Genomic DNA, 72,089 nt, shown 5'->3' on the forward strand with positions numbered 1-72,089 from the left:
TCCTCATCGTCCTTAAAATGTCTTCCACGAGTGGCGCCCCTTAATGGCCCAATGAAGCGGAAGTCCGAGGGCGGTAGGTCAGGGTTGTAGGGTGGATGGGGTAACGCTGTCCAACCCTGTTTTGCGATGTGTTCAGCAGTCCTCACACTTATGTGGGGCCGAGCCTTAGCCTCTTGCAGCAAAACATCTCCTGTTCTGCTGTGGCGCCGACGTCGCCGGCAGCGCGTTATGAGTTTTGCTAATGTGTTGATACATGCTCTAACATTCTGCGTGGTGTCTGTTTGTTCCAAGTCTTGTCTCCCTACCACTTTCGCGCAACGACGATCCGAGCGTTTTTTTTTTAGGGAATTGACTAGTTTGAACCTGGGACCCGTTGCTAGTAAGGAGACGACAGACCACACATGACATGTAGAGTTCAGAAAAGTTCAGTGAGACTAGCGATGATATAATCAAATACTTAATGATTTCAGCGTCAGCTCCACTGTACTCCCAGTAAAAGAATCTTAATACTAACTAAATTTAGTGGAAGGGGTTCAAGGCTTTCCTATTTTTAGATAGCTGGTAAAATAACGTCGAAAAAGCAGTTAAGTTTACCACTGGAATTTTTATTCTACTCACAAACATTGTTTATAAATTGAACGATTGATAAAAGGAAATATTTTAATACAGGATGATAAAAACCTACTGCGTTCAACAAAAATGTGAACGAATATTCCCTCAATGGGTTTCCAAGTTCTACAATGGATTGAAGGATGACCTATGCCATATGACATCTATAATCTAGTTTTAAATTAAGTTTCATAAAAGAGAAAACTATCAAAAATGGTCTACAGAGACTCTCAATTATCTTTAATTACTTATTTAACTTGTCGTAAATTACAGTGGCTTATGTGACTTCTCAATAATTATATAACAGAAAAATCATCGCGTTTCGGATTTTAACTTCTAGTAGCAAATGTGAACACCATGAGCTTTAATTGACGATCGACATTAGTATTATGCAAAAAGGGGATGTAACAGATGAGACGTCTGCCCTTCTGAGTGAAACCTTATGCGCTCTTATGCGGCATCGTGTGCGTTCATTACCTTGCCATTGGTCAGGCAGTGTCAGGGGGCGGGGGGGTGGCGCAGCTCCACACCTCGCCATCTCAGAAGCAACCCTTCTCTAACCTCTCCTTACTACAATTTACTAGAGTTGGTTTAAGAAAAGCTATCTGGCTGTGTTTTCAACTGACCAATCAGGGTCTCAATGTTAACCTTAAGCTCCGCCTACGAAAATTCTGTCTATCCAATGAGAAATGTTATACTTTTCGTGGTGGGGCAATGTTTTCAACGTTTGCAGCGTAACAGAGACGCGTATAGTCTCACGCTAAAACTTACAGCTGGTGTGGCCCTTTTAGTGTTATCGTAAGATCTATCTGTTCTTCTGGAGGGCTCTATCTTTTAACATGGGCTAGGGGGTGGTCCTGGTGGTCAGCTGGCGACGTGGGTGTCCGTCCGTTGTCGTAGGGCCTCCTAGCCTACACGATTCTGCTCTCGGCTTCTGTTCTCGTTTCTCCCCTCGGAACTGCGTCTGTTCCACGGTGGGAAGGTATGACATGCATTTAGGCGTTCTTGTGTTAGTCTGTGGTATTCCATTTGCTCACTCGTCGATCGTATTACTTTGGTTAATTTAATGTCAGGATTTATTCGGAGCTATGTGACATACTGCTGGATTTGCTATCATGTCAGGGTTTCCATGGAAGGTGTTGGATTTGCCTGACACCTTACAATGCTTCTGAATTAATGGTGCCGCGCCTTCGCATCACAGTCCCAGAACACAGTGATCAGGACGTTAACAGTGAAAGCTGTTGCTTTGAATTTTTTCTTCTGTGGGGAGCGGGAATGGCGCCATTCCGTCGACTGTCGTTTTGTTTTGGGCTCAAAATGGAGAACCCAGGTTTCATCTGGTGTCACAATAAGGGACAAGAAGGCCTCCACCTCAGCTTCAAAAGGTTGCAACAAATCAAAACAAATCTTTTTTCCGGCCCATTTTGTTTTCCACCACTAGACACCGCAGGACCCATCTTGCACATCCTTTTGAATATCCAAGAGTGAGGATAATTTCATCGACGCTTCCTTTGCTGATCGGCAGTTGCAGCGCCAACTGCCGAGTCGAAATGCGTCTGTCATCGCTAATGACGACATCAGCTCGCTGCAACATGTCAGGTGTGACTGCTGTGGATGACCTCCCCGACCGCTGCAAACCGTGGAGCTCCGCCGAAACGCCTTCTGATGACCTCACCCTCCGTGTGCAGCGACTAACCCTACTTCTGTCGGCACCAGATGCCCCATAGACTCTGCACAAGCGTTTGTGAATATTCCCCACAGTTGCTTTCTCTGCAGTGAAAAATTCAATGATGGCACGTTTCTTGTAACTTACATCACCTACAGACGCCATTTTGAAACTGTCCTGCAGCTACGCTATCTGTCGGAAACGACGGAAACTTGGCGCACTCACTCAGGAGACTTGAAACAATACATAGGTGAATCTTCGCATTCGTAGCGTTGCTTTCAGCTGAGAAAAAAATTGCGGTCCGTTACTTTCTGGGTAACCCTTGCATTTTTTTTCGTCATTGGTCCCATTATTTAATTTATATAACATTTGAGAATTAATATGGCCGTGCAGTTAAAGGCGCTGCAGTCTGGAACCGCAAGACCGCTACGGTCGCAGGTTCGAATCCTGCCTCGGGCATGGATGTGTGTGGTGTCCTTAGGTTAGTTAGGTTTAACTAGTTCTAAGTTCTAGGGGACTAATGACCTCAGTAGTTGAGTCCCATAGTGCTCAGAGCCATTTGAACCATTTGAGAATTAATATAATGAAAAAAACACGTGCATTTTCATGAAGTTGTAGTGAATTTCATAAGTTATTCGACTATTTACTATTTTTAATTACATTTTCAAGGACCGAGGGAAAGGCTTGCAAAACCCAAGTCAAACGACGATAAATAATGGTAGGAATGCCTTTATTCAGAGAAGCAGAAAGTCATACTGTGCCAGACCACAAGAGTAGTCGGAATTGCTCTCGACATCACACGTTGCTGGGTGGTATTTGTCATACAGACATGAAAAACATAAATAGAAACGGCATCTACTACATCGAATGAATGCAGTTTTCCCACACGTACAGGGAATGTTCAAAGGGAAAACACACCTCGTTACGTTTTAAAAAATCTCTCTTTATTTTTTTATTTAGCTTCATGTAGATTACAAATAAAAATAAAATTTGGAACGGGAGTCGAACCGTCCCTTCATACACGTTCGTCTTACGTAGCTAGAACACTATCCACTTTTCTTTATCTTATTTTGTTCGTTGCATTTGTTCGGGGCGGACGTCCCATGACACCCGTTCAGTCTCATCTTTGATCCATTCACGCACTCTTTTATTATAGAGGACAAGACACTCAGTCTTTTATTATACAGGACAGGTAACTCTCTCACCGAACACGCTGAGCTACCGTGCCGGCGTCTCCCTTGACCACCATGAACTCTACCATCCAGCACCAACGTGCTGCTCCACGTAGCAGATGCGTAAAACTTCAGTTCCTATTTTCTCGGATCTGCCACACTAGTGCACCTTACTACGTGCACATTATGTTGTTTTAATGGCCTACTAAAGATACACAGCGTTTGAAGTCAACCAGTGATGTCAACGTCGTGGCCTCCCTTCCTTAGAAAGTGTATTTTTGTGCAGACATACACCTTTTTAAAATGGAACGATGCCTTCTGACATGAACAGACAAAAAATGGGGTAAATTGGAATCTCAGTGGTATTCGTTGGAGGATTCTGGTGCGAGATCCCACACACCGACACTAGTACAATACCTGTGATAGCACACACTAAAGAACAAGTGCATACACTAGTTAAGCGGATTCTGACCAGTAACGAGACAACTGACCATCACAGGCGGTGTTCAAAATGGCCACCACACGCTTCCAGTTTGGTATGGGACGACTGCTGCACACGTGCTGGCATTTCTGCGGAGGTGTCCGACCAGGCTGTAGTAATAGGTCAAAACATATCATAGGATGTAGTTGGTATGTCCCTGTAGGCAGCATGTTTCAGCTTTCCCCACTGATAAAAAAAGTCTACAGACGTCAAATCCGGGAAACAGGTCCTCTGCAACCAGTCCAACGATTTGTAAATAATTCGTGAACACATGCTATAGCACTTCGTGAACTATGGAGTGTAACAGCCATTACATTGGTACCACATGTTCCTTCTCGTCTGCAGAGGAACGTCTTCTAGTATCCATGGAAGCTAGTCTGTTAGGAGGCTGCATTCAGTGTTCTGTCTACGAAAAACGGGCCTATGGGCTGATGGTTCGCCGCTCCACACCACACGTTTACACTGCAGGGTCGCTGACGTTCCACCTGATGAAGCCAATGGGGACTGTCAACAGACCAGTAGTGCATGCTTTGGCAATTTACCTGGGCATGATTGATGACTTTACCACTAAACAAGACACATAATACATCTGGACTATACTGCAGTACGTGATAAGGATGGAACATATGCTGATGCAGAATGCGTGGGCCACTTTCTCGTGAACTTGCACGGGAGTTGGCGTGCGGATCGACTGCCACAGCGCCAAGAACATTTGTTTCCCGCTCCTCATTTGTCACTTGTTTCCTTCTGTTACATTGTCTAGGTGTTACACTGTCACTTTCAGCAAGAAGTTGATAAACAAATGTCGAGATGGTTGGCATCTATGGGGACTTCTTGCCGCTCACACCGTTCAAGAACGTACTGCATTCTTCCTACACTCTCCTTACAGCATAAGCACGTAGGCTCTTTCTGTATCGGTAAATCGCATCGCCCGTTGACGAACTGCTGCTTTGACTCTTCTTCTTCTACTCCTGCCTTGCTCCAGCATTGTCACAGGGTCGGGCATGGTAATGGTCGGATCAGGTATGGTTAATTTAAGAGATCGCCGGATGCCCCTCCTGTCGCCACCTCTTTGAAGACAACACAAACACCCAGTCCCTGAGCGGAGAAAATCTCTGACCCAGCCGCACTGACCACTCAGTTATTGGGGCGGACCACCTGCTGCTTTGACTGCTACAGACTAAGTGACTAGCAAACCACAATGCACTCAAGGAATACACGACCATGTTGTAAGCAAAGGTAACGACATCATAACTAGTCACTAGGCAGGTAAGATGGTACAAACAAGTACCAGTGCGGAAAATTTCAAAATACTATACCTTGTATACAACTCGCACTAGAATCCTGCAACAAACTCCACTGACTCTCTAATTAACCCTACTTTCAGAATATTAGTGTTAGTAGGCATTGTTCCACTTAAAAGTAGTCTATCTTTGTTCAGAAAATACACTTTTTAATAATTTTTACAATCTGTCTATTTGCTAACAGTATGAGCCCCTGACTACCAATCCATACTGTGAACACCACACTTTCCATTTTCGCAGTATTTGCGACTCAAATTTTGGGTGATTAACCCCTCCATACGTACAGTTGGCCAAATTCTTGAATGAAGTATATTCGCTATCCCTCCCATAAGAGAACGACTTTTGTAGCCAGAAGCATCACAATCTACATCAACAGTTTTCAAAAATTTTTGTCGATGGAGCCCTAACGACATAATAAATGTTTTACAGAACTTGAAAATATCCAAAAACTGGTTGTATGTTCACTATTTAATTAAGATCCTTTAACAAAAATCGTACATAAACGGATGTATTATACATTACTGACTTCTACAGCAGTATACAAAACAATGCACAATATGACAATTTATAAAATGACACTGTTTTGATTCCACCATAAATTAATGAAATTGCTTCCATTTCAAGTGAGATATGAAGCATATTTTTTAAATATTTCATCAACTTTTTAATGTCAGGCTTGATACAAGAGAGTTGACAACACGTCACATTTAATATCTAGTGTATTGCGGTATTTCGTCGCTGTAGCTGCACATTACTCGCACTGGTCTACGGGTAGCGTCTTTGATTAGTAATAAAAACGTCCTCAGTCCTAGGTTTGAAACCCACCACCGCTTAAAATTTGAATAACTATCAACATTCGCCAATGAAGACTTCTGGCATAGTGAACCTCATTCTGCCAACGACTTTGTCAAAGAAGCCAGAGGAGCAGACAGATGTCCATGGTTCTCTCTCGTCTTTGGGGTGGCAAACGGCTCCTAATGCCGGAACAATAATGAATGATCAACGGCGTGAGCATACAAAACGGGAAGGAAGTCACTGCAATAGAGACACATAACGTGTATCTAAAGGATATGTGGACTGTGACTGATAAAGTGTCACGATGATCTCTCCATTGGCAAAAGATTCCAGAACAGATCTTCGGATGCAGACTGCCAGGCAGGAGGAAAAGATTTAATAACTAACGAACGGATAACGTTCTACAACTAGGGGCATGTAGTGTCATAAGTTTGAACGTGGTAGGGAAGCTAGAACACCTGAAGAGAGGAATGATAGGGCTCAAACTACATATAGTGGGTTCACTGAGCTGAAATAGAAAGAAGACAACGATTTCTGGTCAGATGAGTATAGGGTAATATCAACAGCAGCAGAAAATAGTATAACGGTATAGAATTCGTTATGAATAGGAAAGTGGGGCAGCGGTAGTGTCACTATGAACAGTTGAGTGATAGCGTTGTTGTCATCAGACTAGACTGCAAATTAACATCGACAACGATAGGTCAGGTATACATGCCGGCATCGCAAGCTGAAGATGAAGAGATAAAAAAAGTGTATGAGGATCCTGAACGAGTAATGCAGTATGTAAAGGGAGACGAAAATATAATAGTCATGGCGGAGTGGAATCCAGTTGTAGGAGAAGAAGAAAAGCTTACAGGAGAATATGGGTCTGGGAAAAATAATCATAGAGGAGAAAGACTGAGTTCTGTAATAATTTCAGCTACTAATAGCAAATACTCTATTCAAGAATCACAAGAGGTGGAGGTCTACTTGGCCAGGAGATACGGGAAAATTTCAGTTATATCATTATGAGACAGAAATTCCGAAATCGGATAGTGGATTGTAACGTGTACCCAGGAGCAGATATAGACTCAAATCATAATGTAGTGGTAACGAAGAGTAGTCTGATGGGTAAGAGATTAGTGTGTAAGAATCAATACGCAAATAAGTGGGATACAGAAATACTAACAAATGGAGAGGTACACTTGAAGTTCACTAATGCTATAGATACTGTAATAAGGAATAGCTCAGTAGGCAGTACAGTTGAAGAGGAATGGACATTTCTAAAAAGGGCAATCACAGACGTTGGAAGTAAAGACACAGACACAAAGAAGATAACTGCGAAGACACCTTGGGTAACAGAAGAAATACTTCAGTAGCTCGATGAAAGAAGGAAGTAGAAAAATGTTCAGGAAAATTCAGGAAAGCAAAAATACAAGTCGCTAAGGAATGAAATAAACAGAAAGTGCAGGGAAGCTAAGACGAACTGGCTGTATGAAAAATGTGAAGAAATCGAAAAAGAAATGATTGTCAAAAGGATTTACTCAACAAGTAGGAAAACTAAAACAACCTCTGGTGAAATTAAAAGCAAGGGCGGTAACATTAAGAGTGCAATGGGAATCCCACTGTTAAATTCTGAGGTGAGAGCGGATAGGTGGAGAGAGTGCACTCAAAGTCTCTACGAGGGGGAAGACTTGTCTTATGTGATAGAAGAAGAAAGAGAAGTCTATTTAGAAGAGCTAAGAAATCCAGTACTAGAAACAGAATTTGAAGGAGCCGTGGAGGACTTACGATCAAATGAGTCAGTAGGGATATATAATATTTCATCAGCGTTTTTAAATTCATTGGAGGAAGTGGCAACAAAACCACTATTCACACTGGTGTGAACAGTGTATGTGTGTGGTGACTGTTGTGGCGTAACAAGCTAGGTACGCCACATTGAGAAGGGAGCCGAAAGGCACGCGTACACACACGCCGACTGGCGTCAAGTCTGGAACAGGATAACTATTGAATGGTAGCAAGAAAAGTACGTAGCTGCTTTATACTTAACTTTTAATCTTTGTTGGTTTACAACGTTCTTCTTGAGACATTTATACGATAACTCTCAAAGTAGGTAAGGCTAATGGCGCCTTGCTAGGTCGTAGCCATGGACTTAGCAGAAGGCTATTCTAACTGTCTCTCGGCAAATGAGAGGAAGGCTTCGTCCGTATTGTCGCTAGCAATGTCGTCGTACAACTGGGGCGAGTGCTTGTCCGTATCTCGAGACCTGCCTTGTGGTGGCGCTCGGTCTGCGATCACACAGTGGCGACACGCGGGTCCGACATGTACTAAATGGACCGTGGCCGATTTAAGCTACCACCTAGCAAGTGTGGTGTCTGGCGGTGACACCACATTCCTCCCCCGCAAATCGGCGAACGGTCGTGTTATAAGGCTTCCGCCCGCCGTGGGGAGGACCCCATGTTGACGTATGCAATGAGGTGGGGAGCCTAACAACAGGCGAGGCTGTGCCACCCGCACCCGGCCATTCGGTCCGAGGGGAGCTAGGAAACGCCTGAAAACCTAGTCCAGGGTGCACGTCAACATGCGGTGTATGCGCCCGTAAAGAGACAGGAGGGGCCGAAGGGTCGACCTCCATTGCGACGGGGTACCCAACGCGCGAAGACGCCATGTGGTCCGGAGCGGGCAAGAGTTCCATGGCGGAGGACAGCTGGTCACGGGAAGCGACCGGCGGCGCATGACCCAGGGAGGCGTTTGGCGGCTGCTGCGAAGCGTCGAATGCGGGCGGCGCCGGCGGGAGAACAGGCGGCGGTGGCTGCGGCGGCGCGTCGCCATGGGGCAAAATGGAAGACATCGTCGGTAACACCTGGGGATGAGGCGAGCCAGTAGATGGGTCCCCAGGGCGCTGACCGGACGGCACCGTCGCTGAAAGCAGACGGGGAGTGGCAGAACCCGTGCGACGACAGAGGCGCAGCTGATTGAGATGCTGACGCACCTCACCAGAGGCCCCCAAAACCAAATACATCGCGCGGCCGAGGCAGCGAAGAATGCGCCCTGCAAGCCAACGCCGTGAACCTCGATAGTTGCGATAGAATACAACGTTGCCTGGAGCAAAAGCAGAAGTCTGCCGCTGCACAGGAACCTGATGCGGCGGATGCAGCAAAGACATCAAGGTTCGATGAGGACGACCGTGGAGCAACTCAGCCGGCGAGCGACCATCTCGGGGCTGAGAGCGATACGAGGACAAAAAGAGCAACAATGCGTCCTCCCGAGAATGCGTCTCTTTCAACTTCAACATCTGTGACTTGAAAGTCCGGACCAATCGTTCAGCGGCACCGTTTGACTGAGGCGAAAACGGCGCGGATGTCAGATGTAGAATACCATTGGCCTGGCAGAATGACTGAAATTCTGCGGACATGAATTGTGGGCCATTGTCGGAAACAATAGTCTGCGGATGACCTTCAATGCAAAAGATAGCAGACAACGCTTGGATGGTGGCGGAGGACGTCGTGGAAGACATCCGGACAACAAAAGGAAAATTACTGAAGGCATCGACCAGAACCAACCATCGAGCATTCCAGAATGGACCAGCAAAATCAATGTGCAAGCGTTGCCAGGGGGAAGTGGCTTTTGGCCATGCAAAGACTTTCCGCGGCGGCGCGGATTGTTGTTCGGCACACGCCATGCAAGAAGAGCACATTTTCGTAATCGCAGCATCGATTCCGAACCAAGTACAGTGCTGACGAGCAAGTTGTTTCGTTCGCACTATACCCCAATTTCCTTGGTGAAGAAGCCGTAAGACAGAGGACTGTAATGAACGTGGGACCACGACTCTCGACTGATCATTATCAGAACGCAACAACAAAACACCACGTCGAACAAAAAGTCTCTCCTTGTGAGCAAAAAATCGGCGAACCAACGGATCCTCGATCCGAGACTTTGACAAAGGCCATTGCGTAGCAACAAAACGCAAAACGGTAGCAAGGACAGGGTCAGCAGCTGTGGCTGTAGCTACACGACGAAAATCAATCGGAAACGATTCGACCACTTCATCGGTTTCCGAATCAATGAACATGCAAGCAAGTTCGGAAGAATCGAATGCTTTATCCTCAGCAACAGGCAAACCGGACAACGCATCGGCGTTTCCGTGCTTAGCAGTGGACCGATACAAGATATCGTAGCGGTACTGCGAGAGGAAAATAGACCAGCGAATGAATTTCTGCGCTGTACATGGAGGTACAGGCTTGGTCGGATGAAAAAGCGACGTCAAAGGGTTGTGGTCAGTGATGATGGTAAAGTGACGACCATACAAGAAATCATGGAACTTAGTAACACCAAACACGAGAGCCAAAGCTTCTTTCTCTAGCTGTGAGTAATTTCTTTGCGCAGACGAGAGCAATTTTGACGCAAAGGCAATAGGGCGATCATGCGAGCCAACTTTGTGCGCAAGCACAGCACCGATCCCGAAATCCGATGCATCTACTTTTGTGGCGGCGTTCGTAGCGACAAACTATTCGCTGTAGAAACGGCTTACGAAGTCACCGCCACACTTTTAATAGTGGGCCGACCGGTCCGCTGGAACAGTGAACAGAAAGATGAAAACCCAAACACTCTGATTAAATAAAAGTCGGTACTTATCTTTATTAACGAAGATACAGAAACACAGTGGTGAACTCCGTGTCTACAGAAATCTGTCTAGTTCGAGTGGGAGCGGCTAGGTCAGCGTCGGCTGACGACAAACAACAACTCTGCTGCGATGAACACACAACTGACTAGCAAGTACACAATTCGGTGGCGAGTATACAACTGAGCGGCGAATACAGAACTGTCCTAGCACTCGCGACTCCAGCGCTTAAGAACCCAGAAGCCAGCGGTGGCGCGCGCAGACTTGCGGCGATTTCCTGTATCGCTGGCGCTGCTTATGCGGACGGCGTCCGGACTTTGATGCTGCCAACCTTTTGGCAGCGGGCTCGGGTGGCATTACTGGCTAGGATATAACATCTACCATCAACAAAAGGGGTTTCTGGGGATCGAATGGCGTAAGGCAAGTATGAGAAAGCAACGCCGATTTCAACTGGCGAAAGGCGCGTTCGCATTCCGTCGTCCAGAGAAACGGAACACCTGTACGGTGTAAGCGATGAAGCGGAGCTGAAATGGAAGAGGCATTGCGCACAGTCACTTACACCTTGTGAGTCTAAATAGTGTAATGTTCGTGCGACCTCATCACGCAATGCGTGAGGAACATTGCGCGCTCGGAAAAATTTCGGTTGCGCGTTTACTTTCAATTCCAAGTGTGCTTCATAGTTCTTAGCGCAACCAAGGCCCGGTGCAAAAATGTCTGCAAATTCTTCACACGGACGAGAAACACTGTCTGAAGGCACAGTCTGATTCACTGATAGGACCTGATTTACTATAGACATGTTAAACAATTGAAATAAATCTAAACCAAACAAGTTCACTGCAGTAGAAGAACGAAGAACGTAAAATGACACAAGTTTTGTTTGTCCCTTGTATGTGGCAAGAAGGCTGCACTGTCCTAAAACAGGTATATTCTGTCCTGAATAACTTTTTAATTTAACATTTGCGGCACGCAACGGAGGTGCGCCCAGTTGTTTGTATGTGTCGTGATTGAGCAATGAAACTGCAGCTCCGGTATCGAGCTGGAACGGTATGACCTTGCCATTAAAGTCCAAATCTACAAAAAGTTTATTGTCCTGCTGAAGACAAGAGCGACTGTTTTGTGCAATTTGAACAGACACTTGTACAGAATCACTTGCTAATTGACGTGATTTCCGGCGACGTCGACGCACAGTTTTTGTGGGACGAACACAGTCACTGTTAGAGAAAGTGGCACTGGACGAAGCGGAATTAACGACATGAATGTCCATGGGCGAAGGTCCACGAGCCTGAGTGTCCTTGGTTCGATTCCGGCGCGAAGCAAAGGGCCTGGAATGGTTGTGATTGTCTGATCTGAGCTTTTTCTGGCAAACACTTTGAACATGTCCTTTCCTATTGCAGAAAAAGCAAATAGCTTGGCGTGATGGGCAATGTTCACGCGAATGTCTAGTAGCACACCGCGGGCATGATTTCACTGCATTTGTGTGCTGGCGCGGCACACCTGGCTTAGAGCGCGGCGGCAGCTGCGTCGAAGTGTGCGAGGGCCGGTTACCGGGCCGCGCAGCACGTCCAGCGGGCCGGTTAATGTTACACGCGGCTGGCGAAGTTTCAAAAGATTCCTGAGCACAGTCAAGTGTGTCTTGTCTATCCAATATGTCTATCACTTGTTGAAGGGAGGGATTAACTAGTTTCAAAATTTGCTCCCGTATGCGAACATCAGAAACGTTCTGTGCAATTGCATCACGTACCATTGTATCTGAATAAGAAAGGCCACAGTCACAGTCAAAGGCACAGTCCCTTGTAAGTCCTTGCTATGTTGCTACTCACTCCCTATTAGTTTGACCGGCCGTACGTTTTGTACGAAAAAACGTATACCGTTTGCAACTACATTGACTGTTTCTTTGAAATAGGCGTCTAAAGCAGACAAAATTTCTTCGTAGGACAGAGTTGGTACATCGCGTTGGGAAAACAATTTCACTATCACACGGTAGGTGGACACACCGACACAAGAAAGCAAAAACGGCTGCCGCTCATTACCTTGAATTCTGTAGGCGGCTAGATGAAAGCCAAACTGTCGGGACCATTCTGGCCACGATTCTTGCGCTGGATCGTAGTGCCTAAAAGGCGGTGCAACTGCGAGTTGTGGCTGCGGTAGCGGTGAAGCGGCGGCTGCCACATCGGTTTGAATGGCACGTTGACCCTGGACGAGCTGTCCAAGGGCATCCAATAACGCCTGCGTCTGCTGATTCTGCAAGCGATAAAATTCGCACAGTACATCTGGCGAAGCCATGACACAAGTAAATGTAAGCAATCAGAAAGAACACTTCTCTCGTCGCCAATCTGTTGTGGCGTAACAAGCTAGCTTCGCCACATTGAGAAGGGAGCCGAAAGGCACGCGTACACACACGCTGACTGGCGTCAAGTCTGGAACAGGGTAACTATTGAATGGTAGCAAGAAAAGTACGTAGCTGCTTTATACTTAACTTTTAATCTTTGTTGGTTTACAAAGTTCTTCTTGAGACATTTATACGATAACTCTCAAAGTAGGTAAGGCTAATGGCGCCTTGCTAGGTCGTAGCCATGGACTTAGCAGAAGGCTATTCTAACTGTCTCTCAGCAAATGAGAGGAAGGCTTCGTCCGTATTGTCGCTAGCAATGTCGTCGTACAACTGGGGCGAGTGCTAGTCCGTATCTCGAGACCTGCCTTGTGGTGGCGCTCGGTCTGTGATCACACAGTGGCGACACGCGGGTCCGACATGTACTAAATGGACCGTGGCCGATTTAAGCTACCACCTAGCAAGTGTGGTGTCTGGCGGTGACACCACAGTGACATACCATCAGACTTTCGGAAAAACTTAATCCACACAATTCCGAAGATTGCATTAGCCAGCAAGAGCGAGTATTATCGTACAATCAGCTTAAGAGCTCATGCTCCAGGTTGCTGACATGAATAACACACAGAAGAATGGATGAGAAAATTGAGGGTGTGTTAAATGACGATTAGTTTCGCTTTAGGTATGGTAAAGGCACGAGAGAGCCAATTCTGACGTTACAGTTGATAACGCAAGTAAGACTAAAGGACAATCGAGACACGTTCATAGGCTTTATCGACCTGGAAAAAGTATTCGACAATATCAAATGGTGCAGGACGTTCGAGATTCTGAGGAAAATAGAAGTAAGCTACAGAGAGAGACGGGAACATACAATATGTACAATAGCCAAAAGGGAATGACAAGAAAGGAAACCCAGTACAAAGTGCTCGGATTAAAAAAGGTGTAAGACAGGAATGTAGTCTTTCGCCTCTGCTGTTCAATCTGTACATCGAGAAAGCAATGACAGAAATAAAAGAAAGATTCAAGAGTGGAATTAAGGAATTAAGGAATCAACGGTATGAAGTGCTGGTGACATTGCTAGCCTTAGTGAAAATGAAGAAAAAGCACACGGTCTTCTGAATGGAATGAACAGTGCAATGACTACAGAGTATGGATTGAGAGTAAATCGAATAAAAGCAGAAGTAATGATCAGTTGAAGAAATGAGAACAGCGAGAAACTTAACATCAGGTTTGATGGTCACAAGGTAGATGAAGTTAACTAATTATGCTACATAGGTGTCAAAATAAACAATCACGAACAGCGCAAGAAAGACGTCAAAAGCAGACTAGAATGGGCAAAAAGAGCGTTCCTGACCAAGAGAAGTCTACCAGTATCAAACACTGGTTTTCAATTGAGGAAGTACAGCATTGTACGGCAGTGAAACATGGACTGTGGGAAAATTGGTAAAGAAGACAATGCGAAGCATTTCTGATCTGGTATGACAGAAGAATTTTGAAGATTAGGTGGACTGATACGGTAAGGAATAAGGAGATCCTGCACAGAATTGAAGAGGAAAGGAATGTGTGAAAAACAGTGAAAAGAAAAATGGACAGGAGGACAGGATATCTAGTATGACATCGAGGAGTAACTTCCATGTTACTAGAGGGAGCTGTAGAGGGTGAAAATTGTAGAGGAAGACAGAGATTGGAGTACATCCAGCAAAAAATCTGGGAATGACACAAGTATGTTGTTGGCAATGGGAGAAGAACCGTCAGAGCCTGTGTGGAAAATTGTGGATGTTCATCATGAACCCTGCACGAAAAATTACCAACAGTAATTGATTTCAAGAATGATTTCAAGCTTCAATCCGATGTCATTTCTAATGAAGGTTAATAGGCTTTGTTTCACAGGCTTTCTGACCTCCAAAAATTTGTTACAAAAGGATTCTGAACGCAAGAATTCGTTTTCATGATTTCACAAATCTAAACCAAGTCACATCGCTCAAATGGTCTTTTAATTTAAAAGAAAATCAGACGTAGAAGTTTGTAATTCAGCTCTTGGTCCATATAATCTTGTTACAGTCTCAACCGAAGGTAGCCATGTAACCTCTGTGTGAGACAGTAGTGTTTTACGTCTTCTCCCACAATCTACACAAAATATCGAAAATAATCGGTAATCAAGAGGGCGTGATTTAACGCAAGTGATTATGCTGCTTCATCAAAAGCCAGTTTAGGATTTGGTAACACCTTTTGCATTGGGAGTGCTATTCTTTGCAGGATTCTACTACTGCAACTATGGTTTGGTGGTTTATTTTTTTATTAGCGATACCGCTCTACCTGTCTTACCATTCATTGCCCTGGCGCCATCAGTACAAATATCGGTACAATCTTGCCAATAGACATGGTCGTTTCAAAAAAAAATCTCTTTTCCGGTAGTGTTAGTTGACAGCGATGCGTACATAAGCAAGTCTTCTTCGAGTGAATCCTTTATATGGATATCATACAGGTATCAGCAAGATGGCCAGTCCAGCAGCAACAGTCGACTCAGCAATCTGAAAGACCAATTTGTTGTGATGAAGACCAACTAGTTCTTTTTTGATATTTTGTGTTTAACTCGTCATAGTTTTTTCATTTCTTAATAATTTTTCTTTCTTATGTACAAAAAATTCTTCAGTCCTGTATTTTTTTTTTTAGTTTCCCTATCTTTGGGTTGACCAGAACTAATGCATAAAATTGACGTGTTTGTGTGTGTGTGTGTGTGTGTGTGTGTGTCTGTGTGTGTGTGTGTGTGTGTGTGTGTGTGTGTGAAGTTTACCTACCATCCCACACAATGTTTAATTTTTCTTAAGTTTCCCATCAGTTTTACAAATTGTTCACCTCCATTCCTTGATGACTTAATGATACAAAGGGGTTTGACTTGTGAGGTCATCATTATGACGTCATAAATGTGAGAGAGTGGTTGTGACGTCATCTGAAGGTCAATGACCTGGTCACATGATTTGAAAAGAGTGGGGAATATACAGTGAAACCAAAGTGGGTTGGAGGCCCAATAGCTACACTATTGCAACCCATTTTATTCGAGCAGATCATTCGATGGCAGATCATTCAACAGTAGGCAAACATTCACTTTAAAACTCCATCTGCGATTAGCAACCTGTGTGTGGACATTAAACAGGGTGCGAGGTGGCGTACACTTCCGTTTCAACGTGCTTTTGTGGGGACTGGGTGTGTCAGCTTCCCAGCTCGACTCAACACTACTGCTGTGTTTCGAACGTGCAGAGGATCGCTGATGTCAGACGTAAAGTGTATCCTGTATATTTTATAGCGCTCTCCCTCTTAAAACAGTAAAGGAAAGTAGCCGTAATGCAGGGTTCAGTAGAAAGCACCCTCCGTCACACACCTCATTGTGATACGCAGTGTGCAGACGCAGACGGGACGCGTTCCGACGCCAGCGACGGGCCTGGAGTCTGTGGAGCGTCCAGCTCACCAGCTCTGGAGAGATCGCGCCGCGACACATTGTTGAGGGGGAGGAGCCGTTACTACAGAAACGGCTGCGGGGAACGAAGCGTCCCAGTTCCGGCGACGTTCCGCACGAGGCGAGCTGTCTGGCGTGGTTTATCGCTAATCGGTGAGTCATAAAACTGTTTAATTAAACAGTAGGGGTCGACTGAAGAACGGGACACAACCCGTCGACTTCGACAACTGACATCATAGCTTGCTCAAAGGTATTAATGTCTTTACTTTCGAGCCATAGATAATAAATCGGTTGTCTGCTGTGGATAAGCGCCATCATTGTAAACTGAAATAAATCAATGTGTTTTTAAAAGACAGCGCTAGATATTGGGTAATATTTTTTTCGTTTGCAGTGATTTAAATCATTGGTTCTTTGCAATTCTGTCGGTACTTAATTTCATTCTTAGTGAGTTTGAGGCAATTTGGAAGACTAGCTTTTCATTTAGAAGAATGTTTAGTTTTTCATTTTCGTTTGTAGTTGTGTATTTATCTATTCCCACGAATATGAAAGACTTACAGCAGGCTTTGGGCGTAGATATGATGGCAACCATTCGATTTTTGCAAATGTCTGGTCTTCTTGCTCATTACGTTCGATGTCGTGAGTGCGGCGAACATATGCGCCACATAAGTGTGTCTGCTCGTCGGACTCACGATTTATTCACACGGAGGTTTAGCAAGGATCGACTATGGCGCTCAATTAAACGATGAGAGTGGTTTGAGAAATCGACGCTGGCCTTGAGGGATATAATAAGACCTACATACTGCTGGTGTTTGAGGTATCCTGTGTGACTGTGTGTACATGAATGTCGTGTGACTGGGCGTACCTTTTCAGACTGGTATTGGTTTCGTAGCGAAGTTTGTGGGAATATATAAAGTATAGGGGGCCTTTGCGGAGCGGGGGTTGGGGGGGGGGGGGGGAGGGTTAGGGGGGAAGTGATACAGTCGAAATCGATGAGTCTCATTTCGGCAAAACCAAGTACAGCAGGGGATGACTTGCGGTGGGGTTATGGGTTTGGGGGCCTGTAATTTCAGGTCCACAATGTGAAGATGTAGTTGCTAAAGTAGTTCCTAATCGAACGAAGAAAGTGGTGGTGAAACTAATTGAAGATCATGTTGCAAGGGTTCTGTAGTTATTTTCGATTTTTTTTTCTCATGTAGAGATATGAAGAATAGGGTTTTTCAGCATCCTGTCGTGAATCATAATACTGAATTCAGATCTTCATCAATTAGTTCAAAATGGTTCAAATGGCTCTAAGCACTGTGGGACTTAACATCTGAGGTCCTCAGTCCTCTAGAACGTAGAACTACTTATACCTAACTAAGCTAAGGACATCACACACATCCTTGCCCGAGGCAGGATTCGAACCTGCGACCATAGCAGCAGCACGGTTCCGGACTGAAGCGCCTAGAACTGCTCGGCCACAGCGGCCAGACATCAGTTGGTGGTTGTACCAATGGTATAGAAGGTTTCTGGTCAGCCATAAAAACTGTTGTAGGGAGGGGGACACGACTCATTTCGACACTACAGAGCCATTTAGGTGAATATTCACGGAAGTGTAGTGTACCCGGTACATATTGCCCATGTAAGTGTTTCCTTGAACGTGTTGGGCAAATGTATCGTCCAAAATTTGTTTGTTAATTTCAGGTTCGGATGACGGTTAGGGCGTGTAACTGATAATTAAAGAAAAGGGTAGGTCTGATGGGCATTGTTGAAATATTGATTTGGATTTCCTGGGATTGATACATCGTTCTTCATTTTCTTATGTTAGGTAATTTTCTTTTGTAGATATTTTTTCAATTATTTTGCTTCATTTCGTTGATGTGAATTTTTGGGTTTATATATTTGAATGTGTGTGTGTATTTATGTGTGTATGTCTGTTTTTTGGTGATATTGATATTGTGTGTCTCTTGGCACCTTCAAGGCGAGCTTCGGTTTTTGCGGAGGAGTTTGCGTATGGTATGTTTAGGTTTTTATTTCTATGTAGTACTGAATTTGTATGTTTGATATATTTCTTTGTCGTATTATATTGCTCTGCGTTAAGTATGGGTTCCTCAGCTGCAGTACGGAATACAAATTTGCTCTTTCTTTGTCGTATTATATTGCTCTGCGTTAAGTATGGGTTCCTCAGCTGCAGTACGGAATACAAATTTGCTCTTTCTTTGTCGTATTATATTGCTCTGCGTTAAGTATGGGTTCCTCAGCTGCAGTACGGAATACAAATTTGCTCTTTCTTTGTCGTATTATATTGCTCTGCGTTAAGTATGGGTTCCTCAGCTGCAGTACGGAATACAAATTTGCTCTTTCTTTGTCGTATTATATTGCTCTGCGTTAAGTATGGGTTCCTCAGCTGCAGTACGGAATACAAATTTGCTCTTTTTTGGTCGTATTATATTGCTCTGCGTTAAGTATGGGTTCCTCAGCTGCAGTACGGAATACAAATTTGCTCTTTTTCCCTTACCTAGTACTAGAATCACAATGATATTTTCGGTTCGGTTCTGTACAGGGACTACTGAAGGCGGAAAGACCGACACACCTATACAGGTCAACTGAAGTACGGGATACTGGTGCTAGATAGACGAAAAAGACGGTATATGTAACACTGATGTCATTTAGCTGCATAGGTCAACTGAAGAACAGGATACAAATGTTATGTACGTCGCTATTTTTCGCCTTTGCTAGCACTACTATCCTATTCTTCAGTTGACGTATATAGGTCAACCGAAGTACAGGATATCCACACATGTTATAAATGTCGTTACATCCCATTCACTAGTACTAGTATCCTATTCTTCAGTTGACTTATATAGCTCAACTGTAGAACGGGGTACAAATTTTACTGATGTCGGTTTTTTTTGTCGTCGCTAGCAAGACCTATATTTTGTATGTAAGTCTTTTCGCCTTCACTATTGATACTGTCTACGTAAGAACAGAAGGCTAGTAGTAGCGGAGACGAAAGAAACAACACGTGCAAACTTTGTATCCCGTACTTCAGCTGGCCTATATAGGTGAAATGAACAATACGATACTAGTGCTAACGAAAACGAAAACGTCGACGTATGTTAAGTTTGTATCCCGTACTACAGCTAAGCTATACAGATCGACAAACGTTCGAGATACAACTCATATATATGTCAACTGAGATATTCCACGCTACCATTGTATTGTATTGCATTGTATGTTAACCGGGGCCTAGAAACGACGGAGAGGCTCCGTCCCCGCCACAGCCGCAGTGGTCCGCAACCCCACGACGACTACCGCAGTCCACTTCACCCCTCCGCCGCCCCACACCGAACCCACGGTTATTGTGCGGTTCGGCCCCCGGTGGACCCCCCAGGGAACGTATCACACCAGACGAGTGTAGCCCCTATGTTTGTGTGGTAGAGTAATGGTGGTGTACGCGTACGTGTAGAACTTGTTTGCGCAGCAATCGCCGACATAGTGTAACTGAGGCGGAATAATGGGAACCAGCCCGCATTCGCCGAGGCAGGTGGAAAACCGCCTGAAAACCATCCACAGACTGGCCAGGTCCACCGGACTTCGACACAAATCTGAAGGGCGGATTCGTGCCGGGGACCAGGCGCTCCTTCCCGCCCGGAAATGCTACCGTTACTTCTATCCGTTTTTTTTCTTCACATTTTACAGAAGTACTACAACTCAAACGAGCAATATGCTTAGCTTTATGTTCGAAAAATTACTGGACCTGATGTATGTCTATCATCTGTTCTCTCTCCTGCATTCCTTTGTTTATGAACACTCGTCTTGCTGTTAAATCTGTCTAATAAATCATCTCTGGCAAATTGTGACGACATTGGTGGCAAATTGTGACGACATTGGTCAAAGTCGAAGGGTTGTATCCCGTTCTTCACTAGACCCACAGTAGGGACCAAAGTGTGCAGTTGTTAATTTCGATCGGCTAGAGTGACACACGCACACACACACACACACACACACACACACACACACACACACACACAAAAAAAATACTCCATTCATCGTAAGTCGGCTGCACAGGTGCTTTCTATTACAATGTTGAGACTCACCCACCACACGCGATTCTTGCCTACTCGTCTCCCCGCATTAGGCTAGTGTACCCTGGAACACGTGACATTTCTTCGTCAGTCTACTGACGGATCTTAGAACCACATGAAGAGCCGAACACTAGAGTCCACCGTAAGCAGTCCCCAGCAGTATTTTTTTTTTTTTTTTGTGAGTCATGAGGTGTTTTGTGGAGCGTTTGTAAATGTTACGAGTTATACGTATTTAAGTGCTGTACAATATATGCATAAGAGCTATTTGGAAGATATTGCTTATGCTTCAGTTATATAGTTTTATAGTCAGTAAAATTCTCTATAGCTTTAAAACTATAGACTAATTAAAATTACGTGATAGTTGACACTTTACGATCCGGGGCTGGATTCCTCCAATCAGAGCGCTCAACGTCACCCCCTGGCCGTTCACTGTTGCCAAAATGCCACAACAGTTGGTGGTCAGTTCACCTTGCCCGGCTTTCTTTCTTATTGTGTTTGGATTCCGAATCCTGGATCTGGCTGTTTAATTTCGTATTTCATCGAACGTGATAGCCACAAACACACACTCGCATAACGATACTAACGACATACACGCGTTTTATAGACAGCACTAACCAAACACTATTAGATGTTTCCGCACAAGACGCGGTTGAGCGTCACCTAAGCAGATATCATAATCACAGAGATCGGCTTACATTAGAAAAGTCTAGCACGATATGAAGGCTGCAACTCGTCGTAGCTACCGTTCAAATGTTCAAATGTGTGCGAAATCTTATGGAACTTAGCTGGTAAGGTCATTAGTCCCTAAGCTTGCACACTACTATCCTAAGGAAAAACACACACATTCCCTTGCCCGAGGGAAGCCTCGAACCTCCGCCGGGACCAGCCGCACAGTCCATGACTGCAGCGCCTCAGACCGCTCGGCGGAGCTACCGTAATGAGAGCCATAAACGTAACAACTTTTCGCTTGGTAGTGTCGTAGTTTAGTGGCTAGTGCAGTAACTTGGTCCGTGAAGCTTGTAGGTTTCAAACTCGTAAACAGCAAAGAAGTTTCTTCGCTTGAAAATGTAATGAAAAGGCTTTTATTATTGTTATTATTCAGTTAATTGATTTAATGTACTTTTTTTCATTTTCCAATACTTTGTCGCGTCATTTTCACCATCACATTGGCTTTTTTATATGCCTTTACTTTTCTTCCTGTAATTCCTTTTTCATGTGGAATCTGCCAGTATCGCCGAACAAGACTACTTATCGGTTGGTTAAGCCGCAGGTCCTGCAGCCATTTTAAGGATAGTCTGAGGTAACGGATCGACGACAGCGATCAATTACTTTTCGTTGTTTTGCGCTGAAAGTGACATTGTTCTGTTTTGAGTTTGCTCGTAGTGGTTATCACCATGAATAAACCAGTGACGATTTTAGCAGGTTGTCGATCGGATACATTGCGCATCACGAGTCTGTGGTTAGGTTAGGACGTTAGTTTAAGTTCCGGACTAGAATACGCGCCGCCTGCCGCAGTTCCGGTGGCTGACTGGTCACTCAGCACCAGCTGACAACACAGCACCTCGCATTTCCGTCACACCTCTCCGGGGCCGCTTCCAACACTCCTCCGCAATACACGTTAACAGCACGTGTGAAGTGACTTGCCGTGTTTCTGTGTCACCCATAACCGAACGGCAGCCGGCTGTCGATTTGGCAACACTGCACCACCAAGTGACAGACGACAACTACACTATGTGAAAAAAAGTATCCGGACACCTGACTGAAAATTACTTACAAGTCTGTGGCGCCCTTCATCGGTAATGCTGGCATTCAATATGGTGTTGGCCCACTCTTAGTCTTGATGACAGCTTCCACTCTCGCAAGCATACGTTCAATCAGGTGACAGAAGCTTTCTTGGGGAATGGCAGCCCATTCCTCCCCGAGTGCTGCACTGAGGAGGGGTATCTATGTCGGTCGTTGAGGCCTGGCACGAAGTCGGCGTTCCGAACACCCCAAAGATGTTCTGTAGGACTCAGCTCAGGACTCTGTGCAGGCCAGTCCATTACAGGGATGCTCTTGTCGTGTAACCACTCCGATACAGGCCGTGCATTACGAACAGGCGGTCGATCGTGTTGAAAGATTGAACCACCATTCCCTTATTGCTCTTCAACAGAGGGAAGCAAGAAGGTCCTTAAAACGTCAGTGTAGGCCTGTGCTGCGATAGTGCCACGTCAAACAACAAGGGGTGCAAGCCCCCTCCATGAAATACACGACCACACCATGACACGGCCGCCTCCGAATTTTACTGTTGGCAGGACACACGCTGACAGATGACGCTCATCAGGCATTCCCCATACCTACACTCTGCTATCGGATTGCCACATTGTGTACCGTAATTCGTCACTCGACACAACGTTCTTCCACTGTTCATTCTTCCAATGTTGACGCTCTATACACCAAGCGAGGCGTCGTTTGGCATTTACCGCCGTCATGTGTGGCTTATGAGCAGCCGCTAGACATTGAAATCCAAGTTTTCTCACGTCCTGCCTACCTGCCGTAGTACTTGCAGTAGACCCTGATGCAATCTGGAATTCCTGTGTGATGGTCTGGATAGATGTCTGCCTATTACACAGTACGACCCTCTTCAACTGTCAGCAGTCTCTGTCAGTCAACAGGCGAGGTCGGCCTGTACGCTTCTGTGTGTACGTCTCCCTTCACGTTTCCACTTCACTATCACATCAGATACAGTGGACCTAGGGATGTCTAGGAGTGTGGAAATCTCGTGTACAGACGTATGACACAAGTGACACCCAGTCATCTGACCACGTTCGACGTCCGTGAGTTCCGCGGAGCGCCCCATTCTACTCTGTCACGATGTCTAATGTCTACTGAGGTCGCTGATATGGACTACCTGGCAGTAGATGGCAGCACAATGCACCTAATATTAAAAACGTATGTTTTTGAAGGTGTCCGGATACTTTTCATCACAGCCTGTATCAAATGATAAAAATGGGTCTGAGCACTATGGGACTTAACATCTGAGGTCATCAGTCCCCTACAACCTAGACTACTTAAACCAAACTAACCTAAGGACATCACACACATCCATGCCCGAGGCAGGATTCGAACCTGCAACCGTAGCGGTCGCGCGGCTCCAGACTGAAGCGCCTAGAACCTCTCGGCCACATCGGCCGGCCAGCCTCTATGAAGTAATTTTTAATCAGACTGTGGCTATATAACGTATGGGAAGTTAATCCAGACTTCGTCAGCTGTGTACCACCTTGTACCTTCAAACAAAAGGTGTTTTTTACTGTGGAAACGTGACATGTGCAAACTAATTGAGCTTCTTTCATGTCTCAACAATTTTCCTTGCCTTCAAAGTCGAAATATGTGTTAGCTTCAAGCTGCTTCTGTTCCAATATATTTTTAACTTGTTTGGTTAGCGATGCCTGTCAAACGCATGTATATCGTTAGCATCGTTGCTTGAGCGTGTGTTTTGTGGTTATCATGTGTGATGAAATACGAAATTAAAGAGCTAGATCCAGTATTCGGGATCCAAACACATTAAAAAAGAAAGCCGGACAAGGTGAACTGATCACCAACTGTTGCGGCATTTTGGTAACGTTGAACGGTTCGGGGTTGACGTTGAGCGCCCTGATTGGAAGAAACCAGCTCCAGCTCGTAAAGAGTCAACTATCAAGTAGTTTTAATCGGACTATAGTTTTAAAACCAGGGGGTTGATTTGGGGGAAGAGACCAAACAGCGAGTTCATCGATGTCATCGGAGTAGGGAAGGATGGTGAAGGCAGTCGGCCGTGGCCTGTCAAAGGAACCATCCCGGCATTTGCCTAAAGCGATTTAGGGAAGTCACAGAGAACCTAAATCAGGATGGCCGGATGCGGGATTGAACCGTCTTCCTCCCGAATGCGAGTCCAGTGTGCTAACCACTGAGCCACCTCGCTCGGTTTTTAAAACTATAGAGAATTTTGCTGACTATAAAACTGTATACCTGAAACATAACCAATATCTTCGAAATAGCTCTTATACGTATGTTGTACAGCACTTAAGTATGTAGAACTCGTAGTATTTACAAAAATCTCATCTTAATTTGATTTACTGCTTATCGGTGTGTTGTAGCCTAATAACGAAACATACGAGGCGTACCGTTCTGAAATTAAAAAAAAGACGTGCTAAGATATCTCAATAATTTTATTTTTACATGAAAGCCTGTACCTTAATCTACTTTTCTACGTAATTTCCGTCAATTTTTAGGCACTTGTCATAACGTTGTACCATTTTTTGAATACCCTCCTCATAGAAGTCTGCCGCCTGACTTGTTAACCACTGCATCACCACTGTTTTGACTTCGTCATCGTCTTGAATACGCTGCCCTCCCAGGTGTTTCTTCAACTGCAGGAACAGATGGTAGTCACTGTGCGCTAGATCAGGGCTTTACGGAGGATGATCTAGTGTTTCCCATCGAAAAGATGCGATGAGATCTTTGGTATGATTCACCACATGCAGACGGCCAATGTCTTGCAGCAAAACGATGCCCTTGCTCAACTTCCGTGGACTGTTGTTTCGATTGTGGTGTGACGTAGGCCATCCATGTTTCATCGCCCGTAACAATTTGGCTTAAGAAATCATCACCGTCGTTGTGGTACCGCTCAAGGAAAGTCAATGCACTGTCTAAACGTTTCGTTTTGTGCACATCCATCAACATTTTCGCTACCCAACGGTGCGCACAATTTTCGGTAATTTCAGTGCTCGGTCACAGTGCCATACAAAACACTACGAGAAACGTTAGGAACGTCATCCCGGAAGGAGGAAATCGTAAAGCGTCTGTTTTCTCTCACCTTATTGTCCACCTCCTGCACCAAACTTTCATCAACGACCGAAGAACGCCGACTCCGTTGTTCGTCATGCACATTGTGCGGCCATCTTTAAATGCTCTCACCCACTTTCTTATCATTCCACCACTCATAATGTTTTCTCTGTAAACTAACAGATCTCACGATGAATATGGATCGCTTTTAGGCCTTGAGCACTAAGAAATCTTACAACAACCCGTACTTCTCAGTCGGCAGCACTCACGATTATTGGAGGCATCTTAAACACTCAGTACACAAAGTAAACAAGGGAGAAGCAGACAGTAATGGCGTCAGTGCGTAGATTAAGGTACAGGCTTCCATGTAAAAACAAAATTATTGAGATATCTTAACACGTATTTTTTAAATTTCAAAACGGTACTTACTTAAAAAGCACGCCTCGTACATACTACTATATACAGTACTGGCAGGACTTTCTCGACTGCTACGCTTTCAAACTGAAGCAGAAAGCTTGTTCCTGGACGCCAATTACGTTGTGTTTTGGAACAGTTTTTTACGTTTGCAGGAAACCGTACTTCTATAGAGTAATTTTTGCAATTTCAGAAAAAGACTGCGACAGACATAAAGTGAATACAAAAGTTTGTTGATAACTCGGCCCACAGCCTTTGTGAAATTTTCAAGTCAAATCGCTTCTGCTTGTGACTATTATCCGTGATCCAGTTACCACTTCTGCTACCTGAAATACACTCCTGGAAATTGAAATAAGAACACCGTGAATTCATTGTCCCAGGAAGGGGAAACTTTATTGACACATTCCTGGGGTCGGATACATCACATGATCACACTGACAGAACCACAGGCACATAGACACAGGCAACAGAGCATGCACAATGTCGGCACTAGTACAGTGTATATCCACCTTTCGCAGCAATGCAGGCTGCTATTCTCCCATGGAGACGATCGTAGAGATGCTTGATGTAGTCCTGTGGAACGGCTTGCCATGCCATTTCCACCTGGCGCCTCAGTTGGACCAGCGTTCGTGCTGGACGTGCAGACTGCGTGAGACGACGCTTCATCCAGTCCCAAACATGCTCAATGGGGGACAGATCCGGAGATCTTGCTGGCCAGGGTAGTTAACTTACACCTTCTAGAGCACGTTGGGTGGCACGGGATACATGCGGACGTGCATTGTTCTGTTGGAACAGCAAGTTCCCTTGCCGGTCTAGGAATGGTAGAACGATGGGTTCGATGACGGTTTGGATGTACCGTGCACTATTCAGTGTCCCCTCGACGATCACCAGTGGTGTACGGCCAGTGTAGGAGATCGCTCCCCACACCATGATGCCGGGTGTTGGCCCTGTGTGCCTTGGTCGTATGCAGTCCTGATTGTGGCGCTCACCTGCACGGCGCCAAACACGCATACGACCATCATTGGCACCAAGGCAGAAGCGACTCTCATCGCTGAAGACGACACGTCTCCATTCGTCCCTCCATTCACGCCTGTCGCGACACCACTGGAGGCGGGCTGCACAATGTTGGGGCGTGAGCGGAAGACGGCCTAACGGTGTGCGGGACCGTAGCCCAGCTTCATGGAGACGGTTGCGAATGGTCCTCGCCGATACCCCAGGAGCAACAGTGTCCCTAATTTGCTGGAAAGTGGCGGTGCGGTCCCCTACGGCACTGCGTAGGATCCTACGGTCTTGGCGTGCATCCGTGCTTCGCTGCGGTCCGGTCCCAGATCGACGGGCACGTGCACCTTCCGCCGACCACTGGCGACAACATCGATGTACTGTGGAGACCTCACGCCCCACGTGTTGAGCAGTTCGGCGGTACGTCCACCCGACCTCCCGCATGCCCACTATACGCCCTCGCTCAAAGTCCGTCAACTGCACATACGGTTCACGTCCACGCTGTCGCGGCATGCTACCAGTGTTAAAGACTGCGATGGAGCTCCGTATGCCACGGCAAACTGGCTGACACTGACGGCGGCGGTGCACAAATGCTGCGCAGCTAGCGCCATTCGACGGCCAACACCGCGGTTCCTGGTGTGTCCGCTGTGCCGTGCGTGTGATCATTGCTTGTACAGCCCTCTCGCAGTGTCCGGAGCAAGTATGGTGGGTCTGACACACCGGTGTCAATGTGTTCTTTTTTCCATTTCCAGGAGTGTATGAACGTCAGTGTTTGCATAATTATTTCACCAGCCCTATAATGTGTGTGACGTACGGAACAGCTGGTAAATTCACAACACCTCATGCAACTGCTCTTACACAGCATGTGGTACAGATTTATCTTACTGAGCGGATTACAACATCCCACAGTGCTTGAAGATGACATGTCAAAGTTGCAATCGCACTAAATAATATTTTAACAGCCAAAAGCGGGAATGATGTCATATACAATGAATGTTGCCATTTCAACAGGAAATAAGGAGACATATTAAAATTCTCTTACAGGGCTGGTGAAAGACCAAACTCTGATATTTGTCCCATCATGCAGCACGTCCCCCTAAAGTTTCGCCTTGCTCCGTCTTCCTTCCCACACGCCTAACACGTTCGATGTATCCATCCAATCTTCAGCGTTCACCCAAAGCACCAGCTGTAGGAAGTTCCCATTGTATTCTTCTCTTGACTCTTCACTATCCACTTTTCATTTCTGTACGACGCTGCACTCTAGGAAAATACCGCAGTAAAAGACTTTCTAAGACTTGAACACTGTAGTCGATGTTAATAAGTTTCTCGCTCATCAGGCTCGATTCTATTGGAACCGTTATGCACAGTGAATGTGATGGGATTGAGACAAGAAGGGAGTCAGCCATCAGTCGCGATTCAGTCTGTACTTTATTGCAGATATACTGTAGGTTTCGGCTACAGTATAGCTATCATCAGTGCTAGAGAACATACAGGATACGAAGCAATCCACCACTGAAAGGCCCAAAACAATGTTTATGTCACAGCATCCAAAAGTGGAGACTCCGTATTGACAAGGGAAACACCCCATCACATTCCCCTCATATTTGGTGGACAAACCGCAAAAAACTGAACACAAATCAAACATCAAAACAGGAAGAAGGAGTACTGAAGTGTGAAAAGAGAAGCAAAATAGAAACAGTGAACGGTCCAAGGACAAGAAGTGCAATAAGGAACAGCCTGAAAGAACAATGGTTCCGTGGTTACGGCGGTCCGGTAGCTCAGCGTGTTCGGTCGCAGGGTTAGCTGCCCTCTGCAATAAAAAAAAAAACAGAGTGGACGGATCGACGACGAACTTGAATAGATGTCATGGAATGTCCGCCCCAAACACATGCAACGAGCCATAACGAACAAAATGAGATTAAAAAGAAAAGTGGTAACGATGACAGACCGCCAACCGGGCGACCCGTGTTCAAATCTCCCTCACACTAATCTTCTTTGTTTGTTTCTTTCTTTCGGTGTTGGCTGTATTCAAATTTGTGTCTGTGTCATAGTGTAATGTTCTTTTGCAACAACGAGGTGTAAGGAAGGGACCTATAATGACAGTTGATTTGGCACAAGTACTCTATTAGCAGCTGGTCGTAGGTTGTGTTCCAAAAATAAACAGCACAGAGAAAGAAGTGGTGACACTTTCTGCAGGACCTGACCATCATTTTGCAGGACGATGCTCAAACACCTACAGTGGAAGCTGTTACTCATTTGTTTGGCTGATGGGGCTGCTAAGTGCTGTATCGCCTACTGAACTCCGCTGACCTAAACCCTCGTGTGTTCAACTCGATTTCTAAAATGAAGGAAACACTTCAGTGCATTCGCTTCAGAACTGCTACAAATTCGTCGGGCAATAGACCGTGCCGTTCGAACTGTCAACACAACTGGCACTGCTAAGAGAATCCTACGACTTCCACATCGCTGGCAACGCGTTATAGACAACGCTGGTGACTACTTTGAAGGCCACTGAAACTTTGTAACACGTATCTATTCTGTACGAGCTGTAAATAAACAGTTGCCACTATTAAAGTTCCAACCCTCGTAACTGAAACAAATAAGTACACTCGTTGCGTCGAACTGGAGACGCACATAACTCTAAAAGTGCCTAGAGTTGCAGCAAAGGGCAAAAAGAAAGAGAGCAAAGTGAGGCTAAGCAAGCCATTAAATAAAACCTAAGGGCTGAATATGCTGCACCATTAACCGGTACTACATTTTGCATCGGAAGGGTTCAAAAATGGCTCTGAGCACTATGGGACTTAACATCTGAGGTCATCAGTCCCCTAGAACTTAGAACTACTCAAACCTAACTAACCTAAGAACATCACACACATCCATGCCCGAGGCAGGATTCGAACCTGCGGCCGTAGCAGTCGCGTGGTTCCAGACTGTAGCGCCTAGAACCGCCCGGCCAATCCGGCCGGCTCACCGCAAGGGAAACAAGAACTCCAAAGAACCTTTCGCACTGGGGACAGAAAGAAGAGACGAGGCAAATACTGCTACACAGTGCGAGGGGTCACTGCGAAACTCTCCATCTGCTTTATCGTCCAGGTGTGACTTCTCGCTATGACCAAGTTAGGTCCCACGTTGATACCGCGTAGTGTTCTATCATCGTCTTGTAATCTTACCTTATCTTACCTGTGATGATCCAGCTGCGTGGAAGGTCGTGGAACGCACTCCCCAAATAATTGGAAAAATACTGTCAGTACTTTGGGTTACGGATGGTTCAAATGGTACAAATGGCTCTGAGCACTATGGGACTTAACTACTGTGGTCATCAGCCCCCTAAGACTTAGAACTACTTAAACCTAACTAACCTAAGGACATCACACACATCCATGCCCGAGGCAGGATTCGAACCTGCGACCGTAGCAGTCGCGCGGTTCCGGACTGCGCGCCTAGAACCGCTAGACCACCGCGGCCGGCTGGGGTTACGGAGGACCTTGCAATGTCGGTCCTGCAAATAGTTCCAAAAGTCTAAAGAATCGTTAGTGCCGTCTTGAAACAAATAATGCACTGCATGTCCACGAAGACACGTCACACCATTAGTTTTGGCTGGCTCTGAGCACTATGGGACTTAACATCTATGGTCATCAGTCCCCTAGAACTTAGAACTACTTAAACCTAACTAACCTAAGGATAGCACACAACACCCAGTCATCACGAGGCAGAGAAAATCCCTGACCCGCCGGGAATCGAACCCGGGAACCCGGGCGCGGGAAGCGAGAACGCTACCGCACGACCACGAGCTGCGGACATTAGTTTTCCTGCGTGGGTAATATGTATCTTCCGGGAATAATATAGTCTTTGGTTCGATATGATTTGGCGTCATTCGAAGGAAGTACGCTTACGTTTGCTTCACTAAGTGCCACACCGCCGTAGAGTCGCCGCAGCTAAGACGGTGTTCATCGTTGTCTTGAACGCCACAGCTCGTGCACATGGGTGAGTCCGTCCACGTTATGGATCGCATGTAGCTTTTATCTGGTCACCTGCTTGTCCTTGACAGTGATATACGTCATCGCTGTGATGCCAGTGTCCGGTGTCACGTGGTGATTCGCCGTCCACATTACTCGCTAGTTGACGTTTGGGTGCTTCCTCTCCACATTGTTATCGGGAACCGGCCGCTGTGGCCGAGCGGTTCTAGGCGCTTCAGTGTGGAACCGCGCGACCGCTACAGTCGCAAGTTCGACTAAAGCCTCGGGCATCCATGTGTGTGATGTCCTTAGTTTAGTTAGGTTTAAGTAGTAGATATAAGATAGATTAACATATAAGATTTAAGATAGATTAAGTAGTAGATATAAGATGAACATCAACAAAAGCAAAACGAGGATAATGGAATGTAGTCGAATTAAGTCGGGAGATGTTGAGGGTATTAGATTAGGAAATGAGACACTTAAAGTAGTAAAGGAGTTTTGCTATTTGGGGAGCAAAATAACTGATGATGGTGGAAGTTGAGGGGATATAAAATGTAGACTCGCAATGGCAAGGAAAGCGTTTCTGAAGACGAAAAATTTGTTAACATCGAGTATAGATTTAAGTGTCAGGAAGTCATTTCTGAAAGTATATGTATGGAGTGACGCCATGTATGGAAGTGAAACATGGACGATAAATAGTTTAGACAAGAAGAGAATAGAAGCTTTCGAAATGTGGTGCTACAGAAGAATGCTGAAGATTAGATGGGTAGATCACGTAACTAATGAGGAGGAATTGAATAGAATTGGGTAGAAGGGGAGTTTGTGGCACAACTTGACTAGAAGAAGGGATCGATTGGTAGGACATGTTCTGAGGCATCAAGGGATCACCAATTTAACATTGGAGGGCAGCGTGGTGAGTAAAAATCGTAGAGGGAGACCAAGCGATGAATACACCAAGCAGATTCAGAAGGATGTAGGTTGCAGTAGGTACTGGGAGATGAAGAAGCTTGGACAGGATAGAGTAGCATGGAGAGCTGCATCAAACCAGTCTCAGGACTGAAGACCACAACAAAACAAACAAGTAGTTCTAAGTTCTAGGGGACTGATGGCCTCAGATGTTAAGTCCCATAGTGCTCAGAGCCATTTGAACCATTTGTTATTGGGTGGTCCACGCTGAGCTGTCTGTTCCGTCGTCAGTCGAGTCGCTGGTAAGGCAAGTCGAACGTAACTGAGTTGAGGCAAAGGACACCGACGTAGAAGAGCGTTGACGAGGGCACGTGGTGTATCGGCACAGGGGGCGCTACTTCTTCTAATAACAAACTCCTCATACTGTCTGGACGGTGGTGCCGTAGTTTGACTAACGTGCTCACAAATAAGGAGACCGCTCTGTCATGAATGTGATGAAAGCCGAGTCCTCCCCGATCCGCGGGTGGGGTGACATTCTCACATGTGATGTTGAGAAGCATCCCTGAACTCACGAAAGACTCAAAACCGCCGGTATACGGCGAGCTAACATCACCGGTATAGGTAATACCTGGGCGATGTGCGGAATGCGTGATGCTAAATGTATGTTAACATACTGGGTCCGTTGAATGATGTCCAGTGCTCGTAGGCGGTTGTAGGCTATCCCAGCCCGATCATTGCGTAAAAGTCGTCGAAAGTTGTGAGCAGCGGTTCGTCATATATGGTCTCTGAAATCAATGCCGAGGCATTTCAAAGCATCTCTGAGCCGTGAGGGGGTGACTCTGTCCTGAGCCAGGCCGACCCCGGTCTTCATCGCCACCGATTTTGCGACGTTGATACGACTACCGGTGGCCATGCAATATGTAGCCATCCAAGTCAGTGCGCTGGCGGTGTCACCGCCGTTGCGGATGACAATCAACAGGGCGTCGGCGTGTGCTTTACATCGTAAAGTGTGGCCTCGCAACGTCATATCCGTCGGTCGGTGGCGCAGGCCGCATGGGAGTGGTACCATGGCCACAGTGTAAAGTAAAGTGGACAGAGGGCAGCCTTGGCCTATCGATCGAGGAATGGTTAGGGGCTGCGTAGGTCGGCCGTTGACGATCACCTTGGATGTCGCACCACGGAGTAGTCGCATGACGACAGTGACAAATGGCTGTGGGTTTCTTGGAGGACCGCTTCCAAATAGTCGTGGCCTACGCGATCGAAAGCTTGACTGAAATCGATTGCTGTCAGAGCACTCTGCCGACGACATGCCCTCGCCAGGGAGATCAAGTCATAATATTCACTGAGTGTTGCTTGAATATTATTGTCGCCTCCCAATGACGTTTGATCAGGTGAGTTGACGTGTTGTAAGGTCTGGTATATCCGCGCCGCAAACAGTCGAGAAAAGGTCTTAAAGTCGCAGCTGAATAGCGTCAGCGGGCGGTAGTCCTGCATCCGTGAGCCACCGGACGGTTTGTGAATCGGAATAATCATCCCTTTGTAACACCATAGCTCTAATACTCTACTAATTTATTTTGCTTTTGTTTTATTTAATGTTACATCATTGAGGTTCTGTGGTTGGATTGAATCGATAACATGAAACTGCATACTCCTTTCTTTGTAGAAACTTTGATGTCATGCAGCGATTCTATGCAATGTAGTATATCTATCATTTAAATTCTTTGTCACATTTGGAGGGAACAAAACTTACTGTATATAATTGTCATTTCTCTGTGAATAATTTTTTGTAGAAATGTCAATATGTGCAAATATTCTGTTTTATTTAATGCATTTGGTTGCTGTTATGCAGACTGCTCATCCTCACTTAGGGTTCTTAGTTACTCTGTATGTAAAAGTTGTTGTGGTTCCCCTCGGGAACGGAACTGTGTAGAACACGCAAATTGTGGTTGGCCTAGGTAGAAAAAATGGAACTGAGAGTCAGTCAGGGACGAGCTACCAAACTGTGCACTGCCATGTACAAGTTGCATATTGTGCTGGTTCTGAGAGAGGCTTTTTCTGCTACTTTCCAATGCCTCGGATGGATGGATAAATAGCTGGAACGATTCTGGAATTTGTATTCATCATCACCACCAAGAAGGGCCAAAGTCCAGCAATTCTGTCTGCAAATCCGCCTACCAACATGCAGTTGCCACCACATTGCGCAATCACTGTAAAGGAGTACTATAATAATGTACAGTGAAGGATCATCTTATTGGGTGATATACTGTGCACAAATATAAGGTAACTTATAATTGAATTCGTGTGCTTACCTTGATTTTTTCCCTATCACAACACCTTTCAGGTTCCTCTCCATTTGAACTATGATTACCGAGTGTCCTACTTTGTGGAAAAAGTTAAAGCCTCAAAGTTAGACAGTTAATTACATAATGTTGTTTGATCTTCGATGAGAAGGGAATATCCTGATTTACTGTGGATTTAGTGAAATTGTGGGAGGCAGTAAATGTAGTTTTGTGAAGTTTCAAAGTCACCTATTTAATCATTTACTTGAAAGTAGAAGACTGTGGTAATAAAGACAATTTGCTGTTTCTTTTATAAATTAAAGTTCTTGAAATTGAAGCTTATAAAGTTTTGCTTAGTAAATGATCACATTGCTGCCTGTAATAAATTCTAAAAGGTGAGTCAGTTTCATGCAAATTTGTCAACATTGTGTTTCACTGTAGTAAAAGTGGAAAACTGCAATAGTAGAAAATTATATGTTCATGATTGCTAAGTGTTTGTCTCTGTTGTGTATTGGAAGTGCATATTAATAGTATAACAGGATCCACAGTTTGTGTATTGCGCTAATGCTAGGTAACAAGTAACGGGAAGACCACTATTTATGAAAACCATAATTTCTTTATTCAAAAGTTAGTCAGAAGCAACCTGTTAGTGGATTCCAATTAACTCTCATTTTAAATAGTAAAGTATTTAACTGAGAGAGACTTAACCTATGTCCAATTTATGATCCTGCAGTGAATGTTAATAGTAATGTTATAAAGACCATTCAGTTTTAACAAGCCCTGAAAGTAATAGTATGTTTCGGTATCTGTTATATTTTTGCCAATAGTTTGTGCGGCTCTTCTTGTTAGCTTCAATCTTACCGTAAACATATGTATGTGTCAGAGTTCACTGCGCTTGCGTGTGGCCAAGTCTAGGTTTTGTTTGTCCGTTGAAGTTACTAATAACTATTTTCGTGAACAAGAATGTTAATCATTCTCTTGCCTAATTAGGCTGGCGACCGTTTTCTTTATCCGTTAAACAGTGCAGATAGGCAAAAATTTTGTTTATTACTGTTCAAATATTTACGTAATTCTGACTTTCATCTCCGATAAGCCACCTCCGTTAGGTACAACACGGTCAACATAACAAAATTCCTCTCAGAGGGTAACACTGCTCTGTTGTTTTATACCATAATTACTCTAACAAAATAATTCTGTTTTGGAAACTGCCTCCAGCTCCGAGGTTATGGTACAGCGGTAGCGGGCAGGAGTGTTATACGTGGCTTTTCCGTGACAAGACTACTTTGTTCTGTTGGGGCATAGTACGTAATACACCAAATTTGGTATTCGATTACATAAGATACGTAAATGCTGTTGCAGTGTTATACCTTCTACAAGGGCCGCAGGGAGCGGCACTCCTGGGGATAGTAGTTCGCGACAGATGTCCGTCCATCGGGTGGCTGATAAACATTGAGAAGTCCGGTAAAATTCGAATGGAAGGCCATCAGGACCCAGAAGGCTTGTTTACAGCTCCTCTTATAATGGCGTCGACCACTTCTTCTTCCGTAATTTCTTCCATGAAGGCCGCTTCCATTGCCGGGGTGACGGTGCCGTAAATCGTTTGAGAGACGTCCTCCAGTGCTGTCGGATCAGGAGGCTAAGACGAATACAGCTGGGAATAAAGACAGTATTGCGCTGTGCTTATGTCTTCTCGCGTGGTGAGGTGATGACATTCCTCCGTGTCGATGAAGCGTATCAGCGCTCTTTTGCGTCGTTTACGTTCACGAAATACGTGGAACATAGATGGGCATTCGCTCGCTATCTTCTTCTGCGTCCTCGAATGGATGACCCCCCTCCGGTAGGTGTCGCATATTACCAACGATCTGAGCTTTAGCACGGTAGACCGCCGTTGGTCGTTCCGGAGACGGCGTTACATCATCGCAGTCTCGCGGTACCCTGAAGTAAAAGTAAGAGTGTATGTCTACGCCAAGCAGCGTGGTCGTGACTGCAGGTTATCAATATTCGCCTCAGTGCCGTATAGTGTTGATGTTTATAGCCGCAACACGAGAAGTTTGAGGTCTAACCATATGGCCGTTGTTGGTCATCAACACCCTTGTAAGGGGTGTGAGCACGTGCCGTCAGGCTGTCTCATCGCTGTCACTGATGGTGGAAGAGGATCCACACTGGTGGAGTGAATTCCTCCGTGTGTCGTCTGACACGATGGGCAAAGACTTTTCCTCAACGTGGTCCGCCCAGTCGCCATGAAATACCATCGGTTGTTGGTGGCTGCTGCGACACTCGGCGCATACTCCTTCGGCCCTACTGGCTGGTAATCGGCAGCGGCTGAGTGCATCTGATCCTGCTGTTCTGTGCGGTCGGAGGGACTGAAGCCGCCACCATGGCGATCTGTTGGATGGGATGTTGCAGCGGTCTCTGTACCGCCGGTACTGTCGTCGGGTTGTGCACACTCCATGTCAGGCTTTCGTTGCAGGCACTCGTCCGATGGAGCACGCCGCCGTCTCTTCTGTTTCCGCGGGGAACGCTGTGTACGGACGTGCGTTTCGGTATCCGAAAGTGGGTGAATCTTTTCAGCTGCTCAGGTGTCTGGAAGAAAAGCCGCTGTCGACTCAACCCGTGGGTCAATGTCCATCCTGTCATCCGTCTTTGTGGCAAGGCCAGTCGGTGATTATCCTCAGGAGAGGGCACCATTGTAGAGGCCGGATCCGCTACTGCAGAATCCATCGTGGTCTGGCTGTCGGGAGCAGCTATCGGACGAGTGTGATCGGCATCGGAAAAGGTGGGCGCCCGTGCAGCCCCGGCGTCACTGAGAGGGAGGGCCGTCACCATAGAAGGAGTCGCAGATTCACCTGTTGGGATTGGAGCAAGCCGTCGTCGGTGACAATCCGACCGACGTGTCCTTCTTGACCACAACTAGAGCAAGTGCGTGGCTCTCCGGCATACATAATAATCGCCTTCACCCACCGATGACAAGAAAGGATGGTAAATATTTTGTCACTTCAATTTTGATCTGTCGTACACCGTTAAGAACCGGGTACGTTGTAAAGGTGGTCCACCTTTCGGCCATGTGGCTGACCACTCTGCCGTAAGGCTGGAAAGCCGCGGTGACTACGTCCGGTAGCACTTCGAACGGGAGCTAGCTTTATTCGCACTAAGTAATGGCCGCTATCGACACGGGATCTCAGGTTGATTTCATATTTCTGGATTTCCGGAAAGCTTTTGATACCGTTCCTCACAAGCGACTTCTAATCAAGCTGCGGGGCTATGGGGTATCGTCTCAGTTGTGCGACTGGTTTCGTGATTTCCTGTCAGGAAGGTCGCAGTTCGTAGTAATAGATGGCAAATCATCAAGTGAAGCTGAAGTGATATCAGGTGTTCCCCAGGGAAGCGTCCTGGGACCTCTGCTGTTCCTGATCTACATAAATGACCTGGGTGACAATCTGAGCAGTTCTCTTAGGTTTTTCGCAGATGATGCTGTAATTAACCGTCTAGTAAGGTCATCCGAAGACCAGTATCAGTTGCAAAGCGATTCAGAAAAGATTGCTGTATGGTGTGGCAGGTGGCAGCTGACGCTAAATAACGAAAAGTGTGAGGTGATCCACACGAGTTCCGAAAGAAATCCGTTGGAATTCGATTACTCGATAAATAGTACAATTCTCATGGCTGTCAATTCAACCAAGTACCTGGGTGTTAAAATTACGAACAACTTCAGTTGGAAGCACCACATAGATAATGTTGTGGGGAAGGCGAGTCAAAGGTTGCGCTTCATTGGCAGGACACTTAGAAGATGCAACAAGTCCACTAAAGAGACAGCTTACACTACACTCGTTCGTCCTCCATTAGAATACTGGTGCGCGGTGTGGGATCCTTACCAGGTGGGATTGACAGAGGACATCGAAAGGGTGCAAAAAAGGGCAGCTCGTTTTGTATTATCACGTAATAGGGGAGAGAGTGTGGCAGATATGATACGCGAGTTGGGATGGAAGTCATTAAAGAAGAGACGTTTTTCGTCGCGGCGAGATCTATTTACGAAATTTCAGTCACCAACTTTCTCTTCCGAATGCGAAAATATTTTGTTGAGCCCAACCTACATAGGTAGGAATGATCATCAAAATAAAATAAGAGAAATCAGAGCTCGAACAGAAAGATTTAGGTGTTAGCTTTTACCGCGCGCTGTTCGGGAGCGGAATGGTAGGGAGATAGTATGATTGTGGTTCGATGAACCCTCTGCCAAGCACTTAAATGTGAATTGCAGAGTAATCATGTAGATGTAGATGTAGAATGAGATCTCTAGACTTATTAGATAAAAAAGAATGTAGATGTAGACTAGTATCGTACGGGGGCCAAGACCCATGTGATCGATAGAGACTGCCCCAATATGGCCATCAGAATGTTTGAATTTGAGAGCGTTCGCATGTGCGCCCGCGATTCTGTTGCACAACTCGTCACTTACTGACTTGACGTACAGAAGACTGCTCGCGATAGAAAGATGGATACCAATTATGTCCCGTGGATCAATTTTAAGGTCGTCACGTAGAAAACGTTCGACTTCAAAAGGGTCGTGCACGATCGGGTTGAGAACTGATGTTGACGGTGGTTCGTCTGTATGAATGGACCGTATTACGTCGGTAGTGATGGAATCTAAACTAGCGGCGACGAAGTAGTAAACAACTACGGACACTCGCGACCGCGCGGTCGGGAAGTAAACAGGACGTCCTCGCCGCAGCGCTGCGGAAAGGACTGCGTTAAGCACGACGCCGGGGCTGTTCATGTACCCCCCATATAGCACTTGTTAAGCCTGGACCGTTCACTGCTTCTATTCTGCTTCTTTTTCCACAGTGCGGAACACCTTCTTCCTGTTCTCACGCTTGACCTGTGTTCAGTTTTTGACGGGCTGTCCATAGGGCCCTCTTACCTCTAAACCTGAGGGGGATGTGACGGGGTCTCCCTCCTAAGTAACACACCGTATAAAGTCAGCCGTGTGGACTCAAGAGATTTGTAAATGCACGTGTTATTACATATTTTATCTTCGCACCTATTTAATACAAACCCGCACTACTGACCATTAAAATTGCTACACCAAGAAGAAATGCAGATGATAAACGGGTACTCATTGGACAAATATATTATACTACAATTGACATGTGATTGCATTTTCACGCAACTTGGGTGCATAGATCCTGAGAAATCAGTACCCAAAACAACCACCTCTGGCCGCAATAACGGCCTTGATACGCCTGGGCATTGAGTCAAACAGAGCTTGGATGGCATGTACAGGTACACCTGCCCATGCAGCTTCAACGCGATACCATAGTTCATCAAGAGTAGTGACTGGCGTATTGTGACGAGTCAGTTGCTCGGCCACCATTGACCAGACGTTTTCAATTGGTGAGAGATCTGGAGAATGTGCTGGCCAGGGCAGCAGTCGAACATTTTCTGTTTCCAGAAAGGCCCGTACACGACCTGCAACATGCAGTCGTGCACTATCCTGCTGAAATTTAGGGTTTGGTTCAAATGGCTCTGATCACTATGGGACTCAACTGCTGAGGTCATTAGTCCCCTAGAACTTAGAACTAGTTAAACCTAACTAACCTAAGGACATCACAAACATCCATGCCCGAGGCAGGATTCGAACCTGCGACCATAGCGGTCTTGCGGTTCCAGACTGCAGCGCCTTTAACCGCACGGCCACTTTGGCCGGCAATTTAGGGTTTCGCAGGGATCGAATGAAGGGTAGAGCCGCGGGTCGTAACATATCTGAAATGTAACGACCACTGTTCAAAGTGTCGTCAATGCGAACAAGAGGTGACCGAGACGTGGAACCAATGGTACCCCATATCATCACGCCGGGTGATATGCCAGTATGGCTATGACGAATAGACGATTCCAATTTGCGTTCACCGCGATGTCGCTACACACGGATGCGACCATCATGATGCCGTAAACAGAACCTGGATTCATCCGAAAAAATGACGTTTTGCCGTTCGTGCACCCAGGTTCGTCGTCGAGTACACCGTCGCAGACGCTCCTGTCTGTGATGCAGCGTCAAGGGTAACTGCAGCCACGGTCTCCGAGCTGATAGTCCATGCTGCTGCAAACGTCGTCGAACTGTTCGTACAGATGGTTGTTGTCTTGCAAACGTCCCCATCTGTTGACTCAGGGATTGAGACGTGGCTACACGATCCGTTACAGTCATGCGAATAAGATGCCTGACATCTCGACTGCTAGTGATACGAGGCTGCAGTAACTGCTATCTGTCTGCTTTGATCTGTACAACACAGAATTTGTTTTAACTGCTACTCAGTACACTTACGTCGTTGCTATGGAGAACCGCGCGGTTAGAGGCGCCATGTCACGGATAGCGCGGCCCCTCCCGCCGGAGGTTCGAGTCCTCTCTCGGACGTGGGTCTGTGTGTTGTTCTCACATGAGTTAAAGTTAGTTTAAGTAGTGTGTAAGTCTATGGACCGATGTCCTCAACAGTTTGGTCGCTTAGGAATTCACACATACACACACACACACTCACACATCCTCTGACGACGCACATTATGGCTGCACGTACAGGTCTGTAACGAGCAGCCTGTTTGAAGTAAGATGTGTACGTGCTAGGATCGCGTATAACGTATGCATTTACAAGACTTTTCAGTCCACACGGCTCTCTGGCCATGCGTCTGTCATTTAGATATCATTTTATGCCACTCCACGTCTGACTGCTTTCCATTTCTGTTGCACTGGTGACAGCTATACTGTAGCTGAAATCTATATCGGAACGAATGCTGACTTCCTTCCTTTTCAAAATTTCTCTTTTTCAGAAACTATTTCCGCGCTGTTCTCAGTCTGCGTTGTATACGCAAACTATCTGGGAAAAAAAAGTGAAGCAGGCAGGAGGGACGGAGGAAGTGAAACGGAACCTCACCGGCAGAGAGGGTGTGTGACATCAGTTCCCTGATCGGGTCAAATTTAGACAAATTGGCAGGCGAGCCCACTTATTAGTATGTATGAATGTTTCGGTTCGAAAGGATATGAAAAGGCCATTCTATCGTCCCCTGAGGCACGCTGGCGCACAGCTGTTGTTAACTGCTCCGTGCCACCTCGGACTGAGACGCCTCTGATGTTTGATCTGCTCCCACACGTTAGTTAGTTAGTTAGCTGTTCGATAGATCATTTGAAAGATTCTCTTCTCGAAATGTTTTGCGACGTGTCAGTTTGCGAAACATATATGGACTATTAGTGTTAACATTAACGAACCCATTCATCTTTTGAACTTGTAGCTCTCGTTTTTCTTCAATGTTTGCAGCTAATATTATTGGCTATAGGTTCCGCCTTTTATGCAAAGCACTGTTTTTTCTCGTTATCCAAATATGTTTCAGCACCTCTGTGCCGTCATCAGTGGCTTTTGTTCATTGAACAACTTGATTTCACTTTCATCGGTTTTGCAGGACCACCTGTGTGTTGTCCCGCACTGGTCGTCTGTCACGTTTTGTTGTGACCGATCCTTCTTCTTCCTCGTTCCGAGGGCACTGCACACACTTATTAAATGTACTTTGCGTTTTTTCGGTTTTGCAGTCGCCATTTAACTTCGCATCGTGTACACCGCCTTTTGCGAAATGAAAAAGCGATTGCTAAACCTCTATCATCTACACCAGCTGTCATCAGTTGTTTTCATGACCAAACTGAAAACACGTCTACGACGTTTTTGCCTCATTTCCTAATATAATTCCCTAAGAACAAAGAGATTTCAATCAAATTCCATTATCCCTGTTTCACATTTTGTTGCTGTCCGTCTTAAATGTCTTTTCTGATACGTCCATTCTGGTCAGCTTTGACTAAATAGTAATACCAAAATAGTACAAAATAATATATTAGTACAGATACGTAGATGACATAATTTGCTTAATAGATGAACCACAGTCTCGCATAAAAGAACTTCGTGATAACATAAACTCCATCCACCCACAAATACAATTCACCATTGAAACACAAACAGATGAAAAACTTAATTTCTTAGATCTCACTATACACAGGAGAAACAACAAACATGAATTCACAATCTACAGAAAACCCATAATCACCAGCACCATTATTCATAACCAATCCAATCACCCCATACCTCACAAAGAAGCCAGCTTCAGATATTTACTGCACAGGCTGAACAAAATACCCATGACCAAGCATGATTACACACAAGAACTGAACACGATAAAACAAATTGCGCAGGAGAATGGATATGACGCAAGAGAGTAGATAAAATAAACCACAAAATATAAAAACAAACAACATATAACCATGAAACACACACACATACAAACACAACTCAACACACAACAAATCAGCAGACATTAAGCAACAAATGGTACATAATGACTTACAACAACAAAGTCACACACAGGGTGGGTAATATACTAAAGAAACAAGGACTCAACATAGCATACAGGACCAACAACACAATACAGAGCAGACTAAGAAGAAATACAACCAACACTGACAAATACAGCCAGTCCAGTATCTACCAACTTACTTGCAACTGCTGTCAATCTCTATATTTGGGCCAAACATGTAGGACCTTCAGAACCAGGTGTAATGAACACCTCAGAACACTGAAAAGCAATAGCACACACTCAACATTTGCGGACCACCTGGTAGCACACAACCACCACCCAACAAACATTGAAACTGACCTTCACATCTTAAAAACTAGCAGCAGCCTATACCAAAAATTAATTATAGAAGAAAACTATCACATCCAAAAATCAATAGCCCAAGGAAAGAAAGTACTCAATGCATACACATCACTGTGCAACAAAACCCTCTTCGCCACAATAGAAGAACTATACAAATAACACCCAAACCACGCACCAAACTACAAATGAAATAAAACAACTCTCTCTCACTCTTTCTCTCTCTCTCTCTCTTTCTTTCTTTCTATCTCTCTGTCTCTGCCCCAGTACTCAACACACACATCACACACATGCAAACCCACACAAACCACACACCACTGACGCCAAATACAATTCAAACTCACGCGCCTCACCCAGCAAAATACGCTACGAAACAAATCAACGCCACACTGCCACAACAACACTTAATGACAGCGAAAACTCCGCCTATGTTTTGAGTAATCAGTAAAAGTGCATTTCCACGCGAACATAGGCAAAGAAGTAAGCCTGTTTACTTCGCCAACAACGTAGGAGAGCGCACCACAACTTCAAAACTGTAAGTTACAGACAGAAAACGTGATACAGTCTTATTTCCGTTCGTAAATGCATAACAAACAGAAAAATAAATTACGTTTTGCTGTTTACAGATGACAAGTTGTATATTGTGTAGCAGAACAGCTACCAAAATAAATGGACAATAACATCATGTAAGGTATGTTAACTAATGCTTACACCCAGTTCTCGTCAATTAAGTTATAAATGCAACTTCTACGTAATGTTGTAAACAACACAAATGTTAATATGTTAACATCAAACTTACAGTTAAAAATAAAAAATAGAACCCACTGACGATGGCACAAAAGCGCTGAAACATGTATGGGTGAAACAAAACAAAAACGCGTCTTGCATAAGGCGGAACTTCTCATCCCATTTTCTTAGCATGCGCGGAGACAACAAGAAGAACTGCACCACAAGATGATTATTTACGAAGGACTACAAGCATGTACCATTCCCTTCTCCTTTACTGCTACCTTTTCTTCTTTCATGTCCTTCGATTCTTTGTAATTGGACTCTGGTTGCTGAACCAATTGTAGATACACACTTTAAGGAAAAACGAAGACGCACCACAAAGGAATTATCTCAGTGGGACTGATATCGGTATATGTGATGCACATGTACAGACAAACAGATCATAAGAAATTTGGAAAAAATTGGATGATTTATTCAAGAGAAAGAGCTTCACAAATCGAGCAAATCAATAACGCGTTGATCCATCTCTGGCCCCTATGCAAGGGATTATTCGGCCACCTGGTGGATATCGTGCCAAATCAGATGCAACTGGCGCGTTAGATCGTCAAAATCCGCAGCTGGGTGCAGGGCCCTGCCCATAATAGTCCACATGTTCTCAATTGGGGAGACATCCGGCGACCTTGCTGACCAAGACAGAGTTTGGCAAGCACGAAAACAGGCAGTAGAAACTTTCAGCGCGTGCGGGTGTGCATTATCTTCCTGAAATGTAAGACTAGGGTGGCTTGCCGTGAAGGACAACATAGTCCGGCGTAGAGTATCGCCGACGTACCACTGTGTTGTAAGGCTGCTGGTACGAGAACGAGAGGGCTCTTGTTATGAAGCGAAATGAAGTGGCGCCCCAGACCATCACTGCAGGCTTTCGGGCCGTGTGGCGGGTGGCAGGCAGGTGGCTATCCTATTCCCATCACTATTTGGGCTCAATTCGAAGCGGGATTCATGATTAGAGAAAATTATGCTCCAGTCAATGAGACTGCAGGCAGAAGACGTGTCTGGTGAAGGCCTGGACAGAGTTGGGATACCAACCTGACAACGAGGTGTGATGGACTGGGGTGCAGTTTCATTTTACACCCCTTTGGTTGTCACCCACAGCACCGTTCGAGCACAGTGGCACATCGATGGTATTGTACGCCCCGTCTGGTTGGCCTCTGTGGCAGGCCATCCAGGGCTTACGTTTCAGTAAGGTAGTGCCCATCCGAATGTGACGAGAGTTTCTACTGCTTGTCTTTCTGCTTGGAAAACCCTGCGCGCCAACTGCACAGAAGTTGGCACGAAATCCCTCAAGTGGACATGCAACAACTCTTATCAATGAACGCCAAGCCGAATGACTGCTTGCATATCGGCCACAGGTGGACCAGCGCGTCAGCTTACTAGACCGGAGTCGCTACTTCTCAGTCAAGTTGCTGCTCAGTTTGCCTCACAGGGGCTGAGAGAACCCCGCTTGCCAACGGCGCTTGGCAGACTGAATGGTCACCGATCCAAGTGCAAGTGCAGCCCGACAACGCTTAACTTCGGTGATCTGACGGGAACCGGTGTTACCACTGCGGCAAGGGCGTTGTCCCAAAATAAGGAAGTTAAAGAAATTCCTAAGAGACTCAGAATTGAACTCGAGAACTTGAGCATTCTAACACAAAACTATACCCACTGCAGTAACAGTGCAGCGTAGCTGTGCAGTATACAGCGCATACAACTTGTTGGACCTGTGATTGGGGTGTTAGCAAACTGCCCATCTTTTACATTCATTTTCAACCGAAAATACTGACGGTACGAAATTTTGCTGAAGACATATTTCTGATATCAGCATGCAGGCAATCGAGCTGTATCGTATGCGTTCGCGAATCTTGATTCGCGCTGCGCACTAACCTTCATTAGACAACGAGATACTGATTTATTTAATGTTCCTCCAACATGCCGCTCTAGTAGCACCATCTACTTTTTAATGTTTTGCGGGACTGTTTCTGCACACACACCTGCAGCAAAAGCCACTTGTCGGTGAGCGCTGGAGGGCACTTCTGCTACCGACAATGGCTTATCCCCTCCGCTGTTATTCACGTGAATGGTGAATGCGATGTTTTCACCTCAGTGTTATCATCACTCACCCGGTGCAAGGTTGATGGATAGCACGACGTATTTCTGGTCTGTCTTTCACTATAGGTTCCGAGATGGGATAGCTCAGCTGAAAACTCCCAGTGTCCAAGACGATATGGGCGCTGTGGATCAAGGTACCCCTTCACGCTGAGCTGCATTGTGTCAACTATCAGTGGGCAGATACAAGTGAGCGTGAGTAGGCTCCCTAGAAATGGCACGTCCGAACGTACCATCCCCATCTATGGATTTTCTCCCTTATGAACAGAATTGGACGTATTTTCCTGAAATATAATGGGAAGTGTTCTTTTCGACCACCATCCTAGATCAGGGTCCTTTTAGGTTCCGTAAACGATGATCTAGGTTTGCGTTAGGCGGGTGTCCGCCGTATTCCTTGCAGTTGTTACGTGTCATATACTGGTCAGGCTGTCAGGACTGTGTAGGACCGATGCAAATCAAATGGCTCCAAGCACTATGGGACTTAACATCTGAGGTCACCAGTCGCCTACACATAGAACTACTTAAACCTAACTAACGTAAGGACATCACACACATCCATGCCCGAGGCAGGACTCGAACCTGCGACCGTAGCAGCAGCGCAGTTCCGCACTGATGTGCCTAGAACCGCTTGGCCACACTGGCCGACTGTAGGACCGGCACACACACGCTTACAACAGCCGAGCAAATCCGCCATTGCAGAACATTGTCCAGGCACCAGTCATCCTATCGAATATAACAACAGGAAGATTGTAGCGTGTACTTCCAGCTGTTTGGATAGGGTTATTAAGGAACTTGATGAAATTAAATGATCAGATAAACTTATAAATAGAGATGGTGGTTTTTGTTTGAATTCTTGTCTTTTTTTTTTTTTTGTCAAGAAACAGAGGGACATAGTTTCTGCTACCTTACCGGTTGATTATTAATTACCGGCTGATGCGGCCGAGCGGTTCTAGGCGCTTCAATCTGGAATCGCGCTACCGCTACGGTTGCAGGGTCGAATCCTGCCTCGGGCATGGATGTTTGTGATGTCCTTAGGTTAGTTAGGTTTAAGTAGTCCTAAGTTCTAGGGGACTGATGACCTCAGTTGTTAAGTCCCATAGCGCTCAGAGCCATTTGAACCATTTTTGATTATTAATTTCACTGTTCATAAGTTCTGACGTCGATCATCTTTGGTTTGTGATGGCGATAGTGCTTACAGTGTGAATGTTATCTTCCCGCATGTTCTCTTAAAACTGAAGTTTTAGATTCACTTTGCTGTAGTTCTGCCTAAAGAACGGCAGCACGCGCGGACTCCCGGAATTACGACTGCGATCCTCTCCACGACGCTGAATGCCTCTCTTGCTGCGCCTGTTCCGCACATCCGTTGCACTCTCGCGCCGACCAGGCAAACCTGTCAAGACGCGCGCCGGTGTTCTTTGTATCTTCTCTGCCTACTCTACAGCGTGGTCCATTGACAGTGACCGGGCCACATACCTCGCGAAATAAGCATCAAACAAAAGAACTACAAAGAACGAAACTTGTCCAGCTTGAGGGGGGAAACCAGATGGCGCTGTGGTTGGCCCGCTAGATGGCGCTGCCATAGATCAAACGGATATAAACTCCGTTTTTTTTAAAATAGGAACCCACATTTTTTAATTACACATTCGTGTTGTACGTAAAGAAATATGAATGTTTTAGTTGGACCACTTTTTTCGCTTTGTGGTAGATGGCGCTGTAATAGTCACAAACGTATAAGTACGTGCTATCACGAACATTCCGCCAGTGCGGACGGTATTTCCTTCGTGATACATTACCCGTGTTAAAATGGACCGTTTACCAATTGCGGAAAACGTCGATATCGTGTTGATGTATGGCTATTGTGATCAAAATCCCCAAAGGGCATATGCTATGTATGCTACTCGGTATCCTAGACGACATCATCCAGGTGTCCGGACCGTTCGCCAGATAGTTATGTTATTTAAGGAAACAGGAAGTGTTCAGCCACATTTGAAACGTCAGCCACGACCTGCAACAAATGATGATGCCCAAGTAGGTATTTTAGCTGCTGTCGCGGCTAATACGCGTATCAGTAGCAGACAAATTGCGCGGCAATCGGAAATCTCAAAAACGTCGGTGTTGAGAATGCATCAACATCGATTGCACCCGTACCATATTTCTAGGCACCAGGAATTGCATGGTGACGACTTTGAACGTCGTGTACAGTTCCGCCACTGGGCACAAGAAAAATTACGGGACGCTGACAGATTTTTTGCACGCGTTCTATTTAGCGACGAAGCGTCATTCACCAACAGCGGTAACGCAAACCGGCATAACATGCGCTACTGGACAACGGAAAATCCACGATGCCTGCGACAAGTGGTACATCAGCGACCTTGTATGGTGCGGCATTATGGGAGGAATGAAAATTGGCCCCCATTTTATCGATGGCAGTCTAAAAGGTGCAGTGTATGCTGATTTCCTACGTAATGTTCTATCGATGTTACTACAAGATGTTTCACTTTGTGGATTGGTCGTCGAAGCACCATACGATGGGCCGCACGTTCGCCGGATCTGACGTCCCCGGATTTCTTTCTGTGGGGAAAGTTGAAGAATATTTGTTATCGTGATCCACCGAAACGCCTGACAACATTCGTGAGCGCATTGTCAATCCATGTGCGAAAATTACGGAAGGCGAACTACTCGCTGTTGAGAGGAATGTCGTTACACGAATTGCCAAATGCATTGAGGTTGACGGACATCATTTTGAGCAATTATTACAGTAATGTGGTATTTAAAGGTAATCACGCTGTAACATCATGCGTTCTCAGAAATGATAAGTTCACAAAGGTACATCTATCACATAGGAACAAGCGAAGTAAAATGTTCAATCGTACCTACGTTCTGTATTCTAATTTAAAAAAAACCTAACTGTTACCAACAGTTCGTCTAAAATTTTATGTCTCATGTTTGTGACTATTACAGCGCCATCTATCACAAAGCAAAAAAAGTGGTCCAAAATAAAACATTCATATTTCCTTACGCTCTACACGAATATGGAATAAAAAATGGGGGTTCCCATTTAAAAAACGCAGTTGATATCCGTTTGATCTATGGCAGCGCCATCTAGCGGGCAACCATAGCGCCATCTGGTTTTCCCCTTCAAGCTAGACAAGTTTCGTTCCTTGTAGTTTTTTCGTTTGACGCTTCTTTCGTGAGATATTTGTCCCGGTCACGATCAATGGACCATCCTGTATAGTGTAGCATGACTCAAGAGACCGCGAAAGGGGAAACCTGCTTCATTTGTGTGTGTGAATTATACAGATTGAACATAAAGTCTCTATTAATTTCTGTGGAAACGCGAACTAACTAGACATTTGTGATATGTAACGAAGCATGTATGGCAACAGGACCGCAAATCAGTAAATTCCATGTGCTTGCTCTCCAAGTCTAGGCATAGCTGGCATCTGCTCTCCACGGACCGAGCACTCTGTTCAAGATAGCGGGGACGATTTGGTCGACTGCACGAGTCGTCCTTTCAGTTGTGCTGTGCTGTTTGTTTTCACCTCAGCCTCGATAAACCGCCACACAGAGATATCTGTGGGGACAGCGAGGGGTCCAAAGCCATTGAAGAGCACGTTCAGACCAGCTACCCTGGCAAAAGCGTTACCCAGACAATTAGGGGCAACGAAGCCCTGCTGGAAAACAACCAAGTACTTAATCTGAATTCGTGCCAACTGTGGTTCCAGGAAGAGTTGAAACCTATCAGACCCCGTGTCACCGGTAATTGTTTTCTCTGCAAATGATCCAAAATGATCCATAGGTGATAGATAGTCTTTGTCCTCCCTAATCACTTTGAGTGTGTCTTCTCGCTACTCTTGCTGCACATGTGTGGTTGTTCGTTTTCCCAGATTCTGCAGCTCAGTATATTCACGCGCCCAAAGGCGCGGAACATTGCTTCGTCACTCACCAAGACGTGTGCCATGAGATCCTCAGCTCCAAGTTTGTGTGGCATCTGGATGCGGTGTGCACGTTTCTTCGCCGTGTATCGCAGCGTTTTTCCAACTCGGCGTGTTGTGGAGAGACCAGCTCGGTGCTCACAAAACTCACCCGCCAGATTTCGAAAGACGTCTGAACTTATTAAAGCAAATACTTCATAGCCAACACTGTGCGGGCCGGCTGTCAGAATCTGTGGGTGTAGACCCTCTCCACCTTTTGGTATATCGTCCCACACAACGGGGCGCAAAGAACACCACTTCGTTCTTCTGTTGTGAGCATTCTGTCAGCTCAGCTCCAACACAAATTGATCTAGCTGCAATGTCACAGTGATGTATTTCCTTAAGATTCTTTCAGTGAAAGTCAGCATGACATTTGCTCTTTATAAATCTATTTGTACGTCTTCGTTTCACTTTAGGTCGTATATTGCGCGTGCAATTCGCTGAGTTTTGAGCCGTCTACGAAAACCACTAAATCTGAAAGAATCAATTCGCCTACAGATTACACAATAGGACTGAAAATCGGTACAATACTTCGATACAGTCATTCAAACTTCGTACGCTTTTACTTTCACAAAGCTAAGTGTCTAATTCCGTTCTTATATTCAATTTAACGTCCTTTCGTACAGTCCACAGATCCTATTATGGGTTATCCGGCATCTAATAGAGATTAATTCTGAGCGCCGTGCTGGACTACTTGTTAAAACTGTGACCGTTTGTCAGCGCCACTTTCTCTCGCGAAGACCATTCATGAGACAAGTTTCAACATAAGTCTGTCCTGTATAAATTAACTACAGTCACTTTTCTTGCAGTTTAAGAAAAGTTCCCTGATCCCTTCCGTAGCATAACACACGGAAATGCCAGCTATATGGCACACCGCAGCTACGTAGACTTACCCAGAGTGCAGAAACAAGACTAGAGAGCTAACAATGCCCGCGTATGGTTTATATAGTAGAATCTAGAAACAAAAGTAGTCGCGTTGAAACCTCTTTGATTTCCTTGAGCGTGTCCATCAGGAAGACATATGTTTACCGATCAGAGGCCGGGGCATGACTCCTCAGCCAAGTCAGTCTCTGTCCCTTGTTCAGAGCGGGTACCGTATCTTTGGAGGCGCTCGCTCCGCTAGCCACTGAGGACGGGCAGAGAAGTCGCCAAAGCTAGTCGCCTACAGATTACACAATAGGACTGAAAATCGGCACAATACTTCGATACAGTTATTCGTCAAAGTTTACTCAGGGAGACCTGTTTGAGGCACCAGAAATACGGAAAAATCGAGATTTTAAAGATTGATACAAGTGCTTGGGAGAATAAGTAAATGGACTTGTTTAGCCTCTAGAAGACTTTTAGGCGACTCATGCTTTGACAGTATACGGTCAAGGAGAGAGAGGAAACTACGTTGGTCGTTCAATAAGTAATGCCACACATTTCTTTTTCTCAGAACATATTTATTGTTAAGGGTCACAATTTGGTGACAATATACATCCAAATGCCTTGTCGATGTCCTACATACTTTCCATCACGTTCTATGGCCGTACGCCAACATTGTGGAAGAGCATGTATTCCATGCTGGTAAAAGCTCTTGTCCTGTAGATGTAGCCATGTTTTCACTGCATGTCCGACAGTCTCGTCATCTTCAAAGTGCTTTCCCCGTAGAGAATTTTCTTCAAGCGGCCCAAATCCAAGGGTGCCAGGTCTGAACTGTAGGGTGGATGAGGCAGTGATGTCCAACCCAATTTGGCAATGTGTTCCCGGGTTCTCAGACTTGTGTGTGGACGTGCGTTATCGTGTTGGAGCAACATTTCTGCTGGATTCTTGTCCGATCGAACACGTCGGAAATAGTTCTTGAGTTTAACAGTTCTACAGTTTATTTAAGAGTCTTCGCATATGCCTCTGAATTGATGGTTGACCATCTTGGCATCACATCCACGAGAATGACGACATCACAATCCCAGAAGACTGTCACCATGATTTTTCCGGCAGAGGGGTTTCTCAAGAATTTCTTCTTTTGTGGTGAATAAGGATGATACAACTCCATGAACTGCCTTTTTATTTCCAGCGAAAAGTGCTGCACCCAGCTTTCGTCCCCCATTATTATCCATGACAGAAAGGCCACTCTGTCGGTCTCAAAACGCTCCCACAATTCAGATGAAATGGCCTTACTTTCAACCTTGTGGTCCACTGTGAGAATTCGTGGAACCCATCGTGAGCACCTCTCTGAATATCCTGGAGTCTCGATCATTGCAGACGCACTTCCAACGCTGACCGACAACTGTAGAGCCAACTGTCCTTTACCCATCGCCCAACTGTACTTCTATCAGCTGCAGCATCTTCATACACTGCACACAAACGTTTAAGGATGTTCACTACGGTTTCTTTTTCTGCACACAAAAATTCAATAACAGCACTCTGCTTGTAGCGTGAGTCGTATGTAGACGCCAATCTGACGCTGTACTACGGATGCGCCATCTGCCAGAACGGTTCGAAACTTCACCAGCGCACAGAACAAACATGAAATGTGAAACACCAACAAGGAAGTTAGTCTATGTAAATTAATGTTTTTTCTTTTTTTTTTAAATCTGGAGCATTACTTCTTGAACGACCCTCGTATTATATATATTTCGTATGGCTAATAGAATATAGCAGTAAGTAAGTAGTAACACAAACAACGTATAAAAACAATGAATGGTCAATGTTACAGGCAACAAACAATTATTAGATCTAAAAAAGGAAGTAAAACACAAAATACACAAAAATACATAGAAATTATAGTAATAGTATCTAGTAATAGGTTTTTCAGAAGGAGAAGAGTAGACCAGACTCATGATTGTATGTCCAAGTCCCTCAGCCAGCGAGAAGCATCTCCCTCCAGGAGGTGCAGCTCCTGCATTGTGCCAGGGAATCTCCTCGTAGGGCAGTCCATTGCGATATGATGTAGAGTTTGTGGATTCCCACAGCCGCAGTTGGGTGAGTCAGTCTGTCCCCGTTTGTGCTTCCAGTAATTACATCTACCATAGCCTGTTCGGATACGATTTAAAGTTGTCCAAGATTTTCTGGGAAGACCGAAGCCCTTGGGCTGTACGGTTGGGTCCGAGACAAAGTGAAGGTGATCGGGGTTAGACATATCCCATTCCCGACACCAGGCTTCGTCGATATCATAATTGTCCTCGATCAGCTGTTGCCCTAATCTCCATGATGGCTTACGGGACTTGAGCCTGTGGCTGGGATTCTTGCAGTCTTCGTGTAAGGATAGGTCACGGTTGTTAGCGCACTTTTGCCATTCCCTTTTCAGTGCAGATCTTCGCCTTAGGTGAGGTGGGGCTATGTTAGCCAGTACCGGGAGCCATTGGTGGGGCGTCGGTTTAATAGTGCCTGAGGTGAGCCTCATGGTGTCGTTTAGCTGGGTGTCCACCGTTGCTGTACGAGTGCTGTTTAGCCAGACCGGAGCGCAGTATTCAGCCACCGAATATACTAGTGCAAGAGCAGATGTCCTGAGAACTGTGGCGCTTGCTCCCCAGCTACTTCCAGTGAGTTTGTGTAGGACATTATTTCTGGTTTTGATTTTTGATGCGCATTTGTATAAGTGCTTCTTGTACGTCAGAGATCGGTCCAATGTAATTCCCAGATACTTTGGGAGGGGATTGTAGTTAAGCAGCTGGCCTCTGAACTCTACGTGGGGTGCATAGTTTGCTTGTCTGTTGTTGAGGTGGAAACAGGAGACTTGGGTTTTAGAAGTATTAGGTCTGAGCCTCCATGTTTCGAAATATTCATCCGTTTTGATAAGGTCTTCCTCAATAATTCTTTCGGAATTGTGGAAGTCTTGATGTTGATATGTGAGAGCAATATCGTCTGCATAGATAAACTTCTTAGAAGATGTCTCTGGTAGGACTGATGTATATATATTAAAAAGTAATGGAGCTAGCACGGATGCTTGGGGCAGGCCATCATTTAACCTATATTTCTTGCTTGTCTCTCCATCTAGGTGTACTTCAAAAAATCTATTTGAAAGCATATTGTTGATTAGGGTAGCCATTTTCTTGCAAGGAATAATACGTTGGAGTTTAAGATCATTGCCTCCCTCCACACTGTGTCATATGCTGACGATAGATCTATGAACACGGCGACTATCTTTTTCTTCCTTTGAAATCCACTCTCAATATGTATGGTAAGAGATAATACTTGATCGCAGCAGCTCCGACCGTGTCTAAATCCGGCTTGTTCAATAGGAATGAAATTCTCAGCAATGGGTTTTATTCCGTTGAGAATAAGTCTCTCCAATAGTTTGTAGCATACAATTAGAAGAGCTATAAGTCCATAATCCTCTGGGAGCTTTCCATCTTTGCCAGGCTTAAGAATGGCGACGATCTTGGTTTGTTTAAATAGTGGTGGTAGTGTTTCCTATCGTTGGATGTCATTGTAAAACTGAGTTAGCCACAGTAGAGCTCGAGGTCCTAGGTACCGTAAGAACTCGGGGTAGACCTCATCTAAACCAGCCGCTTTGTTGTCGGGTGTGGATTGTCGGAGTTTCGTTCTCAGTTCTTTCTTTACTTTCATAGTCTTATCCTTGTTGCTGCGTGGTGTTTTTCTCGTAAGGTTAACTACTCTGTTTGCTACCTCTTTGGGGTGTATGTTGCCGCCCATACAGGTTTTAATGGAACTTTCACCTAGGTTTTTAAGAAGGCACCAGGCTTTCTTGCTGGAGTGCTTGAAGTCCATATTTATCATGAGAGTGTGCCCTCGTATTATGGTGGTGGTGGTGGTTAGTGTTTAACGTCCCGCCGATAACGAGGTCATTAGAGACGGCCACGTATTATGGCTACAGGAGAAAGACAGATGAGTTTAAGGAAAAATAAAACAAAATACTTTTCTTCGACCCTCCCTTAACTATGGGATGAAGGATTATCTGCGACTTGTACAGAAAGGAGGTTGCAGTTATGCTACAACACAACTCAGTAACAGTCTGGGTACTTGGAGCCCGACAGATGGTCAAGTAATTAAAGGAATATTTCTTGGCTAATGAAATCTGGTATCAGAAACAATAAAAGAAAATGCCAAATTTAAACGGGCGCAAAATCTCCAAGATCGTCGATCCTTTACAGAAGCTCGAAATTTAGCGCGGACTGCAATGCGAGATGCTTATAATAGTTTCCAAGACGAAACTTCGTCTCGAAACCTGACAGAAAATCCAAAGAGGTTCTGGTCGTATGCGAAGCATGATAGCGGCAAGATACAATGAACGCCTTCTCTGCACGATAGCAATGGAGACACTATAGACGACAGTGCTGCCAAAGCACTGCTGCTAAACACGGTCATGCGAAATTCCTTCACCAAAGAAGACAAAGTGAATATTCCAGAATTCTAATCAAGAACAGCTGCCAACATGGGTAACGTAGATATAGATATCCTCAGAGTACTGAAGCAACTTAATTCATTTGCAAAAACCGACATAATGTCTTATGGGATAACAGGAATCAGTGATTTTATAATGTTACTTAAAATCCGTCTTGACTGCAATTTTATTTATTCATATGACCGGTTTCGGTTCATTCGGAACCATCTTCAGATCTGTAAAAATAATGATACTAATTTACTATTTCACGGAAGCAAATCTTTTTCATCCTATCTAATCAACATTAAATGTACCAGAACGTACCTGATATTTCAGTTACAGGAGTAACCCGTCCAAATCCAGCAACTTTCACATGCTACGTCAGATAAAATTGGTTGGCAGAGTGCACGTCATTTATATTAATTATAACACTATGACCGACAGGTGGCGTCTGGTACATTTGTTACATTCCATTTGCACATACCGTATTCAGTAGATCTTTTTTTGTATTAAAAATACTTAATTAAAATATGTAGATGTCAAGGTTAAAATCTGTACTTGTCAAAATTAAAAAACAGTAAAATTATCATTTTTATACGATCTAAAAAGCATAGGGCTATTTATATATCTGTGGTGCTGGTGTGAACTTGTTTTCCTCTACGGTCTGCTTCCGTGGGAAGGTTCCCGCCAGTTCGGTGTTGTGCCGCGGTCCGCTCAGTCGTCTGCTGTCCATCGCCGCGGGCAAGAGGGCCGCACAGGAGGGCCCCGTCAACGACGCCAGGCGCTGCACGCGTCTTCCGGCTTCTCCACCGCGCACCATCTCTCATCCCTCGGCCTGGATCTCCACACGCAACAGTTGTCATATTAGTAGGTCGTCATAAATGCTAAAATAGGCGTTATGGTTGGATTCGCTTTGCTCGTTGAGGATTAACAGGGAGAATACGGCGCTGCGGACGGCAACGCATATTTAAGACCACCAGTGTCTGGCGTAGTTGTTAGTTCAGCTACTGCTGCTACAATGGCAGGTTATAAAGATTCAAATGTGTTCGAATATTGTCTTATAGTCGGCGGACGAGAGATGGCACACAGCATCTCCGAGGTAGCAATGAAGCCGGGATTTTCCCGTACTACCATTTCACTAGTGTACCATGAATATCAGGAATGTGGTAAAACATCAAATCTCCCACATAGCTGTGGCCGGAAAAGGATCCTGCAGAAACGCGACTAACGACGACTGAAGAGAATCGTTCAACGTGACAGAAATGCAACCCTTCCAAAAAATTGCTGCAGATTTCAGTGCTCAGCTATAAACAAGTGTCAGCGTGCGAACTATTCAACGAAACATTATAGATGTGGACTTTCGGACCCAAAGGCTCATTCCTGTACCCTTGATGGCTGCAAGATACAAAGCCTTAGGTCTCGCCTGTTCCCGTCAACACCAACATTGGACTGTTGCTGACCGGAAATATGTTGCCTGATCAGACGAGTCGCGTTTCAGATTGTATCGAGCGGATGGGTGTGTTCGTTTATGGAGGCAACCTCATGGAGCAATGGACCCTGGACATCAGCAAAGGAACTGTTCAAGCTGGTGGAGGCTCTGTAATCGTGTGGGATGAGTGAATTTGGAGTGAAATTATGCTGCTCATACGTCTAGATACGACTCTGACATGTGACCCATATGTAAGCATCCTATCACATCATCTGCATCCATTCATCTCCAATATGCATTCCAACGGACTTGTGCAGATTCCAGCTGGACAATGCGACACCCCACAGATCAAGAATTCCTATAGTGTGGCTCCAGGAACACTTTCATGAGTTTAAACACTTCAGCTGGCCACCAGACTAACCAGGGATGAACATTATCGAGCATATCTTTGCTGTCTTGAAACGTGCTATTCAGAAGAGATCTCCACCCTCTCATACTCCTGCGGATTTGTGGACAGCCCTACAGGATTCATGGTTCAGCACCTTCCAGCACTACTCCACACACTAGTCGAATCCATGCCACATCGTGTTGCTGAACTTCTGTGTGCTCGTGGGAGCTCTACACGTTGTTAGGCAGGTGTACCAGTTTCTTTGCCTCTTAGTGCACGTTACAGTGCAACTCGCCATTTCCTAGCGCAGTTTGTGTCATCGCATCTTGGTCGAGTTCATTATTGTTACCAACATCTCCTTCATCTAGACGGTCAACAATATTGCACAATAATACTGTGCAATGTTGTTGACGTCCACCCTAGACGTCTCAATAATATTGTAAATTATATTGTGAATAATATTGTGCAATAATACTGTGGTTCGTAATATTAGGCTATAAAGACGCTGCTGTTGTGATAATTGCTCTACTTTGTTGCAACCAGAAAAAAAGATGGATGCAAAACTGGTTCAGCGAGCGTCAAAGAGGACTCGCGAAAGCTTGTCGAGAGAACACGAAAAAAAAAAAATAAGCCTACCATAACGTTTTGCGTGTTGGTGGTCCATCATTTGGTGCTGGTACATTGCTGGAACTACTTCTTCCCAAACATTCGCGTCCCCGTACATAGGCGCTTGGCCCCCATCCCTCCCTCCTTCTGGATAAATTTCTGCGTACGTCCATATCCACATCACAAAGAAAAGTCCAATGAGGGACGCAGAACCACCAAGTCAACGTTTATCTGTTACCTACAATATCTTACTATTGGAAATTCTTTAAAGGACATGGAATCTATAAGCACAGTTCATCTTGTAGAATTTGAGACATAATTACGGAAATGTGCACAAAAGGATTATTTTCGGCTAAGTAATATGTACACAGAGACAGATATCTATATATTTTTCATTAATAACTTTTATTAGATTTTTTATAAAAACATCTTCCCTCGTGGCTGTTCCCGTTATTTTCTCAGCGACACACTTTTGTTTTTGTATTCAACTGCCCTAACAACCGACAGCGCTGCAAAGGTTTATATATTTTGATGGACTCATAATAATGCTCTTTCGTCTTGCTTTGGGTTCACCACATAACATGAAGAAAAAAAAAAAAAACGCTAGCCCAGCCTGACCTCCATGGTCTGTGTTGAACGCGAGAGACTGGCAGGACTACTGTATTCACGATTCTGCCCATATACGGCAGAACTGTCTCCGAGTAGCGCAACATTTATCCGAAGTTTTTGATGTCTCAATCTCAGTCCCCGTATTATTGCGCCTCAGGAAACATTGCGCAATATTGTAGACTGTCTAGGAGCCGCTTAAGCGGCGTTAATTCAACTGATCTGCCGTACCTACAGCATCTGGTAGATTTCTGTAGTGTTGGCAGAAGAGCCAACACTGTTTTTCTAGAGGAGGCCGAAATGCACGCGTTTAATTACACGCTGACTGGCGTGAGGTCTGGAACAGGACAATATCTTGAGAATTGCAAATAAAGTAAGTAGTTGATATAATACTTAACTTTAATCCACAATTGTAGAACATCTCTCGTTATGGTACATGCTTCATAATATTAATTATCAATTGAATACGGCGCCTTGCTAGGTAGTAGCAAATGTAGCTGAAGGCTATGCTAACTATCGTCTCGGCAAATGAGAGCGTATTTATCAGTGAACCATTGCTATGAACGTCGGCTGTACAACTGGGGCGAGTGCTAGTACGTCTCTCTAGACCTGCCGTGTGGTGGCGCTCGGTCTGCGATCACTGACAGTGGCGATACGCGGGTCCGACGTATACTAATGGACCGCGGCCGATTTAAAGGCTACCACCTAGCAAGTGTGGTGTCTGGCGGTGACACCACAATTCCAATTCATTGGCAGGATATCAACAGAATGCAGTCAGATTCGAACGGAGATTGTTTGAAAGTCGTTCGCGCAGCTTTCTCTACAATGCTGCTAATTAGAATAGGGCCAGGTATGGCTAACAGGGGATACTGAACACGTTTGAGGGGCAGCTCGAATGGCCATGGATTTGTTTGTAAATGGTACTGCTTCACGGAAATGCTGGAGAACGTGAAGTGGTAGACGCTTGGGGATAGACGCCAGCTGTACTGAGAGAGCCTGTTTACGACGTTTAGGGAATCATTATGAAGTCTGGAGAGAAGGGAGATGAAACTGTTAGTATTTGCTGATGATATTGTGATGTGGGTAACAAACAATAAGGATGTATAAAAACAAATAGACATCCTAAATGATAAGTACGATAAATGTGGACTGAAATTTAATGTGGAGAAAAGCAAGATCATAGTGGTAACCAGAAGGGCTAGAGAGGGCAAGGGACAAACTCATATTAAGGGACGTGATATTGAAATAGTAGACAATTTTAAATATTTGGGAAGTGTATTAATGGGGAAAGCTCCTTTGGAGACAGAAATTAGTAAAATATTACATCAGAGTAGTACATTTTACCAACGTGTGAGGGGCTTGGTGTGGGGACGGGAAGTGCCAATGAGGTGCAAGGTGGTGCTATACAAGACTTACTTCATACCTATACTAATTTACGGCTCAGAGACTTGTACTATAACTAGAAGAGAGGAGAATAGGATACAATCCATTGAAATGAAGTTTCTGAGGAGTATGCTAGGGAAGACGAGGAGAGACAGAGTGAAAAATGAAGATGTTAGGAAGTAAATTGGAGTGGAGAAGTTGACTGAGAAAATTGAAAAGAATGTATTAAAATGGTTTGGGCATGTGAGGGGGATGGGAGAGGGAAGAATACCAAGAAGTATGATGGAGTTCAAGATTGAGGGCAAGAGATCAAGAGGAAGACCGAGAACAAGATGGATTGATACAATAAAAATGAGTTTAAGAAGGAGAAACCTGCTATGGAAACAAATTGTGGAAGAATAATGGTGGAAATACCGATCAAAGTACCATTGATACCCCAATCTATCCAGATGTTGCATAGAGGGGAAACGAAAATGATTATGATGATATGAAGTCTGGAATGTAGCAGTACAAAACAGCCACCTGCGTGTCGTTCCTGTAGCGGCCGTTTGGGCAGTGTCAGACTCATCATTGTGAGCACGCAGGTGTCTAGGCAGTCCTTCTTCCCGTGGTGCCCTGTACGTGATTCAGCCGGAGGAAACCTCATCACGTGGTGCCATGCTAAGCACAGTTGCTACATACTTCGAACATTTTGTAGGTAATGTACAGTCATGCCCAAACGTATCCGAACAACCTGAATTGCATTTCGCCTGATTCGCATGCAACCCACATAACGCAGCTGTCTAGCAGGTCCTCTAATCGCTCCTTGGTACAGTCGTTTGACTATTGAAAATGGTTCCAACAGGTCACCACTAGAAAACACTGCAATGTATCGCAATAACTCAAGAAGTAAAGTAATACTACGATACTACAAATATCGAGGAATACCTTATCACAGGTAAAACTGTCCTTAAGGCTTCTAAGCTCACATTTATTACAATAAATGACATACCTGAAATGTTACCACTCTCATTATTGCGTCAGATAGGTAATACGAGTAGGAAGTTCGTCGTATTCATGATTTCCTCTTCAAAGTAACATTCCTTACTTACTATTTAACACAAAATGACATTAAAAATTTCAGTTATTCGCGAGCATCCAGTTGAGGATATCTATGAACTTCAAATGACACGACGAACAGCCTCGTTCTGCATACGGATTCAAACCCAGTTCAGCCAGACTAAGCAAAGGTTTCGTGACTGACGGAAACTAACGGTCACTCCTGATTAGCAATACAACGAGTGATATACCTCGATTTTAGACAGCATCAATTAGCAAATACCAAATTTAGATTACATAATGCAAACATTTTTAACGGACGCGAATTCCTACCCAGCACCTATTGTCCCTGTTAACGAATTACGAGAGATGTTAAATATTGCTTCTTGACAAGTAACTTATTTGAAATGCCGTGAGGTAAAGCTTTGTGTTGGACAGGGATTCGAACCCAGAACCTAATAAGATAGATATCGGAGCACAATCAACAGTGACATATCGGATTTTCTCGGTAGTAGCTAGATGTTGTAACTGAAATGACGAGACGAAACATTAATTTTTTCCTTCCCAGGACTCCTACCCGGCACCTATCACTGTTATATTCTAGAGAAAACAAACGTTAAATATCGGTTTGTTGCACCAGCAGCGACATGTGGGCGTGTTTGAACTAGAAATAATATGATGAAGAGTTCAGTGCTGACTGGGAATAGAGCTCCACACATATCGTTGTTGACTACATTCAAAGAGACGTCAGCTACCGAATTTTGCTCCACCAGCGGCTCGGAATAACATCTTGAACTTACAGTGATCTCGCAAATAGTTCTGTGTCTCACTGGGAGTCAAAAACGTTAGTGTTGACAACGAATGAAAATACATTAATAATGGAAATTATTATTCATCAGCAGATAGGTGTTCTCATGCTAGAGCTTGATAATACATAATGAAATCATTAGTGCGGGGCCAGGATTCGAACCCATTCAAGCGCAATATGTGGAGATGTTGAGAAATCTGCAGTTTTGAACAAACAACAAATTGTAGCCGAGCTGTGTTGTCACGAAGGGATCGAATTCCGCGTTAAGGGCGGTCTGAGTTGCATTCCCAGTTCAGAACCAATTTTATCGACATACAGAAGCTCAGATAAAAGATTGAATAAGTGTCCTGTGAGCCTACAAAGCGTTTGTTTCGTCACTAGAAATAAATAACTCGTATAAGAAAGGTTACTGGTGATAGGGTTTCTACATGTCGCCGCTCCAGACTTTATTGTGGCTCAACCTAACGTCAACTTGGTAGAGAAGGAATATCATTTTTAATGTGAATTTCAGACCACAATGCCATTATATCTTCTTCACTTGGTGTAGCCAGAAGAGAATGGAAAATGTCTCTCCCTATCTAAAATCACTGACCGAAGTTGGAATCGAACCCAGACCATAGATATATGAACGTATCATCAGCCCAACAGACCACCAAATCCTCTTCTTAGTGGCTCATTTTTCTATCATAACGCCGTTGTGCCACACTGGCTGAGCATTCTGACACACAGGCTCCCTGTATCAGTTTGCAGCATGTTAGGAAATTCATTTACTTGGTTGACCGAATCACCGTGAACTAGCTGCCTCGGCTACCCAGTGCATGCATTCAACTTTATTTTGTATTCACCAAAATAAAGTCACGTAACTGCCACCAACACAGAACTGCCAACAGTGTAGGATGCAGAAATTTAAATAGGAAGTGTTCCTTTCCACTTGAGCTACTCTATTGCGCTATCTGTTTGTTGAAAACGTCGTGCAGTGCAAACGAAAAGGTATAACTGTTTGTCTCTCATAAGTATTGAACTGGCAATATGCATTATCCCACAGCGCTGTGGAATGCAGAATTTCTGGAGGAATTGTTGTGACTTCTCGAGCTCTGTTATAGCTACGTGTCAGCTAGTGGCGTAATAGTAAGTATAGCGCACGGTAGATAAGATGTCGCGAGTTCGAGTATATTCATTGCTGAATTTTTTAAAACGCAATTCTGCTGTCTGCTAAAATTATCAATCTACTGGAACTTGTAACATAATTTCCTTCACTTCTCAACCCAAAATAGTCGTATATGGAAAAAGGGGCAACTTCTGCGACAGTTTGTCCGTTTCAGGCTTAATAGACAGCCAGACAGTAGATGCATCTCGAAACTTTTGTATTATGTATGGGTAGAGTCCATCGTGCCAAAATACGTCGGAAAAGTATTTTCTACATTAGCTGTCGTCTGGTAGTGGCATTTTATTCTTCTTGAAACTTTGTTTGACAGCTTTAACTCAGAACAAGTTTTCTACATCCATGTAATCAATAAACTGCATGTGCGTTTTCAGACTGTTATAGATAACATCAGAGAATTCGCATATATCGTTGATGATTAATTTCTCTCTCATGCTTACTATTGTTTTAACAACATTAAAGGAAAGTAACTCGTCGATCACAGAGTTGCCAAACATACATTGCCTTGTTGCCAAATCTCAGTTACAATTCCAGCAGGAAGAAGACGAACCGATGTGATCTGACAGCGGGCTGGGAAGTGACCATAGCTGGTGTCTCCAAGTCGCGGCTTCCACGACCTGGAATACGTAATGCGCCTAATTCGCATTTCTGTAACTAGGTTTAGGGACTGGAGCGTAGTTACTAATAATACTCAGAACTGACTGCAAACTAAGCATCATAAATCAGTAACTCTCATAGTTGTTTTTATATTTCTTTCGTAAGTGTACTCAAAACTAAGAAACTCGTTCACAGAAGTTTTCGTGCTTCGCCGATAGTCGAGCACAACAACAAACAAAAAGGCGCTGCCTTTCTTCATTTACTTGGGCCTAGAAATGGCTATCGAGTACTGCCAAACCAAAAAGCAAGAGATCTTACTGCCTTCCGAAATACGTCGCTGTCAGTTCTTCCATATGATTTGGTCGACATGACCTGTTTCAAGTTGTGTATGTCAGACAATGTTTTAGAAAATAATTTGTTTTCCTTTGCAATAAACAGAAAGGTTTTCATTCTAAGTTATCCAAGTGCAAAATTTTCGCAATATTAGTTCAAATTTAATATTCGCTTCTATAATGTGGGATCCGTACCAGGTCGGGTTGACGGAGGAGATAGAGAAGATCCAAAGAAGAGCGGCGCGTTTCGTCACTGGGTTATTTGGTGACCGTGATAGCGTTACGGAGATGTTTAATAAACTCAAGTGGCAGACTCTGCAAGAGAGGCGCTCTGCATCGCGGTGTAGCTTGCTCGCCAGGTTTCGAGAGGATGCGTTTCTGGATGAGGTATCGAATATATTGCTTCCCCCTACTTATACTTCCCGAGGAGATCACGAATGTAAAATTAGAGAGATTAGAGCGCGCACGGAGGCTTTCAGACAGTCGTTCTTCCCGCGAACCATACGCGACTGGAACAGGAAAGGGAGGTAATGACAGTGGCACGTAAGGTGCCCTCCGCCACACACCGTTGGGTGGCTTGCGGAGTATCAATGTAGATGTAGATGTAGATGTAGAAAGTATTTCACAGTTGCAAAACTCGCATCCGACTCATTGACCTTACACTTAGTCGCTGACCATAAATTCTAGCTCATAGTGACACCAGTTTAAGTAACCTAATGTAGCGAAGACTGTTTGCCAGTGCTCTTTCTCACCGGAAAATACACAATTCACTCATTGGGATCCATAAGGACACTGTAGCAGTAATTTCTGTTTGTATGTAAAGCATACGGATTAGAATTTAGTGGTGCTCTCTCTTGCACTTCTGTATACAACATACCTGACCTAAACGGGCCCTTTATCATTACAGGCCCTGGGCAGTGCAAAATCATACTGACAACAGGAAGGTGCTTATACTGACAACCTGACTGTTCGTTTTACCTGATTTTGTAATCATTTAAATAAAACAACATGAACCTGCAGTGGGAGACATTTCGTCCCTCTTTTCCTTCTGTGAAATTTGTCAGTAAGCTTTTTGCCTTCCAACCAGTGGAATGCGGTAGAGTACGGCCGGTAAATGATTCACAAACCGCGATTTAGTTCCGTTAAGACGATTTCTTTAAACATTGTCGTAGCTGAAGGAATTTAGTTTCGTCTTAAGTCGTCTCAAGCAGCAACGTTCATGGACATCTCAAATAGGGAAAAGCTCATTATCCAGGTGCGAAGGTTGTTAAACAAACTTTGTGTCAGGTTGATCTTTTCGTCTGATAGCACTGCGTAAGTATTTTGTCTTTGAGGTATCACAAGTAGTGTTCCTGTAGCTGTGGGAACCATTGGTTGAAAATGAGTTTAACACCAATGGGTACAGCACTGCTAAATATTCAAAATGATTATCAACCTAACTCTGATTTCATCAGCAAACTGAGGCGAATTTATAATACTGAAGCTAGACTGTGTATCCTTGTCTTCCTTGAGTGGGCATTGGAAGGCATGTACACACACGTATACAATACTATGAATACTTCGAACGCTATAGTTAACGTTGCTCTCGTAAACTACTTTTGTTTTTTATTTCTTCTGCGACTTCAGCGTGCAGTATGTGCTGTAGATACAGTCTTAGAGCAAAAAATTGACCGACTAGTCGTTCACGTAAGGTGGGCAATATAGTCGTGCTCCCCTCAGAATCCTATGTCTGGCAATATGCTCGATCTGGCAACATTGTAGACTGCGGCACTTCCCAGAGTAAGTCTTAACTTCAGTCTTAGTACTTTATTCTTGGCTACGACCGTAGTTTTGAGGTAAAACGCGAGACTAGCTAATACGACGTCTCGTAACTAAAAGCACTCGTCGACGAAGTTTTTATCGCCCCTTTCCTCTCGGTGCTGAAGCTATGAGTGTAATTCAAGCGAATCTACAATAGATTTCGCTTTCTGTCACACTGGTAATAATATTTTGGTCCAACAATGTTTTAGCGAAAGATTTCTTTGCTGACCATCTGCCTCTGAACACCGCATGCGTCTGAGTTCTCTGGGACCCGTTTACTGCCTACCGGCGGGGGCTGAGGCACTGCATTGGTTCGCCCTCTGCCGACAACGTCTGCTCCACTCCGCACTCTCGACTATGTAAAATGCTTTAATGTTGTTGAGTGGTGACCCATAAAATCTGTCTGCGATTTGTGTTTCACTCTTGATAGCAAAGGAGGCACAAAATCGTTTTTATTTGATGATTATTTTATTACACTAGAATGCAATACATCAATGTGGCACAGAATTAATTTCATTGTTTCTGATCCAGTGCACTACAATTAAAGCGTCACATTCTGTTCTTTTTCCTTTCACGGGAGGTTCCTCAAATAATTTATTATTGTCATGGATTCATATGTGTTAGTCAAGGCACAGAGAGTAAATCCAATGTAATGTGTTTGGTTTCTTTCTTAGATTCTCTATGGTGAATGGATGCAAATGATTGTGTCAATACCTATCAGAACCTGCTCTATAGCTACTCAGGCAAATCGCTTGTTTTGAGGTCTATACGTTAATTAACGGAGAAGTGAACGCTGTTCACAAGTGATATTTAAAATATGCAATTGGATTTAAGGCGACAAAATTGCCCATATTTGAAGCTACCCAGAGAAAAAGTAAGTTGCTAGAGCCGCTGTTAGCAAATATTTGCAGGGAGTTCCTAATTGCTACTGTGGATATTTAGCATAGAGGCCCTATAGTAATCAAGAGTTTCATTTCCTTCATACTTATCACCCTGGCATGTGAGTCTTAAGTGAAGAACGACAATGAAATTCGTATCGCTGATGGTCGACTTGAATTTCTTCAGAGACGCTGGTATTGTGAAGCAGCTTGGCAGTCAGAAAGCCGAGATCTATGACCATTAACACAACTTACTGAGTCGAGCTACCAAGAGGATTTGATGTGTAAAGGTTTTCTTCCGATTTAGATACAGAATTTTTTCTGGAAATTCGCAGCTCCATAAAATATTTCAGTAAAAAAAGCTCGCACACGCTGGCCCCTATCACGGTTAGAACTGACGACTAATTGAGCCGTTATTACCCGAGACACGGGCGGTACCACCGGACCACGGACACATTGCTGCCTGTTCGCCGCTCTCATCATGGTATTTGTCGCTCAGCCTCATAACGCAACGTGAAAGATATTAAAAGTTGTCACTTATTTGAAGAATAGCATTTCTTTAGGCGAAAAACTGAATTTTCTGTCTCAGTGTCTTAGTTTACATGAGGATTATATAGCACGAGTCATTCAAATGGAAAGGGAATATCAAGTGAATTTAGCGAGTCAATTTAGTACCATACGCGGAAGTGATTGCCCTGTCACAGTGTTGCCTAATGTTTGTGACGATGTTGCCAATTCTCAGCTGTGCTGGGAACAGCTCTGTAGCGGTATGAGAGGAGAATCCCGTGCTCATGTCATAGGAGGATATGGAGAGGAGGCGCGGGGTTTGGTTAATATGCAGTGTTTTCTCCTACCAGTTGTGTCAAACATTCAGGTGTATAATCTTCCATCACGATTACAGATTCCTACAAAATATATACGAATAAAACATTTACTTTGCTACTTTGTGACAAAAGATTATTTCAATACAATAAAAAGTCTTTGGAAATCACTTATGCCCACCTGTCACAAAAGTATGATAACAAACACTTTGCACCTCGAAATAGATTGCACCTATGTGCAGTCTTGTGACGTTTAAATAAATCGTATATTGTATACAGAAGTGGAAGAGAGAGCACCACTAAATTCTAATCCGTATGCTTTACATACATACAGAAATTACTGTTACAGTGTACTTATGGAGCCCAATGAGTGAATTGTGTATTTTCCGGTGAGAAAGAGCACTGGCAAACAGTCTTCGCTACATTAGGTTACTTAAACTGGTGAGCTAGAATTTATGGTCAGCGACTAAGTGTAAGGTCAAAGAGTCGGATGAGAGTTTTGCAACTGTGAAATACTTTCCTACATTATAGAAGCGAATATTAAATTTGAACTAATATTGCGAAAATTTTGTACTTGGATAGCTTAGAATGAAAATCTTTCTGTTTATTGCAAAGGAAAACAAATTATTTTCTAAAACATTGTCTGACATACACAACTTGAAACAGGTCATGTCGACCAAATCATATGGAAGAACTGACAGCGACGTATTTCGGAAGGCAGTAAGATCTCTTGCTTTTTGGTTTGGCAGTATTCGATAGCCATTTCTAGGCCCAAGTAAATGAAGAAAGGCAGCGCCTTTTTGTTATCAAGTAACGTCTTCATCAGTTACTATAGTTTTAATGTAATCTAGGAGTTATTACTGATGTTTGATATTAACGTGAAAAGGATTCCGTAGACAGGGAAAGAACTTGTTCTTGGGAAACTATTTCTATAGTGACCAAAAGGCATCAAGTACAGTGTTCCAGCAGCGGTACGAAGAAAATGATAGTAATAATGACGGTAATAATCGAAGTATCCGGTAACTTCACACTTCCCGGTGGATTTTCTCGAACTAAGAAATTTGCTGAATTTGTGAAAATTTCAAAATGGCTTCCCAACGAGCCTATGATGCCTAGAAGAGTCTTTACATCCTGCTGACATGAGAATAGCATAATCTCCGCTTCAGAAGTTTGCTTCTACTCAATCATTTAATAGTCTCGCGTTTTCTCCACCGTGACTAATTTTGTAACCTAAGCACATCACCTATTACAGCACACTCCTTGGGCTGGGAAATGTGGCCACAATGGTCTGGTGGAACGAACTATCACTGGTGCAATGTGTGGGTTCAGGCAGTTACTTATAAGAGGCACAAACAGATTTACTTTACCCCTGGTAACGTCACGAGAAAGATGTTATAATCCTGAATCCGCATTAAACATCACGTTCCTTCATTACCAACTAGGCAAAGCCGGTTTACGTTGGGAAATGACATAGCGGAAGTCATGGTAAACAGAAATACAGTCGCCAGTAAACGTACTTACATTAGAAAATTTTATTTTATTTGATGAACCGATAGCCATTTAAAGGAACAAGGTTCTTACTTTACTTGTACTTGATTGAACTAGAGACGTTGAAAAATTTGGTGCTGGACTGTGATTCGAGTTCGTATCTCCTCTTTCGAGGATATGAATCACTCGGAACAGTATAGTTCAATCGTTTCGTTCCTTTTCTCAAGACTGCAGTCTTCTCTAGGTTTCCTCCAAAGGTAAGTATATAGGTCCGAATCCTGATCCAGTACAAAAATATTCATAATTTTATTTCAAGTCCTATCACTTGCACACCGGCCTGTTAGTGAATATTAACGTGCATTTTTAATGTCTGTTCATGTGTTGCCAACAATCGCAATAGGTGTCGTTATTTCTGGTCAAACACGCACACATCTTACTATTGGTGTGTAAGCAACTGGTACTTAAGCTATATTCGTGGATGCACGGTAGGTGTGCAGTTCGATTGTCGCTTAGGCACAAAAGTTTGTATCCTTATGTTAGAGTCAAGCACTTAGCAGCTGGTAAGAAAAACCGATACGTAACATTTGATTTTACTTAGTTAACAATCCAATTACGTGTTGGTTTCGTATCTCCGTCACAGAACTTCACGTCATGCACTTCATCTTTAAATGCATGCACACTTTGTTACTTCAGAATAGAGGTATATCAGACATCTTTAGTGGTTAGTTAATAGGGACGAAAGGGTCTTGATAGATTTGGATACTGGTATTGGCAAAAACTTCGGTAATTCATGACTCTTGATAGCTAGTCGTCAATATGATATGAGTAGATTAGATTACATTAAATTAATTCTTGTTTCATAGATCATGAATACGATATCTCGTAACGATGTGGAACGCGTCATTTTAATGAAAGATTTCTTTACATACCATGATTCAATTTCTTTACAACTTTTTACTCTCTCTCTCTCTCTCTCTCTCTCTCATTCTTTTCGATTTTTATCTCTCTCTCTCTCTCTCTCTCTCTCTCTCTCTCTCTCTATCTGTCACACACGCACACACACACATTCATTTTTTTTATTTGTTTGTTGTGCTCGACTATCGGCGAGGCACGAAAACTTCTGTGAATGAGTTTCTTAGTTTTGAGTACACTTACGAAAGAAATATAAAAACAACTATGAGAGTTACTGATTTATGATGCTTAGTTTGCAGTCAGTCTGAGTATTATTAGTAACTACGCTCCAGTCCCTAAACCTAGTTACAGAAATGCGAATCAGGCGCATTACGTATTCCAGGTCGTGGCAGCCGCGACTTGGAGACACCAGCTATGGTCACTTCCCAGCCCGCTGTCAGATCACATCGGTTCGTCTTCTTCCTGCTGGAATTGTAACTGAGATTTGGCAACAAGGCAATGTATGTTTGGCAAGTCTGTGATCGACGAGTTACTTCCTGGTGTGCACGGAATTAAGCCTCAAAGTTCACTTGATTTTACCTGTCATTTCCATTGAACGATCTGAGTTATTATCGCTTGAGGTGTAACAAAAGATTGTAAATTTAATGTTTTCAGCCCAGGTAAGTCGTTGCACGTGGAAATGGTAACCAATCCCGTCCTTCAAATAGCAGTTCACGAGTTCTGGCCACTATTGGTCTCGTAAGAGGAAGCTAAGGCACATACTTCTTCGCCAGCTCTGGGGTAACGTGCTGACCTCTGAAAAAGCGTCTGATATGGTTCGCAGTTCCAGTCTCACTGAGTGTAGCGTTTTCAGCCCTTCTGTGAAAGAGCTACAAGCAGTCAGATCAAACATCAATAAGGAAATCGCAAGAAAATACTTTCGGCTCATAGTGCAATGGTGAAAAACAGTGCTGCACAACAGGTAACGCCTCTTTCCGCTGCTGACAAGCAAATTTTGGGTTACTAGGAACACATAACTTTATTTATGAAATGCCACATTTGCATACCTCTTGTGTGTGACATAGCATACCAATTAAACATAGACCCAATCAAAATCTAAGTGAGTAGTATTTTACCAATTCGTGACGATATAGGCACGCTTGTGTACAGATACTCAGTTTTATTAAAACAGACTTTCATCGTAAGGTTATCGTGGGTAGTTTTATTTCATTTTTTATAATACAGTTCACAATTTTCGTAAGGTTTCCTTTAATGTTGTTAAAACAATAGTAAGCATGAGAGGGAAATTAATCATCAACGATATATGCGAATTCTCTGATGTTATCTGTAACAGTCTGAAAACGCACATGCAGTTTATTGATTACATGGATGTAGAAAACTTGTTCTGAGTTAAAGACCGAGCGAGGTGGCGCAGTGGTTAGCACACTGGAATCGCATTCGGGAGGACGACGGTTCAATCCCGTCTCCGGCCATCCTGATTTAGGTTTTCCGTGATTTCCCTAAATCGCTTCAGGCAAGTGCCGGGATGGTTCCTTTGAAAGGGCACGGCCGATTTCCTTCCCAATCCTTCCCTCACCCGAGCTTGCGCTCTGTCTCTAATGACCTCGCTGTCGACGGGACGTTAAACACTAATCTCCTCCTCCTCCTCCTCCTCCTCCTCTGAGTTAAAGCTGTCAAACAAAGTTTTAAGAAGAATAAAATGCCACTACCAGACGACAGCTAATGTAGAAAATACTTTTCCGACGTATTTTGGCTCGATGGGCTCTACCCATACATAATACAAAAGTTTCGAGATGCATCTACTGTCTGGCTGTCTATTAAACCTGAAACGAACAAAATGTTGCAGAAGTTACCCCTTTTTCCACATACGACTATTTTGGGCTGAGAAGTGAAGGAAATTATGTTACAAGTTCCAGTAGATTGATAATTTTAAAATGGTTCAAATGGCTCTGAGCACTATGGGACTCAACTGCTGTGGTCATCAGTCCCCTAGAACTTAGAACTACTTAAACCTAACTAACCTAAGGACATCCCACACACCCATACCCGAGGCAGGATTCGAACCTGCGACCGTAGCAGCAGCGCGGCTCCGGACTGGAGCGCCTAGAACCGCACGGCCACTGCGGCCGGCGATAATTTTAGCAGACAGAAGAATTGCGTTTTTAAAAATTCAGCAATGAATGTACTCGAACTCGCGACATCTTATCTACCGTGCGCTATACTTACTATTACGCCACTAGCTGACACGTAGCTATAACAGCTCAAAAAGTCACAACAGTCCCTCCAGAAATTCTGTATTCCACAGCGCTGTGGGATAATGCATATTGCCAGGTCAATACTTATGATAGACAAACAGGTCTACCTTTTCGTTTGCACTGCACGACGTTTTCAACAAACAGATAGCGCAATAGAGTAGCTCAGGTGGAAAGGAACACTTCCTATTTAAATTTCTGCATCGTACACTGCTGGCAGTTCTGTGTTGGTGACAGTTACGTGACTTTATTTTGGTGAATACAAAATAAAGTTGAATGCATGCACTGGGTAGCCGAGGCAGCTAGTTCACGGTGATTCGGTCAACCAAGTAAATGAATTTCCTAACATGCTGCAAACTGATACAGGGAGCCTGTGTGTCAGAATGCTCAGCCAGTGTGGCACAACGGCGTTATGATAGAAAAATGAGCCACTAAGAAGAGGATTTGGTGGTCTGTTGGGCTGATGATACGTTCATATATCTATGGTCTGGGTTCGATTCCAACTTCGGTCAGTGATTTTAGATAGGGAGAGACATTTTCCATTCTCTTCTGGCTACACCAAGTGAAGAAGATATAATGGCATTGTGGTCTGAAATTCACATTAAAAATGATATTCCTTCTCTACCAAGTTGACGTTAGGTTGAGCCACAATAAAGTCTGGAGCGGCGACATGTAGAAACCCTATCACCAGTAACCTTTCTTATACGAGTTATTTATTTCTAGTGACGAAACAAACGCTTTGTAGGCTCACAGGACACTTATTCAATCTTTTATCTGAGCTTCTGTATGTCGATAAAATTGGTTCTGAACTGGGAATGCAACTCAGACCGCCCTTAATGCGGAATTTGATCCCTTCATGACAGTACAGCTCGGCTACAATTTGTTGTTTGTTCAAAACTGCAGATTTCTCAACATCT

The sequence above is a fragment of the Schistocerca americana genome, chromosome 11 (genome assembly GCF_021461395.2).
Source record: "Schistocerca americana isolate TAMUIC-IGC-003095 chromosome 11, iqSchAmer2.1, whole genome shotgun sequence".
Classification (NCBI taxonomy): domain Eukaryota; kingdom Metazoa; phylum Arthropoda; class Insecta; order Orthoptera; family Acrididae; genus Schistocerca; species Schistocerca americana.